At 58.2% G+C, this 65,233-nt stretch overlaps 10 protein-coding genes across 13 annotated transcripts in view; 3 read left to right on the plus strand and 7 right to left on the minus strand.

Annotated features, from left to right (window-relative positions):
- Positions 1–1,545: 1,545 nt before the first annotated feature.
- On the minus strand, positions 1,546–28,864 carry NPLOC4 (NPL4 homolog, ubiquitin recognition factor). The gene is made up of 17 exons (XM_042865163.1): positions 28,765–28,864; positions 27,827–27,907; positions 25,864–25,976; positions 24,632–24,811; positions 22,372–22,420; positions 21,467–21,561; positions 20,332–20,455; positions 19,561–19,740; positions 18,311–18,397; positions 16,593–16,664; positions 15,779–15,905; positions 13,660–13,820; positions 6,982–7,053; positions 5,268–5,363; positions 4,248–4,364; positions 3,209–3,311; positions 1,546–2,950 (listed from the first exon to the last, which is right to left on the minus strand). The coding sequence occupies exons 1-17, from the start codon at positions 28,777–28,779 to the stop codon at positions 2,793–2,795; spliced, it is 1,830 nt and encodes a 609-aa protein (XP_042721097.1). The 5' UTR covers positions 28,780–28,864; the 3' UTR covers positions 1,546–2,792.
- A 366-nt stretch (positions 28,865–29,230) lies between these two features.
- On the plus strand, positions 29,231–31,418 carry TSPAN10 (tetraspanin 10). The gene is made up of 3 exons (XM_042865225.1): positions 29,231–29,452; positions 29,916–30,508; positions 30,592–31,418. Exons 1-3 carry the CDS (start codon positions 29,231–29,233, stop codon positions 30,896–30,898), a joined length of 1,122 nt encoding a protein of 373 aa, XP_042721159.1. The 3' UTR covers positions 30,899–31,418.
- PDE6G (phosphodiesterase 6G) lies at positions 31,107–34,835 on the minus strand. Of its 3 annotated transcripts, XM_042865166.1 has the most exons (5): positions 34,779–34,805; positions 32,486–32,651; positions 31,530–31,756; positions 31,380–31,420; positions 31,107–31,292 (listed from the first exon to the last, which is right to left on the minus strand). In XM_042865166.1, the coding sequence occupies exons 3-5, from the start codon at positions 31,673–31,675 to the stop codon at positions 31,216–31,218; spliced, it is 264 nt and encodes an 87-aa protein (XP_042721100.1). In that variant the 5' UTR covers positions 31,676–31,756; positions 32,486–32,651; positions 34,779–34,805; the 3' UTR covers positions 31,107–31,215. The 3 variants fall into 3 exon arrangements, with proteins under 3 accessions (XP_042721100.1, XP_042721101.1, XP_042721098.1); XM_042865167.1 differs by lacking the exons at positions 32,486–32,651; positions 34,779–34,805 and having other exon boundaries at positions 31,530–32,452; XM_042865164.1 differs by lacking the exons at positions 31,107–31,292; positions 31,380–31,420; positions 31,530–31,756; positions 32,486–32,651 and adding an exon at positions 33,163–34,344 and having other exon boundaries at positions 34,779–34,835.
- Positions 34,836–35,049: 214 nt separating this feature from the next.
- CCDC137 (coiled-coil domain containing 137) lies at positions 35,050–36,768 on the plus strand. The gene is given in 6 exon segments (XM_042865230.1): positions 35,050–35,207; positions 35,320–35,450; positions 35,527–35,731; positions 35,959–36,041; positions 36,128–36,213; positions 36,215–36,768. Coding segments are annotated over 6 exon segments (933 nt in total). The 3' UTR covers positions 36,485–36,768.
- Positions 36,769–38,323: 1,555 nt separating this feature from the next.
- Positions 38,324–42,148, minus strand: GPRC5C (G protein-coupled receptor class C group 5 member C). 2 transcript variants are annotated; one of them, XM_042865182.1, is made up of 5 exons: positions 42,121–42,148; positions 40,029–41,080; positions 39,477–39,571; positions 39,136–39,270; positions 38,324–38,951 (listed from the first exon to the last, which is right to left on the minus strand). In XM_042865182.1, the coding sequence occupies exons 2-5, from the start codon at positions 41,038–41,040 to the stop codon at positions 38,919–38,921; spliced, it is 1,275 nt and encodes a 424-aa protein (XP_042721116.1). In that variant the 5' UTR covers positions 41,041–41,080; positions 42,121–42,148; the 3' UTR covers positions 38,324–38,918. The 2 variants fall into 2 exon arrangements, with proteins under 2 accessions (XP_042721116.1, XP_042721115.1); XM_042865181.1 differs by lacking the exon at positions 42,121–42,148 and having other exon boundaries at positions 40,029–41,734.
- A 2,754-nt stretch (positions 42,149–44,902) lies between these two features.
- On the minus strand, positions 44,903–46,492 carry GPR142 (G protein-coupled receptor 142). Its single transcript, XM_042865229.1, has 2 exons — positions 46,375–46,492; positions 44,903–46,027 (listed from the first exon to the last, which is right to left on the minus strand). The coding sequence occupies exons 1-2, from the start codon at positions 46,490–46,492 to the stop codon at positions 44,946–44,948; spliced, it is 1,200 nt and encodes a 399-aa protein (XP_042721163.1). The 3' UTR covers positions 44,903–44,945.
- Positions 46,493–49,843: 3,351 nt separating this feature from the next.
- BTBD17 (BTB domain containing 17) lies at positions 49,844–52,974 on the plus strand. The gene is given in 5 exon segments (XM_042865228.1): positions 49,844–49,906; positions 49,908–49,964; positions 49,966–50,284; positions 51,251–51,527; positions 51,894–52,974. Coding segments are annotated over 5 exon segments (1,797 nt in total).
- A 641-nt stretch (positions 52,975–53,615) lies between these two features.
- On the minus strand, positions 53,616–57,774 carry KIF19 (kinesin family member 19). The gene is made up of 14 exons (XM_042864999.1): positions 57,613–57,774; positions 56,707–56,817; positions 56,507–56,594; positions 56,287–56,423; positions 55,994–56,119; positions 55,751–55,921; positions 55,527–55,673; positions 55,337–55,459; positions 55,010–55,145; positions 54,809–54,944; positions 54,567–54,738; positions 54,124–54,366; positions 53,790–53,867; positions 53,616–53,717 (listed from the first exon to the last, which is right to left on the minus strand). The coding sequence occupies exons 1-14, from the start codon at positions 57,772–57,774 to the stop codon at positions 53,616–53,618; spliced, it is 1,932 nt and encodes a 643-aa protein (XP_042720933.1).
- A 1,006-nt stretch (positions 57,775–58,780) lies between these two features.
- Positions 58,781–64,509, minus strand: DNAI2 (dynein axonemal intermediate chain 2). Its single transcript, XM_042865223.1, has 13 exons — positions 64,327–64,509; positions 64,075–64,236; positions 63,776–63,897; positions 63,048–63,190; positions 62,386–62,499; positions 61,129–61,268; positions 60,837–60,959; positions 60,273–60,496; positions 60,047–60,182; positions 59,584–59,730; positions 59,238–59,465; positions 59,041–59,136; positions 58,781–58,892 (listed from the first exon to the last, which is right to left on the minus strand). The coding sequence occupies exons 1-13, from the start codon at positions 64,507–64,509 to the stop codon at positions 58,884–58,886; spliced, it is 1,827 nt and encodes a 608-aa protein (XP_042721157.1). The 3' UTR covers positions 58,781–58,883.
- A 608-nt stretch (positions 64,510–65,117) lies between these two features.
- Positions 65,118–65,233, minus strand: part of TTYH2 (tweety family member 2) — a 6,882-nt gene continuing 6,766 nt past the window's right edge. Inside the window, exon 14 of the mRNA XM_042865158.1 lies at positions 65,118–65,233. This exon is cut by the window's right edge and continues 1,188 nt beyond it. The gene's annotated coding sequence lies outside the window, so the exon portion shown is untranslated.

Consider the following 65,233-nt stretch of genomic DNA (forward strand, 5'->3'; position numbering starts at 1 on the left):
CCCAGCCCCAAATCTTCCTCCCAACGGGAACCCCGATCCCCACCCTACAACCCTCCCCAACCCCACACCCCCTAACCCCTCCCCCACCCTCCACCCCCCGCTGCGTCCCGGAGGGGCTGCGGGTACCGGGCCGGGGGGCGCGGGCGGCTCCGCTTTACGGCTGCGCGGCGGCCGCCGCAATGGGGCGGAGATTTTGCGACAGCGGCCGTAAAGCGCCGATGGGCGGACTCCCCATTGCGGGGTGGGGAGGTGGTTCTGGTCCCACCCTCCCGATGTCCGGGCTGGGGGTCAGGGATCAGGCGGCAGCGCTGTGGGTGTGAGGCTTTATTAGCGATGCGGTGGGGCTCAGGGTGAGCTGTGGTGCTACTTCAGGGCTGGTTGGGGCAATCCCCGGCGGCGCGGGCCTGGCCCGGGGGCAGTGCGGGACCCGGGAACGGTGCGGGGCCCGGGGCTGCGGCTCAGTTGATCCACGAACGCTTCCACCTCAACGAAGCGCCCCGAGAGCCGCCCCAGCTGCTCCTTGAGGGCGCTGAAGTCCTCGTACAGTTCATCCAGCGCCCCCGACAGGGCGCGGATCCTGTGCCGGGAGCGGAATGAGGGCTCCGGCTGCCCCAGGAGCCACCCGCAGCCCCCCGGCCCCGCTCCCGCCCGCCGCTCACCGGCCGTAGTCGGGCAGCACAGTGTGGTGGTGGAACAGCAGGAGGTTCCGCAGCTGCGAGGTGATGGCGAACCTCCAGTTGTCCAAGACGAGCGTCAGGTTGGCGCAGCCCCGCGTCGCCCGCCCGGCTGTGGGGATGGGATGGATGGGATGGGGCAGGACAGCCCCCAACCCGGCTGCAGGCTGTGCGCCCGTTGCGGTGGCCGTGCCCTGGAGGGTCCCCAACGTTACCGTCCGCTCGCTCGTCCCACGCCGTCGGCTGGCGCTTCAGCTTGGCCGCACCGCCCAGAGCCGCGAGGAGCAGGAGGGGGAGAAGCCGCGCCATGGCTGGAGGTGGTGCGGTGAGACGGAGCCCGGCTCTCGGGGAGCAGCTCCGCGGTGACCTCAGCCCCGCACCAGGCCGTCGCTACCGGGCGCCGGCCCAGATGGAGCCGGGCCCCGCATCTCCCTCCGGGCCTTTAAGCGGAGCAGAGCTCCCGGCCCCGCCGCCGGGACGCATCGCCAACAGCGCCGCAAAGGGAACCCGGGGCGGGGGGAAGCGCCCGGCCCCGTGGCCGCCGGCTGGCGCGACCCCGATTGCAGGCCCGGCACGCGTGACCCGTTCCTGCCTCTTACCTGTGCTGGGAGCCGCCTGCAGACGAGGCAGCTGCTCGCCGGGCTCGGATCCGCCGGCTCTGGCTCCGTGCAGCTGCCGCTGTCCCTTTTTAACAAGCGGGCCTGGCGCGAGGCCCGGCCGCACGCGGCTGTGCTGCTGATTGCAAACAGACCGGCAGGGCTGCAGGCAGGGCACGGGGCGCCGAGGACAGCGTCCGTCCGTCTGTCCGCCCGACCCTGCCAGAAGGACGGCCGCGGTCCGGGAACGGAGCGCAGGAAGGCGCGGTGCTGCCTCTTGTTTCAGGTGCTTTTATTCAACGTTACTCGCAGACCCTGCGACCGGGTCGTTCAGTCCAGGCACCGCAAACCGCTGCAACCCCAAACACCAACAAACCGAGGGGAAAAGCAAACCGCAGCCACAGCCCGAGCGCCCCGCGGCAGGGGCGGCACCGGCAGCCGCTCCTCAGCACGAGACGAAGCCCACGGGCAGCAGCGAGGGTCTCCGCGCCCGTCCCGGGGCCCGTGCCAGGACGGGGCCTCACGCCTCCCTCCTGCAAAGCGGCACGAAACGGTGCTAAAACCGGAGCCCCGGGAATTGAACCGAAACCCGAATCACCAGGGGCGGGGCAGCCCCGAGACAGGGTCACAGGGCACTGCCTGCCCCTTTCCAGCCCCACAGCAGCCCCTAGCCAGGCTCTAAAGCAGGGAGAGAGCAGCAAGAGTGTTGCCCGGCCCCACCTCCAGCATGGTGCCCAGGGGGGACGCGCACAGAAATTACTGGGTACTGGAGAAGAGGCCTGACTTACGTGACCCCCCAGCACGTTCCCCACTATCTGAGCGGACAGCAAAGCCTTTGGGGAAGGAACAGCCCTCCTGCAGCCCCCAGGAACGACCCAGGCTGCCGTAGCATCCCTGCAGCCAGAGAGAATGAGGCTGTGGGTGCAGCGCCAAGCCGTGAGCTGGCACGTGCCCACCCCTCATCCATTGCCAGGGATCCTATCCTGCTCCGGGAGCACTGCCAGCACACATAGTCTGGCCCGGCAGAGCTGCTGCCTGATCCAACGCTGCTAACAGTCATCTGCTCACCCCGCATGGGCTGTTTAGCACGAAAGCTGTGGGTACGGCCAGGCCAGGGCTGCCTGGAAAGCCAAGGCTGGTGGCAGTCAGCCACAAAGGCAGGAAAAGGGGAGCGGGGAGCAAAGCTGGGGGCAGGGAGACGCCACTGCCTCCCCGCCTCCTCTGCAGGGTAGGGGATGCTGCGGGCAGGGGAGAGGGAAGGGGGGGATAGGCTGCAGCCGGCCCCACGCAGAGCCGCCCTGAGCCCTGCTAGGCAAAGGCCCATCCAGAGACTGAGGTGAAGCGAGAGGCCGGCATCAGGCCAAGCCCAGGGCGCCCACCTCACGATGTGACAGCAGGGCTGCCCCTGGAAGGAGAAGAGGGGCAACCGAGGAGAGCTGGAGCGGGAAGGGGAGGGGTCAAGCACCACTCCTGCTGCTCAAGGGTTTGCTCTGTATTGGAGTCGGCCGCCGCACTGCTGTGGCTAGGTCCGGGGCAGGCTGCACATCTCGCAGTGGTCCGTGCCTGGCTGGTTCATGAAGGTGCAGTGCTGGCAGGCCCACATGGCTGCCGACACGGCGTGTGTTGAACCGCCCACAGCACCATATTCATGCAGTCCTGGCAGCTGGACACCAACTGTGCCTGCGAGAGAAAGAGCAGGGTCAGAGCAGGGAGAAGTGCTGGGAAAGGACAGGAACCCTGCCTACATCCTGTCCCGGCAGGCAGGAGCCTCCCTGCCCACGAGCTGCCTTCACCCCCAGCACCAGGCGCTGCTCCCAGGCACGCACAGATCTCAGCACTCACACTGAGCACCGATGACCCTGTGCTGTGCCCTCACCAGCCAGCCCAGCCCACGGCCTGAAAGACAAAGGACCGTGTCCCAGGGACCCCATTTCTTACTGCAGAGCTGCTCGATGGTGGCCCACTGCTCTGACTTCTTCCAGGTCTGTGCAAGCTCCTCGTTTTTGGTCCTCACAGCTTCCAGCAACAAGCTGATGCTGTCCTGAAAGCCAAAAGAGGGATATCAGTGCTGGATACTCCTCTTGCAAACAGCCTGCAGCTATGACCCAGGGCCTTCCAGCCCTCCACTGGTCACACTGAGGCAGAGCTGCAAGTCTGACTTCTCTCCGCTTTCTAAAGAGCCTTTGGGGTTGCACAAGTGATGCTGGGGAGTAAGACTGAACTTATCCCTTCTGCTCCCCCCAGCGTTCACATGCACTCTAAAACCCAAAGGCTTCAACTCCCTTTGCTCAGAGGCTGCAGCTGGAAGCTGTGCTGCCCTGTGCTGTGCACACTGAGCTCGATTCCAAGCAGGGCACAAATGTTCCCAGTGCAGCTGTCTCCAGAAGCACTGTGCCCAACCCCCAGCCGTGTGCAGCCCCAGCCTGATCTCCAGCTGCCCAGGGTCAGCCCAGCCACCCTGCACATGCACCCTCTTGCAAACACATGGCTCGTTCTGCTGGCATGCTGCTTGAAACAGGAAGGTCCGAGGGTCCAGATGTGAACTGGGGGCCTGGGCAACCACCAGTACCGTGCCAAGAGAGGCAGAGATGCATGAGCAGGAAGCTGCTGGCCTCACAGAGATCTGGGGGCTCTGATCTTGTTGTCGTTACAGGATATTTTTGATTCTGAGATATTTTTTATAGACGTTTCCAGCTCTCTGAGCCACGGCCAAGTCGGCTCCATCCCGGCTGCGACCATCCTAACAGCCCTCACCCCTCACTGCTCTGAGCAGTGCTCTGGGAGCTCTCGGCCCAGCCGGAGGCTTCAGTTTCACTTTTAAGCCCTCTGCTGAAAGGTCAGTCTGGAAGAACAGGCGTCGGGCCAGCTGCATGTCCCCAGAAGGCATGGGACGTGCCTGGAGCTGTGCCGGTGTCCCCCATGCAGCAAGAGGGCCTCAGTGACACCGACATGTGGCCGTCTGCTGTCGCTTACGTACCCGCAGAGGCATGACCTCATTCGTGACCAGGAAGAGGAGCAGATGGAAATCGGAAACGATGTCTAAGAAAACAGAGGAAGTATTTTGGGACAGGTAGGTGGCCAAGCTGTGGAAGTCCTGCAAGACAGGAAAGTAAGAAAAAGAAGTCATTTTCCCTCCACGTGGTAACTCTGATTTCCTATTCAGATCCACTAACAGACCTGGTAACGCTCTTGTCCTCTTTTGTGCAACATGCAGACCATCCTGAGATCAGACCATCTGAAATCAGCCTGGCTGTGCTGCAGCTAACAGCTTCCAGAGAAAAAGGGGTCCACGTTACCCCTCCTCTCCCAGTAGCACATCCAGAGCTGATCCCAAACCCAAAGTACTGAGCAGAGGCAGTGAGCTAAAGGCAAAGCCTGGTCCCTGAGGAAGAGGCAGGTGAGGCAGCCCCTCCATCCCCCGCCTTTCTTCCCTGCTCTCAGTGTGCAGGAGCCCTTCATTCGTGACTGCTTTTGGAGGAAGCTCCTTTAGCACGGCCTCCTAGCAGAAACTAGCTGCTTGCTTGAAAGCAACTCAAGTCTTCCATGTGCTGGCCAAGTCCTGTGCGTGCCTCAGACTGTGCAGCAGCTGCCTCTGCTCAACACTATGAGCCCCATCCAGCAAAAGGTCTCTGTGTTTTAAGTATCAGCCCAGGAAGAGAAGATAGTGCTGTTGGAGCTGGAGCAACAGACCCTCGTCCTACTGCTGTCACAGTGTCTGGGGCCAGAGCTCAGCTGGGTTGCTGTAGTCCCCACCTGTGCAGGGTTGTATCTGGAGCCCACAGCCCTGGCAGAGCACGAGCTGGCCCAGAGCTCAGCCCTGAGCAGGGGGAGCACACCCAGCCCCCACCTGCATGCAGGCAGTTTGGCAATGCTGGACTGCACCACGGAAGGGTGATGGAAGGGCACAACTGCAGCTGTCCTTTAGCAGACACCAGAAAGTATAAGGGAGACAGATGACATCTCTGTATGAAATAAAGCTTTGCCATCGATCGCTTACCTGAGTTTCTCCCAGCACATCATGGTTCTCGATGGGAAATGGATTTTGAGAAATAGAAAAAGTGTAGACTGGATCCTTGGGGAAAGTTGTAGTAATCTGAAAATCCAAGAGAGGACGATCAGAGCATTAGCAGCAGGAGAGGTAAAAGGGCTACAGGAAGAAAGGCTTCTGAGCACCGAGAGCAGCCATGGCTGCATATTAGAGCTCAGCCAGGAAGGCAATTACAGCATGGATCTTCTGATGGCTTTTAACATTTAAAGCAATGTTGCAATCAGTGAATCCCCCAGCTTCCGGCCATCACTTTTAATGAAGCTGAGGGAAATGCTCTGAGCTCAGACATTACAATAGCACAGCAGTTCTCCCTGCAGCCCTGCCCTGCTTGGGGTGTCACCTGGGGGTGTCCTTAGCACTATAGGGGACAACAGAGCTCCTACACCAGGACTGTTCCACTGGTTCTTGGATAATGCCAAGCAAGCATCTCTTCATGTTCTTTAAGTCTCCGCACTCAGAGGGGCACTAACCCTGCCTCCTGTGCCAAACAGACAGGTGGGAAGGAAGAACACAACACTGCTCCCACCTTACCTGAGAGGCTCCTGGGTTCAGAGGCCAGCAGTCGACAATTAAACCAGTTCTTGCTCTGAGGGCTTTAAAGCTGTGGTGTCAGTTACTCTGCCCTGACAGGGAGGCTCTTTGTAAGCAGACATGCAGAAATACCTGCCAGTTCAGTATGAACTCGAATCATGAAAAAACGAGGCAAAACAAGATGCTTCAGAAATGCAGCTTTCCAGACTGCTCCTAAATGCACGTTCTGTCAATCTGTTTTCATCTTAATTACACCCCAGGTAGTCTGGAAACAGATGCCTTCACTACGTGAGCAATAAATATGTCCCAGCGCTGTTGACGGGCACAGGGTGTCCGAGGGCCCTGCACAACGGCCCCTTGTTCTGAGCCATGCTGATAAGGGGCACATGGGCACCAGGCGTTGGCAGGCAGGGAAAGAGGAAGGGGAAAGCTCCTGGCTGCCAGCTTCCCTGTGCTGCGGGACAGCACCGATGCCAAGGGCAGCTGGAGCAGAGCAGTGGCTCCGGGTGGATTTAATCCTCATTGGCACCGACTCCGACTCAGCAATATCATCTGCCATCTGAATTATGCTGCTTTCTTCTCTTCCACACCGTAACAGTTCCCTCTCGAGCCAAAGGGCAGCGCCGTGCCCCAGTGCCTGGCAGGGCTTGCTCATGGGCAGGCCGTGGCTCTGCTCCAGCCAAGCTCTGTGCTGTTACCTCCTCCTGCCCTCCCCCAGGAAAAGGCATTTTTGGAGCACCAACCTGCTCTGCTGAGTCACCACAAAGAGCCTGATTCTTAATTGCTGCTAAGGGAGACGCAAGCGGAGCTTTCTAATGAGCTCCCCGCGAGGTGGTGCCCAGCACACACATGTGGGGCTGGCTGCTTCTGCCACCTCCCAGCAGCGATAAGGCAGCAGGCAGGGCCTTCCCAGAAAGCAAGGGTGTTCCCTGGCACCACTGCAGGCTGCGCCCAGAGAGCACTGCACCGCTCAGAGCACGCTGCCTCCTGCACCTCTGTGCTACAAGTGCCGGGCTGTAATGGGGAAAGGGGAGAGAGAATCAGCCTACAGATCAGCTCCAGTGTGAAATTTAGAGGCAGGTTAGGAACTCTGACCACCTCCTGCTGCCAGCAAAGTGCAGTGAATACTTACGTCTATGATTAGGTACTCGACAGGGAGAGGACGAGCCAGCTGTGTGATCTCATTGCCAAACTTGTCTATGTCCTGAAAGACAAGAGTGTGATTAGTGCAGAAATGGCAAGAAGCCTCAGGGAGGCATCCCTACATAGATCCACGCTGCAGCTCCGGGATCCTCTGTGTTGGTAGCTGGTCTGGGGCACAGAGGAGGACACAGAGCTCTGCAGCTCTGTAACTCTGATGCTCACATGAAGCATCTTGTCACAAACATTTGCCACCAGAGAGATGGCAAACATTATCTGGGGAGTGCAAATGCCACTTCTGAAGCAGCACTGTCTTAAAAGGAGAGATACGTCTGCTTTCTCAGCCAAGGCAAACCTGACTTGCCGCAAAACTTGCCACGAGTCTCTAATCTGAGCTTGATTCTGCTTGGGAGCTGAAAGTCCAGGCACTTTCTCACACGCAGACCCAAAGGGCCAGCACATCACAGCGCATAAACTTGTTTGGCTTTGCCAGGTGAATTGAACATAAAGTTTAATTATGGAGAAAAATGGCCAGCATACGTTCATTAATCATAAAATGACAATTAGACCTGATTTATGTCAAACACGCTGAGTTCAAACGCAGCTTCAGAAATAAATTCATAAGAAGTGACACTTTTCATTAAAGATTCTGTAAGAGGGGGTTGTATTTTCTACCTAAATCATCACTTAACATGTTATAAATCATTCACGGAGCCGCGTAGAAATTATACACCCATGATTTCCAATCAGAGACCTTACATAAAAGTTTACATTGATGTGCACGGTCCCAGCGGCCGCGGGCAGAGCGGGGCTGAGCCGGCAGGACGAGCTGCCTGGGGCTGCCATCCTCCCACCAGCCGCACTCTCCTGTTGGGGAGCACAGCTCCCTGCTATCAGCACCGCTCACTCACGCTGGATGCGTGCAGCAGAGGCACGCAGCCGCTCACAGGACGCTGCTCCAGCAGGCTGTGGCATGTTGAGTGCCTGAGGCCGCAGCCCCTGCCACCAGCCCCCTCCCCACCTCCACCCCCAGCAGCGCCCCGTCCCCAGGAACGCTTTTCTTTGTCCAAATCCACCTTCCTGTCTTTGAAGCTCCTTTTAAAAGCAACCCCGATAAGGATCTTTTCTCCTTGAACATGACGGCTCCTTGGCCCTGTGGTTATTTCAGCAACAAGCTGGTGGCTGGTGGCCTCAGATCTCCACGGCTCTGACAGCGGCAGCAGGAGACGTGGAGCCTTTTCAGAGAGATCACAGGGCCTGAAAGCCAACCTGCTTCTAGATGGCAGCGATAGCGCCGGAGCCACAAATCACATCCAACCCAACTGCAACCAGCATCCCAAACACAGTCCTGCCCCTGCAAGAAAGAACCTGCAACAACTCACACATAATTAGCCCATCTGGAATTCATTTTCAAATCTAATTAAGTTCTAATATGCAGAAACATTTTTCCAGCACCTGTTCGCTTTAATCTCCGCCTCTGGGGATTTCCATGTTAAATGCCTCCTTTTTAATGTCACGCTGCTGAGGCCTTCAAGATGCACGACATGGTTACAGCCGAGCTGGAACCTCGCTCCCCCTGAGTCAGGGGATGTGCCCAGACCCTGCTGCTCCCCAAATGAAGCCCCCCAATCCAGCCAGCACTTCTCTCCGGCCCCCATACACCGTTTTATCAGGCAATTAAGTTTTAAAGGCCTTAACAAATGTCAAGCTGGGAGAACTGCTGAGAGACAGACGTCTCCATCCCGCACTTGGCAGTGGCTCTGCACGCGGGCACCACTTCTGCACCTCACAGCCCCAGACCTCAACGCCTCCGCACTGTGCTCAGCAGCCACAAGTGGGGCAGGAAGGGGTTAACAAAGCAAAACTCTTTGGCACCTGGACAAAAATCCAGCAGGGAGGCCTGGAGGATCAGGACAATGAATCATCCTGAAGACAGGAGCAAAGTGAGATTGCACTGCGATTGGAGGCTTTAAAACACTGTTTTGAGGCAGAAGCTGCAAACCCACAAGGTCAAACAGGGCAAAGGATGGGTGCACGATGGCTGTGCTGCCAAGCAGGCCGGGACGCACAGCACGGCTCTGCACACCGTGAGCTGCAGGAAGCGGTCCTGGGTGGCTTCAGGGTTTCCTACGCAGAGGTGATGAGCAGCCAGGAGGGAGGCTTGGCTCTGTAGTGGCTGCTCCAGGGCTGCCAACATCCTGTGCCATGTCTTCCCCACTCTGCTAAAGGCCCCGTGGAGCTGAGCAACTCTGGGTTTGGGGGACAGCGAAACCCAGCGTTGCTTTTCCTTCCTCCAGGAGCCTTCCTGAGCAGTCCTGCACCCCCACACAGAGCAGCCAACACACCGAAACAAAGTGACCTTTCTACAAGTAAGCAGCAGGTCAGTGAGAGTTGAAACACTTCTCAGGAGACTCCTGGTGAGCTAACTGAGCATCCTCCTCCCCACAGCAGCTGGGACATTTAAGGCTAAGAAGGCTTTTGCAGTCCAGGACAAAGCTTTGGGAGGAAGCCAGGGGAAGTCCTGTGCTGTCAGAGAGATCCCTACACAGCCTGGCTACTGCCTCCTCCCTGGCAAGAGGATTTCAAAGCGCATGGCCAGAAGCAATACGTGCCACACTGGGGACAGCCTGAGAGCAGCTGCAGGTCTGCAACCCGATCAGCTCCAACAACAACAAAGCACCCGGCTGCTGGTCCCTGCCTGGGCCAGATGGGAGCAGGGCTGGCAGAGAGAAGCCAAGGCCCAGGCACCACAACAACTGCTGTAAATGCAAGAGGCGCTTGCTGGACACTCTGGGGCAAAGGGCTCTTTCACAACACTGCTGCCATTGTGAAGGGTTTTCATCACACACCATCCTGAAGAACCTTCGGGCAGCATTAAGGCAGCTGTAAAAGGCAACTCTTCACAAGGATGGCAACTTGTTTGCACTAAAGTAATACCTGCCATAAGAGTCAAAGCCAGTCCCCAAATCCAGTTCTTCAAACGTGTCAAAGAGGCTGCAACACACAGCAATCCTGTAAAACACAGCAACCCTTCCCCCACTAAGTGACAGCCACGAGGCTAACAAAGAGCAGAACAACACCTGTGGGATGCAGGGGCTGTGGGGAGCAGTGGGGCACTGCTGCTGCGCCTGGATGGAGCTGGGAGCACACAGCAGCACAGCACCAGGCACAGGCAGCCTGCTGGGAGGGCTCAGACCCAAAAGCACTGAGCACAACAAGCAACGCCACCTCTGGGCAGCTGGCTCGAAGTTACACTCTTACTGAAATGAAAACCAATCTGGATGTTTTCTAGAACCAGATAGACGAGGCAGGGGACTGCTTGAGGGCAGAAGGAATGGAAAATGCCCATGTGTCACATGCAGGTGAAGAGCAAGGCGCAGTGGCCGTTGCGACATCATTTTGCTCGCGAGCGCACTGGTTACCCCAGTTTGTGTGTCTGTGTCTTGACAACAGAGGCTCCATCCTGGATTTCCTTGCACTGCACTTGCCAAGAAGCATGTGCTGGTTGTGCAACGTTCAAATTGGCAGCAGCACGGCCCTGTGATGCTTCACAGACAACCTGGGAGGCGAAGGGGATGTGCTCTTCCCTCTGGCTGATCTCACCTGGAGACGCCTCTCGGCGCAGAGCAACTCACACCCACACCCCCAAAGCCCTGGACTTCCACACGAGAGCAGAACTCGGCCTTTGTCAGCCAGGAAAGCAATGGCCCTGTGCAGAAAGCCTACCCTGCCAATTCCACGGGGGTGGTTCCCCTGAGCAGGAAGGCTAGCGGCCAACACAAAGAGAATGGTAAAGACATACAGAAATCACAAGGCTGGAGCTCAGGAAAAACACCTCGCCCCAGCAGGACAAGGCTGCTGCCATCAGGTTTCCAACTTCCATGGAGGAAGAGCCCGCCTGTGCCAACACAGCACCAAGGTGAGTCCATTCAGCTGCTTCTGCTCTGCAAACACAACACAGAGCAGAACGCACACAGACAGCTTGCTGACAGAGGACAGATGCTGTTCTCTCTTCAGTCACCTCGCTGTGCACGCACTGCAGTCCCTGACAGCCTCCTGCCTGAGCCCCTCGTGCAGCATCACCCACCCCACACACCGCCCAGCAGTCACTGCTGAAGTGAAGCACTGCTGTGAGCACAGGCACAGGGCATCCCTGAACAACGTGACCCAAGCACTGCTGCTATCTTGCACTTCCATACACATCTCTTCCTCTTTGCAACAGCTGAAGGTGAATCTTCTGCATCGCCCTGCTGCAGGCAGGTACAGGAGGAGTTCAACAGATATTTTTTTCCTTGTATGTGGATGCAAAGTTCTATAAATACACTCATTCTAAACCGATGCTGACCTTCTGGTTCGCATCCAATTATAATAAATTTGTGTTAGCTCCTTTCATCCTAAAGGGCTTTTCAAATGAACACTGAGTTTATTACAGAGGAACATGTATATGAATTTTTCTCTCTACCTGCGATAGCTTCTCAGTTTGAGACAAAACGCAGCAACTACTCCAAAGGGCAAGGCTCTGCCTAAAGCCAGAGGTGGGGAGGCAGCACAGAGGGAACCCACATCAAGCACTGCTCAGCTCCTGTGGTTTTGACAGAGGAAGGGGCAGCAGGGCACTGCAGAGCCAGACGTTCTCTGCTGTGTGGCCAAACACTGCACTGCTGCTCCTCAAAAGCGCATTTAGCCAATGCTTTGACACCATTGTTGTCACCAACCCAGTAACTATGAGGTAGTGTCTCTGACCTCAAGCCTTACACATTTAATGAGACCCCAAAGGTTTTCAAAGCCAGGAGTGACTAAGCCTTCCATTGATTTAAGAACATTCCAAAAAAGAAGAAGAAAAAAAATAACCTAAGAGATCCTGCAGCCAAACACGTTTAAGTCTAAAGGACAATTACACCCGCCAGAGCAGTCCTCAGGCCTTCCTTGAGCACATCATGAAAAAGGCAATTACGGATAGAAGTTATAAAACATATGAAATAAGCTGCAGCCCGTCCCAGTGAATCAGTTGCTCATGGAAATTTCCACACGAGGCCGGGGCCGTCAGCGAGCGCTCCGTTCATCTCCCTGCTTCAGAGGAGGGATGGGAGCGAAGACCTGAGGGGAACACCCACGGCTTCCTGCTGCTCCGAGCACCCAGGGTGGCCCACATGTGGGATGCAGACCTGCAGCCTCCTGCAAGGCTGCACCCCGCGTGGCACGGCGCTCTGTGCAGCACCGCAGCGCGCCAGAGATGATGTCAGCTCCTCACCCAAGGCCAGCCGTTGCACAACTGAGCTGCGCTGTATCGAAAGGGACCTGGCTTATCAGCTCCTCGTGGCGAGCTGTCTGCACGCTAAGGAGAAAGGCACGGATTTCTATCTGGCTTTCTGAGCACAGATTCCTTTCCAAGGCTGAATTTAGCCCAAAGGTGTTCCTCATTTTCAGGTGGAGCCAAAGCAGGGCAGCGCTGAGGGGTGGAGCCTCATGGGCTAATTTGGCCCAGCTTGCATTTCCTGATCTGAGCCCTGGGCAATACGGGAGCATCCTGACGAGCTGTGCTTCTGCTGGGGCTGTACAATGTGCTCATTTCCGCCGGCCCAAATGATGGCAGCTCTGCAAAGCCCGACTTCCTCCATGGACAGCTTTAATACAGATGGCAGGAGCGCTGCAGGCTGAGTGGGCTCTGAGCATCAGACAGACAAGGAGGAGATAACTAACTGGGGTGATGGATGGCTAATTAGCTAGCATGCCATGCCATTAATTAATTCCCCTGCCCTTGTTCATGGGGCACCAGCATGCACAAGTTTGAGACGCAGTGCTGTTAGCGTCTGCAGGGATCCTGTCCCCAAGTTTCTAACTCAACCCTGCACACACAGGAGGTCTGAGGAGCTCCAGAAACGACTGCCAAGTGAATAATGACAGCCCATTCATCATGGAAACTGTACTGGGAACTGCAGCAGGCCAGATGCCAGCAATGCTCTTGCATGGCACTTCAGATGGAAGCACTCTGGATCCACACATCTCCCACTGCTCCTCAGGACAGCTTTTGGAGTTTACTGTCTGACCGGAGCACAGGATCAGAGCACAGGCAGGACACTCAGTGCTAGAGAGGAAGGCCAGGGATGCACTCCTGTGCCACCACTGGTCTGAAAGCCTTCGCACCTTCCTTTTGTTGCAGAGAAGCACGCAAAGAGCTGCCTCTCCTCCTGCTGCATGAATTACACTCTTTTGTTGCATTTCTTACCCAGCTGGTGTCTGTCAGTGTGTCATACGTGAGCAAATCCCCGCACTGCACAAGGAACCCACTGCTTTGACAGCACTATTTGTGCTAGCTCACATCGCACAACGGTGAAGTGGAGGAAGCTGAAGTCAGACAGGGAGTAAAATCAACAGAGAACGTGGCAGATTCAGCCAACAAACACAAGAGGAGGTGAATTCACAGTGCTTGCTGTGAGCTTTCAGTGGATCACTTCGTTTAGAAGCCGGATAGCCAATGGCTACTGCTGCGCTGGAAATCATAACAGCTCTTTTACGAGGGGGAAATGGAGCTTATGCAATTACTTTGCAGACATGTGGTGAATGGTTACTACCGAAAATAGTTCAGACCTCAAAGACATCCCTTCCTGAGCCGGCCGTGCTGATTTCCAGACGTGCAGCAGAGCCGTTTCTGCAGCCGCCCCGCGCTCACCTTGTAGAACACGTCGGGCACATACTGCTCACTGCTGGACTCCTTGGCGTAGCCCAGCTCCGGTGCGTCGCGGCAGGGCAGCAGGCACTCGTCGCGCACCAGCGCCATGCACTGGTTGGAGACCTGGTACCCCTCAAAGTGCACCTGGTTGTCGGGACCACCTGGAAGACGAGAGCCCAGATCAGAATGACACAGCAGAGCCATTTGAAGGCGGGCCGTCCCGCGGTTCTGTGATGTGTGTGCGATTTGCTGCGTGCGACTCAGAGAGGCACGGCTCAGGAGCCATGTACAACAGGACTGCTCTTCTAGAAGAAAGCACTGGGGCTGCTGCACGGGAAGCATTTCTGGGCAAGAATCCTCCTCCAAGCTCTATGCTTACTAAGTAACGTGTGCTTCTTCAGCACCATTCTCACACTTGGCCTAATGGGACAGAGTGACGTAGAGAGAACTTTGCCAGGAGCTTAAGTGAGGCTTAGCTGTCCTTTTGGACAAAGTCGCAGCTCACAGCCTGCAGGTACTCACTCTTATGCACACATGGCTCCTGCAAGCCTGCTTTACCTCCAGTCCATCACGGCCTGCAAATTCAGGGCTTGCCACCAGGTAATGTCAGGCATAAGAAGAAAAAGTTGTTTTCTCAGCCTATTGCGGATGGCTTGGAGGAAATCTGACATGGAAAGCAGAAATTAAGACCCTGGCTCACCAATGCATCACATGTTTGGTGCTTTAATTTGGATAATGTAAGCAACATCAGGTCATATGTCATTAGAGCACAACTGGAAAGAGAAAATACAGGCAGATGGTAGGAAAGCATTACTATTTCCAAACCTAGGAATTCAGGAGGGGAGAAGAATTAACCCACATAGAGGACTTAAAGGCAAAGTTGATGCAAACTATGCAATTGTACTTACAGTGCACAAAAGGAAGGAATTGGGTATTTAAATAGAAACCTGATGGGCTGATAGAACAGAAGAGAATGAAATTATCTGGAAAGAAAAGAGGAAATATTCCTTTTCTTTCCTTTGATCTCTAACCTGAATCACTCGCTGCTCCAGAACAAACACTCCTAGAAATTAAACTTAGACCAAGACATGAGGAAGGCCTGAACAAAGCCAGCCATCATTTGCTCAAGAAAACACTTTGTTCCAAAAAAGAAAAAATAAATACAATAAGAGTGAGATACACGTTTATCTTTAATGGAAGATTGATGTGTTCAGCAGCCTGGAATGCAGGGCAGCTGTCTGATTGCACGGGTCTGTTAGCTGCGAGAGCATTCTCACTAAAAGAGGCTCCAAAAACACTTAAACTGAGCTCAGAAGAGGCAGTATAATCTCACACTTTGACTTTTCATATTGGATGATGTTTGGAAGTCATGGCTTTTTTTTTTCACTGCGCTAAACAGACCCAGAACCCAGCGCATCTGCTCCAGGGAAACGTTAAATGAATACATGTGTGTCATCCCACAAAGAAGAGCAGGCTGAACCTCGAATGCTACAACTCTCCCAGCACATGCCAGCATTGCCCCACAGCCCAGTGCCTTTGGGGACTTGCTGTGAAAGTGGCTAAAATCAGAGGTGACAAAGCAAAGCGTGGTGGAGGCTTCTGTTTTACTGGGGCAAACAAAAAACATTTGCACGCACAGAAGAGCGGGGAATCCTACATCAGGGCTTCCCTGTCAGCAGCACAAGGGAGATAAAGATCCCTCCTTTATGCTCAATCACCTAGAATAACTTTCAGGATCTGGATTGCTGTGGTTCTGCACCGTCGCTTTCAGGCAACAGGACTTGCAGATTAAATGTTTGAAACACGAAAAAGCAATTGACAGATATTCCCTTAGCTGCAGGCAAAAAATGCTTTCTGAATCAGAGAGGTGGGTGCTCCAGGTATGAGCTTCAACTGAGATTCCTGCAGGGGACAGGGTAAATAGTTGAAGAGAAGATAACACAAAGAAAGAACAAGAATGTATTTTACTTGATGGAACAAGGCAAAGCCCTTGTTAAATAGGACAGATGGGGACCAAGACATCTGAATTCCTCTGGCAGAGCTGCATATTCTTCTTCTATTAAGCAAAGATAATTTGTGTGTAATAAGAGAGCCGGGGCAAGCTGAGGCCCGTTTGTACCTGTAGCCACAACTGTGACAAACTTGGATCCGAAATGACCATCTGGAGAAAGGCGACAGATGTTGGGGTGCTGGTTCTGAAAGTTCCCAGCTGTGATGCACTCTTCTGCACTAAGATAATACGTGTCCTGAGGGGAGAGCAGAGCCGTCAATAGAAAGGCCAACACGATGCAGCCTAGACCTACTGCCCTGGTCTGTGGCCAAGGAAAACTGCCAACACCCCAGGAAAACAAGCTTTCGTAGAAGCTGTAGAGACTGAGAGAAGAATGTGACTTATCAACTCTCCAGTCACAAGCCTGATTTCTGCCAGAACAACCATCCCACTTTCGGTTCCACCCACCTTTCCAGGCTCATTGTATCATGGCATTTCATTTTCTTAAGGGATATCCCTGACTTTAGAATTGCAGGTAACTGAGAAGGTCAGAGTTTGAGGACTCCAGCCACATGCCTCACAAAGCCCTGCCCACATCCTCTGACTCAATCACTTTTGCTTGCTGAACTTGCACGGCACAAAAACTCTCTCTCCACTCAATTTTTCTTCAAACACGAGCGTAATTTTCTTAAAGCAGAACAGGTGAAGGACTGCAGGCTGCTCTGCCTTGTATCCAAACAGCTCCAACCCCTCCAACAGTGCTCTCTGAGCTCAAGCTCCTTTTTCTTCAGCAGCTGAAACCCACACATCACAAGAATTTCAGCCTCAGTGCCACCCCCAGCCCTGTGCTGCCCTCCCTCCCTGTCTGGCAGAGCCAGCAGCCAGGTGATGACACAAGCCCTCGGTACCAGTGGTGGTGATGAGTGACACTCTCGAGCCTCACCTTGTTCCTGCTGTACCGAACTGTCCCTTTCCGTGTGTCTTCAGAGACCAGATCAGTAAATATCCAGCCAACCTATAAAGCAGCGTTATGGAGAAAATGGCTTTAAGAGGGGAAAAAAAAAGAAAGAAGAAAAAAAAAAAAAGGAAACCCAAAGCCACAGAAGAGAGCTTCTACATTTTCTCCTAGCAGGACAAGATGTTCTTGGCTCCTGGCGCAGCCTTGCTGCATGCTGCCTAAGGAAATGGCTCTCCCAGCTGTGCTGGGCTCATTTGAATACGATTTCCAGGAGCAGCGTGCCAGCTGGCCAGCCGGGGGCACCTGCAGCTTTATGTTTCACTATGGAATATTTTTTCATGGAAAGATCTGGAGGCTGCAAGAGGCTTCTCAGCCGCTACCTCCTCCCACCCACAGCAAAAAGCATTTCCTATTGAGCGTTCAGAGCGAAGCGGCATCACAAGTGCCAGCAGATGACAAAGCAGCTCACATGATCTCATTTTGAAGCCTGCAGTCCCCAGCTCAGATAAAGCTTGTATGCTCCCACTGGAGTGTGACTCATTCCAAATCAGCCCGCTCCGTTCCAAAAAACACATTCCTGCTTTTTGCATTGTTTGCACATCTGAGTGGAGATGTGTACACACACACCGCTGCATGAACCCTTCTCCACGTGTGCTACAAACAGCTCCGAGCAGCCCCTCGTGACCCACTCCCAAAGCATTAACCCTTCAGGGGAAGGGTCACTGCTGCACATTCCCAGCAGAGCCCAGAAAGACAAAAACCTGCACCGAGCAGCAAGCTGTGTGTTAAATCACATGGATCACAAGTACCTGGTGCGGGGAGCAAAGTTAAAACATGGAAATAAACAACACGTACAGAAGCTTTGGTTCAGACACTGGAAAACGCTAAAGATCTTATCTTCAGAGAACAAAAGACCTCGCCACAGATGTTTGTAGTCTGCTGCTCTGAGCCTTTCCTGATTTGCATGTTCTTTAGCAAGTCAATTCTTGTTTGTGTACGTCTCATTCCTAGCATTCACATGATACCAAATGATTTCCCAAAACAGAAAAATCCATTGGTACAGGTTTGAGAGATGTCAGCAAGCCAGCAGATCCCAGTGCCCGTTTGTCCTGACTGGATTACTGGCAGGCCACGGGCACAAGGGGAACAGAGGACTGAGGCTCAGCTGCTGGGGGACCTGAACCTCCAGCCAACATCCAGATTAGCTCACCACAGCCTGTGTGAGCAGCACTGAGAGGCAGGAGCTGCTGATGAGAATAAAAATCCAGCAGGAGCCTCCGCTCCTGGAAGCGGAACGCAGATTCTGCCAGAAGGAAGAATAAACTCAGAAGGCAACTCCAGCTACATCTGTGCCAAATTAGCACTTGCAGGGGAGATGCTACCAGGAATGGCTCCTGTCAGAGGAGAAATAAAGGGAAAATCGTTTTTTTTTTCCTTCTTTGCTACTCCCTTTGATGTCATTCATGACAGAGGATTGCTGACTGCAGCTGAACAGCCCTGCTGCACGCTCGTCCTCACAAAAACATTCCTGGTTGCTTGTTTGTTGTTTTTTAAATAATTAGAAGGGTAAGAGCTACCAACACTTAAGCGAGATTTCAAATGAACCCAAATGGTCTTCAGTAGCCTCACAGAACTGAAGAGAACTGCTGGCGACTTTCTTTATTGCCATGCAAAAGATGCATGATATCCAGCATCATCCTAACCTTTCTCAGTCCGAGCTTGGCAGCAATCTCATCCACAACTTCTGCTTTTGGATCTTCCAGGATCTCCAGGCTGTTCTGTGTACCGATCTGCACAAAGAAAATCTTGCTAGTAAAACAGCACAGGAAAAACCACAGCACACGTAACCATCACCACGAGCAAGGCAGAGGATGGAAGAGCAGTTCTGCATTTTCTCTTCAGCATCAGCTCTGACTGCTCTCACTCCAGGGGCCTCCTTTACTCACAGCCTCATCCTGCAGGAGCTCTCCAGTCAGGTCTGCAAACCACACAGGGGTTTATGAATGAAAACTCTTGCTCAGCGCTTACAAGCAGGCTATCGCTGCTTCGGAGAGCTTTGAGAAAGGAGAGGTTATATAATTTTCCAAAGCTCTGTTCAACCTGCCAGTCCTGCCCTTCTGTCTCATTTGTTGGAGTCTCTGAGCAGCGCAGAGGCAGAAGTTCAGGGAATGCAGGGGCCACCACCCAGGCCTGGAAAACACAACTCCATCTGGGTGCGTTTCAGAGGCGAGCTTTCTCATGTGGGGAGATGCTCTGCCAAGAAGCACAGCAGAGACTGCTGGCCAACAAAGTGAAAGCTTCCTTGCTTTTGCCATGCACAAGTAAAACATGTGAGCTTCCAAAGCGAGATTGAAACAGAGGGCATGGCTGTGCTGATATCCGAAACGAACAGAAGAGCTTACAAAGGGCTCTATCTGCAGCTCTGTAACTCGGAGCTCAGCTCTTGGGCTGGCTGAGGCCGGACTCCAGGACCTGCTGGGGCTGTGGAAGCACTCGGTGGTGCCGTGCACCATCTAGTGGTGCCTCACGCTCCCACTCTGACGCACCACTGTTTCCCATCAAAGCAGCAGATGCGATTTCTGCCTAATTGAGCTGCTTTAAGTTTTCCTGGAGAGCTGGTAAGAAATTAAATCGAAGGCAAACATTTTTCTTTAAGTTAGTATAGAATTTGTTTTCAACTGTTCTGTACCATAACCTTGGAAATGGTAATTAGAGAACAGAGGAATGTAAAAGAATAAAAAACTAACCTGGGTTTTAAAATTCTTTCAGTGGCAATTACCAGTGACAACATTAGCAACCAGAGGGCCACAAGAAGTCATTCTCAGGGGACTCTTTTCCTAATAGAGTCGCACTAGGAAGCCCTGCACAAGATTAGCCAAACACAGGAGTGTTTCTTTGTTCCCCAGTTATCTTGATGAGCCAACAGTGAGGCCTGGTGCCCAGCCCACGTTACCTGTGGGGGTTCATAGATGGCAGCCACCTCCGCCCTGATCCCCAGAGGGATGTCCTTGTGCTCCGTGTAGCGGCCGTACAGGTAGCCAAGGTGCTGGTTTCCTGTCTTCCGCCAGAAGTCGAGGAAGCGATCTGCAATGGTGTGGTTCTCAAACATGATGTTGTCAACATGCCTGTATTTCTGTTTGACAAAGTTCAAGCGTCAGGCCATCCTCCGCTGGCTCCAGGTCCTTTGCCTATTGCCAACACCTTCCCCAGCTTCCCCTTACGATGAACCACGGCACCGCAGGAACAGGGAACGCTGCCTCCCTCCCCTCTGCTTCAGCTTTCGCCACCACTCCTTGGCCCAGCAAGCAGAACTCACCATGGGCTGGGCTGTGGGGAAGTGCTGAGCATCCCCAGAGTCCCCTTAGTGTGGCTTCTTTACTAGGGCCCTTATCCCATGAGCTTTTGCAACGAGAAGAGACAGTGCAATTTAAGAGGAATCAACGAGCAACAGTGGGAGGGCTTTTAGATCCCATGGAAGAATAAAGGAGATTCACTGCTAGTGGTGCCAGCTCAGATGTCTCATATTAAGACAAAACTGCTGAACCAGATACATTCTGGAGTCCTTCCTGCAAGGACTGAAGACCTTAACAGCCGTTTCCTCAACAACTGCCAATACACAAAGGCACCCTGCTCCAAGCTGGCTGTTCTTGAAGTCATCTCTCCGAAAATAAAAATCAACTCTCTTTGGCTTGAAGCTCAAGGGCCCCTGTAAGCACTGGCTCACCTGTCTGTTGAGAGTGATGGCACTTGGCTGACACTTTGTGCAAATGCCTTCTGGCCAAGGAGGGTGCCCTTCACAGCCTGACTTGATCTTGCAGCTGATGTTTTCCAGGGCAACAAATTTCCCCCTGCAAGAAGGAAAAGAGAAGGCTGCTGTTAACATCGTAAATGCTTCTGGGTCTCAAAAAAGCAAGTGGCCAGAAACAACACTGAGGAAGCAGGGAGCAGATGTGATGTCACCAATGTTTTACATCTTCAGAGGACCTGCAAGTGCCACACAAACTCTGTGGAGTTTGTCCACCCCAGCCTTTAATCAGGTACTCGAGCGAGAGCACAGAGAAAACTCATGGGATACAGCTTAAATAATTCATGCAGCACATAGGAAGTAATAGATTATACTGTGGAGGCAAATCAGAGTTCCTTTCATGTGCACAAAGCTTCCTGCAAGGGGAAGTTCCCTTCAAATCAAAGTATTACAGTCTTGAGCTACATCTCACAAAGACGTTAAAAAACTCCCAACTGCATTTAGGAATAGCAGGGAGGAGGTCACACCTCTGCATAACTTATTTAAAGGAGCTGAGCTCTCAGTTCAGTCCTTCCTTGTCCTGTCACCACAGCATCCTCAGCCCCACCATAAAGCAGGGGTGCCTCCTTCTGCCATTAATGTGTGACAATCAGTGGCACAAAAAGAAACCTTGAGAGCATGTGGCAGTGGGACAGCACAGAATCAGGCGCTGAGAAATGCTAGGCCCCTCTGTTGCTCTATTCACATAGGAAGATCAGAAAACAGTTGGTAAATAAAAGCCCTCAGATCCACCACAGGCTCAGTGCCTCTCCACAAAGCTGAGACCCAGGCTTGGAACTTGGTGTAAGCAGGGAACCTCCTTCCATCCATCTGGCCTTCTCCCCCCATCAGCAGTGCTCCTGAAAGCAATTAGTTTGCCACACACACAAATAATTAAAGAACTCCATAACCAAAAGCTTTTTCTTTACTTTTAAACACGTTTTCTCCTCGGCTTGAGAACCAAAAGCTGCATCCAACATCACTGCAGTGAGAGCTGTGCAAATGTGCTTTTGTTGGTTTTTTTTTAAGATAAAAAAGTACAGCTAGATTCCCTCAAACATGGAGATTTTCTTACTTGTCTGCCCCTCCGGTCAGCTTCCTGATGTAGGCATGGAACGACATATGCTTCACAGGAGGTTCCAGATGGTTTAAATAATCCTCATCAAAAGGCTGCCAAAAACATCACACAAAGAAAAGCCAGGTCAGACACCTGCCTGATGGTGCACTGATCACTGAACAAATGGATGTTTTAGATTCAACCCCACTGTCTCTCAATGTGGAAACAATCAGGAAAATTTAGGCTCCTTTTCAAGACAGCTACTACTGTGACAGAAACAGTGGGACCTTACAACAGTGAGTTTTATTAACACCTCCTACTTTTCATAACAGATTGGCTCCACAAATCAGAGCGAGCCTCAAAGGCAAAATGCTTTTTTCTTTCAGTGTGTAACAACAAACAAAAAGCCCAGCTGCTCAAACAAGGCCAAGGAGCTTCTGAAGCACGTGGCAGGGATGTGAGGAGCAGCCACTGTGGCTCGCACAGACTTCTCACAGATCACTGCTGCACGCCCTGCATTACACAGCTTAGCACGTTTGTAGGTGTTACTAAAGCTGCCTTCAGCCTGAATTGGTTGTTAAACTGGCAAGTGCTGTGATGCATGAAGAAAGGGGGGTGAAACAAGAAGACCCAGGCAACAGTGGAGAGGGAGGAAAATTAGAGCTCTCAAAGCACCTTCTGTTGAAACCATTTCTGCAGAAAAACAGAAGAAATCCAGGATCACGAAGGCCCAGAGCTTTAAGTAGCCTGGGCACAAGCTGGCACCTCTGAAAGTGCATGGCAGGATTCTGAGTCAGAGCTGCCATCTGTATGTGGGCAATGCTAGGAGGAGAAGCATTCCTACTGGGAGAAACTGAATCCAAGAGCTGCAGGTGACCTGCCTTCCATGGGGACTTGCTGTAAGACCTTCCTGGGGCTCTTACCTCTAATGGTACACAATGCACACATTTACCCAGGGGGCCGTGGCGACACCTATGCAAAGAGAAACAGAATTAGCACAGGTCTCATTCAGTAACAGAGAAGTTAGTCCAGAGTGACTGTTACAGCTTAACAGTTTTAGTGTAGAAGACCTGGACAATCATCTCACCCTGAGCAACTCTGCACTTATTATGGCATATGACAGACAGCAGTAGTGTGAGTCTAAATGTGAGAGCCTCGGGTCAAGATCAAACTCTTCTCATGTCTGTGTCACTGGCAAGCAATTCTGCTCTGGACAGCCACGTGAACCAACGTCAGATTGCAGCTTCTCAAGTTTTACAACTCCACCTGGAGGCTGTATTTCAAGTCAAAGGATTTCAAATGTACGTCACAGGGCTGGCCTGCGTGGTTTTAACAGAAAGACAACCAAAACATTCACCCTTTATCAGTCACTAGAGGATGGTCTGGAACAAGCAGGGAAGCATGTGTTTATCAGGCTGATAAGGACCTGTTGGGTGAAGTTACAAAGCAGAGGGGAAAACATCTCCTTCTGAGAAGAAAACACAAAAGAATCCCCTGCACCTCTGCCCCAGCATTACCAACAGGGCAGTGCTGGCTTTGCAAAGAGATCCTCTAGAGAGCAGCGTGGATGTTGGCCCTTCTGAAACCGAAATGGATGGGATCCAGTTGCAGCAGTGCTTTTAACAAGTATTGTGGCAGATAATGTACATAAAGGACCACTAAAGGCTGCTAATGCACTCAGCCAAACGCCAGCATTCCCTCACGTTTAGATTGATATGCACTCACAAACACAGGAACAAGCCCAGACACACACATTTTATCATAAATATCCGCCGCTGTGCTCTGGCTCCCTGCTAAGAACAACACCTTCATTTATTCTTTTGAAAAACGTGGTCAAGTTAAAGACAATGTTTTTGCCACGGAGTGGTGAGTTTTGCCTTTACTGTTTCAATAATGTGACACTGGCCTCGTTTATCATCAGCCTGAATAGGTTAGATGGGATTTTCTACCTTAAGGCTTCACCTCTCCACACTTCCTCGCTGCTGCAGCACTGAAGACAAACCGTATGGAAGGCAATACAGAGGGGAAGGGTGAGCTATTCTGCCTTAGAAAGAATTCCTGGTTGCCTTTCACATTTTCACTCGAGTCCTTTCAGAAGCTACTTTGTGCAGGGGCCAAGCCCCAAACCAACCACCATGCAGGAGCCAACTGGAACACCGTAACAACGAGTCACAAAGAACAACCATCCAGACAGAGGACATTTCAGCAGCATCAGTGGAGATTTATGGTGGTATTAAGTCACCATTGTATTATTACCCTTACAAAAAACATTACGAGCTGCTTTGTTTATCTGAGCCTCTTGCAGCTCAGAGTTTTGGCAAAGTTAAACCTTGCTGCATTCCTGTTAGCAAAATGGACTCAACGGTTTCACACGAAGGTTAAGAAAGGCATGTGATGGAAAGGAAGCCAAAAACCAAGCAAAGGCAGAGACCCAAGCCCAAATTCCACATCCCTGCCATCAGACGTGGCTTCCACTCGTTCCCTCCATTTTATTTTTCCTTTATAAGGAGTGGTGGGATCTGAAGACACAGGAGGGCTTCTGCCTGGGACATCCCTGGCCACACATACCTCAGCTCTGCAACCACAGACATGTGCAGCTGCGTCAGCTGCCCCTGCAGGACAGCAGGAAAGGCGAGGGTTCTAGAGAGCCCAGAGGAGCTGTCTGCATTTTACCAAACACACCAAACCCCAACGCTGTGCTTTCCACTGCTGCTGACTGAGCCACACCGAGGCTGAAAGCATTTCCCTGTTCACGCCTCTCACACGAGATGCAGACCTGGCTCTGCACACCTGTCAGCTTGGGACCCAGATAACAGGGAGCTGCATGCTGACACCACATGGAACAGAAGCTGCTGTTTTCAGAGCACAAAATATATGATTGCTAGTCTCCTAACAGGGGCCACCTCGATTGAAACAATAGATGCTCTGAATGAGTCCTTCCTGGCTAAGCCCCTGGAATTTTGGTATCTGCTTCCTTCCTCTGCTCACCAGAGCCTTACTTTAACCTGGCAGGACAATGGCAAGGGCTGTTTTCCCTTGTGAATATTTCAAAGGCAGCGAGGATAAAGCAGTGGCTCAGACGGCAGTTCCCATAGCACACTTCCTGGCTCTTGTTTTCAGGCAAGATGTGACAGTCTGCTGAGGCACAGATGCACTGACAGCACGCAGCCCGTCGGTACTCACAGCTGCTGGTCTCGATTTCGGTAAATCTTCCCATCCTGTTTGATCAGATACTGGTCGATGTCATCTTCCACCACCTGGGGTGCCCCCACCGGCCGCAAGCTCTGGGAGACAGAGGTGTCCATGGTCTCTGAGGACGAGCCTGCTGCGCTCGAGGGGTACAGAAACAGCATATCGCCGTGCCTGAGGGGGTGAAAAACACACAGGCATCAGCACAGCACCAGCTCTGCTTCCAGATACAGCGGGGAGGCAGCGCAGGTGATAAGCCATGCTGCACTCAGACAGCTGGAAAGGCTCAGACTGCACCCCTTCCACCAGCGACTGAACGACACCAGACCCTCACCAAACCACTCCCAGCAACTGGCTGCTTTGTGCTGCAGAGCGCAGGAAATGCCTGTGCCAGATCTGCTGCTCGTTACAAACCACATCAGTGTCCACGCTCCTCCAGCGCCTACTTCTAGGTAGCAAACTTCCTGGATCACAGAGGAGCGTGTGATTTATCACAGGCTACAGGCACACTAACACGGCTCTACTAAGAGCATTAGCTACCTCCTTCTCTTGCATCTCCTTATCAGGAGACAAGATCAAGGGAGAAAGAAGAGAAAGCAGGAAGAGGCAGCAGCTCCACCAGAGAAAGGGATTTACGTGGCTCCTGTGCACACCGAGTCACAGCCTTCCCAAGGCAACTCCCAGTGCTGATACAATCAAGCAACAAGCTGCACACAGCAGCAGCAGCTCTTGTATTTTAAGTCAGTGTAACGTTATCCTGGAATGTTAACAGAATGAAGGCATTCCAACCAAACACAAAGTGAAACAAGCATTTGGTATTTCTGATCTCCCCAGGCACCTGGCTTCTGTGCAGGGGATTATCAGAGCCTGGCATTAAAACAGGGGGGAAAAAAGCAAAAGTACAGTTTGAGTGCAAGCAGGGATGAGGGAGCAAACACGAGGCCTGTCGCTGACCCACACAAGCAAACTGCAATGCAAAAAGAAACCAAAGCAGCAGCTGCCACAGCCCAACACCTCATTGTTTTGGCCACCACCATTTCTGCATGTCAGTCAAGATTGTCTCTCCAAGCAGCTGGCGAGTGACAGCTGGAAGCTGGAGACTGCTGTGCTGTGATGGTGGCTGCTGCTGCTCAGCTCAGAGGGGAGAGTTCAGATGAGCTTAGAGAAAAGGCACCCTGTTGTACAAAGCTCCCCCTCTGCCCACGGTGCTCTCTGTCAGGACTCACTTGATCTTCAGTAAGTTGAGGGATTTGTTTTGTGATGCTGTGATCTCTCCTGTCCTGTTTCTATTGGTGTAGACAGAAAACCCATTATTCCTGAAACCAAATTCTTTTGCAACCTGAAAGAGAAAGGATGACAAAGTTTAAGATACCTCATGCCCCAGGTCAGATGCTGAAAGCTGCTCAGAGCAAGCGCTAAGTCCAGGGAACTTCTATTGCAAAAGCTTAGCTGAATTCATCCTCATTTCTGAAGAGCACAGGATAACTGAGAGAAACAGAAGCACTGAGTAACAAGCAATTTAGTGAAAAAGCAACTTAAGCAGGACGTGCCTCACTCGTGTAACACAAACAGTATAACATCTCCACCCAGGCAGGCACTGTAATGACTACAAGGGGAGAAACGATCCTCTCCAGCCCTGCAGCACACACCAACCACGTCGTTCTCATCTTGCTATCAGCAGAGTGAGTTCCTTGGTCCAGATCTTTGTCTCTGTGGCTTTTCTGCCCTCAGTTCATGCCTACCTGTTATTACATACATTTCAGAGAAGCTCTTCCTGCTGTCCTCCTGCCTGTTTCTCTCCCCCTCCCCCCAGTTGCCTACTTTCTCCTGACAGAAGTTACCCTCACATAAACCATTGCTCAGTCTCAGCCGCCAGGAAGGCTTTTTTCCACCTCATCCTGTCAGCAGCACAGCTGAAGCTGCCTTCCTCTTCATCAAATATCATTTACAGCCTCTTCAACTTTCAAATTCTGCTACGTTAAAACTTAACCAGTTTAGAAATGGAGTTGAAAGTTTCTCTAGATGACAAGCTTCTTCCTAAATCCTCAAGTTAAACGCCAACCTCTCAGCTTGGGTAAAGCTCAGAGACACCAACTGCACACAGTACAACTCTACCAAACCACCCCGTGCTAGGAAAGAAACTCAAGCACCTCCTTCACTCAGCTCTGCAGGAGGACACAGTTCTCCCCAGATCAACAGGCAACTGTAGTGAGGGCCAATGCTTTTGTTCCGATGTTAGCTGCTGGCAAGCACAATTGTTCTGCACTCTCTTTGGTAATACAAACCTTGAAACTGAGCAGCTTGCTTTGCACAGGTTCCAGGAGCTCTGAAAGCAATGCTTTTTCTGTGGGTGAGACCCTTCAGAGGCTGCAGTGGGTATCTCTGACCCAGCCCTGAAACCCATCCAGATTCTGGCTCGGTCAGGAGGGGATTGCTGTCGTGGTCTGGGCCCAAGCTTCAAACAAAGCATGGACTCACAAACAGCTGAACGTTTCAGCCTGCTCCCCTTCTCCCTTGCAGGGAGAAAGGAAATCCAGCTGACCAAAAGAATAGCCCTTTAAGGAACACAAAGCACTTCTCTTGTGAAGAAAAGAAATCCTAATCCAGGAGGTAAGGAAATGGAGAACTGCTCCCTCTTAAACAGCAAACACCAAGCAGCTGCACCAGACCAAAGAACAAACTGCAGTCAGCTCCACATCTGAGAGCTCCAAAACTCAGTGTGTTCCTCGAACCCCAGGGTGGAAATCTTTCCCATGAGACCCCCAGAGACTCTCACATTGCTTTATGATCTTGCCTCAATCATTTGCTTGCTCTCTCCATAACTACAAAGGAAGACCAGTGGCATGCAAAACTCATCCAAACGACATTCAAATCACAGATCCTGCAGCTGAATTTTAACTGGATCACGTTTGAAGAGGCCAATCTGCCAAACAGCTGGAGTGCCTGTATCGTCAGCCTTTGCTTCCACAGCTGGCATTTCCCTGGGAACACACTAAACACACAACCTCTCCCAAGAAAGCTCCCATCCCAAACAATTCCAATTGAAAAGCTGAATAAGTTCTCCTCTCTAAATAGATTCTTTATCCCTTTGGAACTGATCCCCACAGCATGTTTTCCCAGTTAGGTTAAGCAACGCCACCCATTACAGAACAGCACAGCCAGCCCTGCAAGGGAGGAGAGCTGGAGTACCTTCTTGAGGAACGTGGCCACCGTCTCTCTCTTGGTGGCTGTGATGCGTTTCACCCCTTCTGGCGACTGCACACGGATTATCTGGGGGAGAAGAGGACAGACGGCCTGAGTTACGTGGGGAGCACGGAGCCATCCTGCACACTGGAGCTCTGCACACGCAACACGTCCCCCCCAGTCTCTGCTTTTAATGCAAGAGTGCAGACACACACGGGAGCGATTTGGGGGCACGTGAGCAACATTTGCTGGATGAATTGCCCCCGTGTTGGAGACCCTGCAAAAAGCTGGCGTGGAAAAAAACAAAAACGCTGACGCTGCTTTTTTGTCCCAGCTCTGACCTCACACGTGGAATTCAGCTTCCAGAACGGGGCTGAATCAGAGCTTCTGTGGGAGAGCCTGCACACAAACACGGCTCTAAACAGCACTAATGGGCACCTGCACAGCGCTGGGACCCGCATCCCTTCTCCGAGGGACCGAGAGTCCCAGCGGTGAAACACCGCCAGTTCTGCTGCAGCCTTTAGTCGGGAGAAGAAGAAAACCAGCAGCGAAACGAGAGCTCGGGAAGGAGCAAATATGCACTGGGTGCCCCCGCCTTCCTGAGGACCGGGCAAACGAGCAGCGACGTGCAGAGAAGAGCCACAGAGCCACGACGGGACGCTGACAGGAGGAAAAGGCAGACCGGGGCGACACGGGAAGCTGCCAGCATCCCCGGCGGGTCGCCTTTACCCTCCACACGCCACGCACAGGGGCAGGAAGCGGAACGGAGCACCGCACGGCGCTTTGGACGCCCGCCCTCCGTTCCTGTCCCTGCGGGCGGCCCGGCCCGGGCCCCGCGTTACCCCGACCGACGCAGCCCCACTGCGGCCTACCCCGCCCCACAAGAATCTGCTGCCTCATCGCCCCTCCCCCGCCCCACACCGCCTCCTCCGGGCCGCACTCACGATCGTCTCCGCCATTGCGCTGCTCGCACGGCCCCCTCGCAGCTACGCCTCGAGGCCTTCGCTCCCCTCGGCTCCCTCCGGCCCGGCGCCGCCCCACGGGGCCCGGCCCGCCGCTGCCCGAGCCTCCGCCGCCGCCGCCGCCTCCCGGATCCCGCAGCCCGGCGTTCCGCCGCCAGAGGGTTCCTACGCTGGGCGGGGCGGTACGTCGCTCCCCGGTCCCCCATAGCGCCTCGGTGCCACACACATAACCGCCCCCCCGGAGCGGCGCGCCCCTGTCTTTTCGTTCCGCCGACGCGCATCGCCCCCTTGGTGCGGGGTCTCTCGGTGTCTCTGTATCCCCACCGAGGGGCTGTGGGGGTCGGGGCGGATCCCTCTGAGAAGGCTCCGGCCCTGAATGCATTCTCCCCAGTGCTGCTCTGAGACCACAGATACTTCACCCCCCCAGACCCTCATTTCCTGCCTGTTTATGGTGCCAGCCATAAACTACAGGAGGGGACCCAAGTGGGCCCAGCTGTGGGGCCGGCAGTCGCAGCCCTATTTAAGCCCCGGCCGCAGCCTCTCACATGATGGGAGTGTGACTGCAGCAGCCCTGAGAAGCAGCATGATGCTGGGCAGGGAGAAGCTGTTCCAATTCTTCAGGCCCTATGGGGAGGTAGGAAGCGGGGAGAGCAGCCGGCTGCTACCCCAGGTAACGCATAAGGACCCTGTGCTGTGAGGTGGGACCTAACCCTGCTGTGGAGGGGACTGTGGGGTGACCCCATGTCATGGCCCTGAGGGGGATCCCCATAGGGATCCTGGTTAAGGACATGGCCCTTGGGAAAGCATGTCCCTCAACTCACAGACCCCCAAGGAGGAAAGGAGATGACCCCACACTCCATCCTTGGGGGTCCCTATAGGGATAAATGGGGGTTCCTATTAGGGGCAGGTGTTCCAGAGGAGCTCACCACTGTGGTCTTCCATCTTCATGGACCCCACGAATGCCCCATGCCCGGTTGTTTCCCTGTGCCACAGTGGGATGTGTGGTGGCTGTAGGAGCCTACAGCCCCCTTAGGTAGGGTACATGGGGGGTATGAGGGCTGGGTACCACTGTGGAAGTGTCCTGGGGGTCTGTGAGCCCTGCAGCTGCCAAGTGGTTCTTCTGCCCCATGCAGACGTCCCGGCTGGTGGAACTGCCCCAGTTCTCTGATGACGATGATGACATCTTGCTGCTGGGGGATGCAGATGATCCTGTGGCCAAACACGACCCAGAGGAGTGGTGCCCCACCCTCTGCAAGCCAAGTGCCTTCAGCCACTGTGTGCGGCACTTAGCCTTCCTCTGGAACCTCCTCTTCCTCCTGCTGGGCCTGCTGACCCTGGCCATAGGGATCTGGGGGCTGCTGGCCAAGGGCTGGCTGCAGGGTGAGCGCTTGGCCCCACTGGGCTCTGACCCCATGCTGCTCTTCGTGCTGGCGGGGCTGGGGGCCAGCACCGTGTCCCTGGCTGGTTGCCTGGGTGCCCTCCGCTCCAGCGCCTGCCTGCTGCGCTTCTTCGTGGGGGCCGTGTTGGCCTTTGTGGGGCTGGAGGCACTGGGAGGACTGCTGCTGCTGGTGGCACGGCAGCGGCTGCGGGACGCGCTGCAGGATGCCCTGCTGCTCTGCCTGCTGCGCTACCAGGAGGAGCCCGACCTGCGCTTCCTGGTGGACGAGGTGCAGCGCAGCCTGCGGTGCTGCGGGCTCAGCTCCTACCGTGACTGGGAGAGCAACCCGTGAGTGAAGCCGGGGGCAGGTGGGGGGCATGGATAGAGCTAGCAAGAAAGCAGCAGGCAGCCAGCACTTCTGTGTCCTGCAGGTATTTCAACTGCAGTGCACCCGGTGTGCAGGCGTGCAGCGTCCCGGCCTCTTGCTGCCTGGATCCACGGCAGAACGGCTCCATCACTAACGACCAATGTGCCTTTGGGGTGCTGCACCTGGGGGACATGGCAGCTGCTGGCGTGGTGCACCTGGGGGGCTGTGTGGTTCAGCTGGGTGCCTGGCTGCGTGCGCAGGCTGGAGGCATTGCCACCGGTGCGGCTGTGCTGGTGCTGCTGGAGGCCACCGGGCTGCTCCTGGCACTGAAAGTGCTGGCAGACATTGCACCTGGTGGGGCACGGGGCTGAGGGTGTGCTGTGGGGCTGGAGAGGATGCTGAGCTCCCTGCACTCTCCTTCCTGTCCTCCTTTGTTGTACCTGTGCATCCCATAATAAATCTGAACCCTGCCTGGGTCTGGTCTATCTCCTCTCCATCCTATCCTCTCCTGTGTGGTCACACACCCTCACAGCACACGTAGAGGCTTTCTGGCCCAGATCATCACACCAAACTCCTGTGTTTATTTCAGGTTTTAATGAGTATTTCTCCAAGCTATGCCCCGCTATGTGGATGGGGCAGTTTCTAAAAAAGCACTGCTATAGGACAGGTGGTGGTGGCCATAGCCAGCCTAGATGATGCCATACTGAGCCAGCTCGTGCAGCTCCAGGTGGCTGAAGGCTTCCCAAGGGCAAATCACGGTGATATCTGTGGGGAGCAGAAGATGCATCAGCACAAGTCCCAGCCCTGCTGCAAGCTCTGCAGCTGCAGCAGAAAGCAATGGGGACCACATACCTGTTCCTAGCCCCTCCATGCCTGGGATGTCATCGCCAAACCTGCAAAGAAACCAGGTGTCTGTCCTCACTATGCATCAGCCCTGAGCAGCATCACCTGGGTGCCTTCAGGCGTGTCCCACACTGGGCCCCGGTGCTCAGCCCTACTCACCCCTGCACCCCTTTTTTGGGTGGCTTGCTCTTGAATTGCCGTGTCTGCCTCTGCTTGAACTTAGGTGGTCCTTTTCGGGGGGTGGCAGGTCCGCCAGTCACCCGGGTGGCTGACTTGACTTCTGGTTTGTGGGGCTCCAAGCTCATGGCTGTAGCAGGGCCAGCAGCCTGCCCTGTGTCACAACTGTCCCTGTGGCTGTGGCGCTGACACGGGATGGCTCCTCACACCTGGCACAGGGAGGACATGGGGCACTGGGGTGAACCTTGGCGTAGCTGCAGCCATCGCAGTGCAGAGATGTGCTGTGCCATGCCATCCGGGTGCCCTTGTTCCCACCCTGCCACGAGCCCTGCAGAGCTGATCCGCTTTCTGGGCTGCTCTGGGGGTGGGCACTTTCCCTCCTCTCCCTGGAATTAGGCCAGCTCAGACCCCGCTAATCTCCTTACCCCAAAGACAGCAAAGGGCACCCAGGGGGGCAAACTGAGCCCCTGCACTCCTTGGGGCAATGCCTGCAGCCCTTTCCCCCCACTGCAGGTAGATGTGCACCACAGGGTGCCCCCACCACGATACATAACTGCGGAGATGGGCATCACAGCTGCCACTGTGAGTTGAGGGCAGTGCAGCTGTGTGCCAGGAGTGAGCTGTAAGCTGCTCACAGGGCTGGCTTGCAGCTGGATGATGCTCAGGTGTGGCTCACAGGGCTCTGAGAGCTGTGGTCTGGAGGGGCTGCAGCTGATCCTGAAATCCCAGGGCAGCACATGGCTCCATCCTGCAACCTGCCAAGCACTGGGGCTTTGTAGCACAGGCAGCTCTCACTGCCAGCTTGGCAGCACTCGGCATGGAGCCTCATCTGCAAGTGCAGGAGGTGAGCGTGGCTCCAGCTGGGCAATGCCATGCACTGCAGCCCCAGTGCCTACAGGTCTGAGTGCTGTCTCACACATAGCAAAGCCATCACTTACCGTCCCCAAGGCCAGTGCTGCTCCAAACGACTCCCTGCAACCTGCTCCACACGTCCTCCAAGTGCTCTGGGTGGCGGCTGGGGGCTGGCAGATTTATCCTCTTCGGGGATAATAGGATTAAGTCCCTTCTTCTCAAATGGGTAATCTAGTGTCCTTCCCCAAGTGCCTGTGAGGAGGAGGGTGGGAGTATGTGCGTGCATGGGGAGGGGGTGTCAGGATTAACGCCACGGGGATGGGCTGTGTGTTGGCACTGCTGCCTCACCGCACAGAGCATGGTCTTGGAGCAGGGAACAGCTGCAGAGCACCCACGGGGATGTCCTGCATCACCCCTGGAAGGGACACCCCTATGCCTCGAGCCACTGCACCATGGGGACAGGGATGGGACCATAGGCAGCAGAGCGCTCAGGGCAGCGCTTCATGATGGTGCTGGCACCAAGCACAGCATGCCCACACCATCCCTGACACCATTCCAATTGGGATCACAAAACACGAAGGTCGCCAGCTCATCTCACGTGTCACTGAGGACACCTGAGCACAGACAATCTGAGGGCACTGCAGGCTCTGCTTCACCAGCCCGAAATGAGGTGAAAGCGTCCCACTGCCCACTCTGCCCTGCTGCATGGGAGTATCACTCCAAAGCCTCCTGTAATCCCAGCACTAAAGCAATTACAAAAAGGTATAATCTCAGCACACTTTAATTGAACTTCAGCCCCTTTCACTAATGGCAATCAGTTAGGTTTCAGCAAATAGGATTACATGGATCCAGAGGTGTTTCATATGAAGCTGGCAGAACCGGCCTCTTTTACAGCAAGGGCCAGCGTCCTGTTGTTAATTAATGCTCCTAGACCGAGCTTCATTAGCATCTCAGGAGCCACTCTTGGTGGTGTTCGGTGCACTGGCTGGATGGGGTGATGTTCTGCATGTCATCAGGCCGAGGCTGTGCTCAGCTGGGCAGGATTTGGTGAGGTGATGCCTCAAGGTGAAGTTTAAGGAGCTTCAAGGCAGAGATGAATGAGGAAGAAGCAGCACTGTGAGGAGCTGCCCTTGATGGGACGTTGCAGGGCCCACGTGCTCCAGCTGCACCCAGCAAATCCTACAGCACTGGGAAAGGGCTGGAAACCCCTACAGACAGCGGTTACAGAGAAGCCCCTAAGAGGCTTAGTGTAGCGTGGGGAGGACAGTGTGACACCACAGCCCATTTCCGTCACCAGGCTGCTGTTATGCTGCAAGGACAAGGCAGGAGCAGTGGGAAGGACCCTGCCATAAGCAGGGATTTTCAGATAGAAGCACAGAGTGCTGACACCACCCCTGCATCATCAATGCTGGGGCTACACGTGGGGTGCACGTGCTTGATGAATCCCTCCAGCCTGATGCAAACAAACACTGTAACTTATTCCCCACCTCACAAACCAACATCCAAAAGCCCACAGGTACGCCGTGTCCCAATCCTTTGTCCCGGGGAGACTCCTGGAGCTCAGCAGGAAGTTCCTCACCAGTTTTTGAGCTGCTGACAGGGCTCAGTCCGTCCCCATGCGCAGCCTGATCTCCAGCTTCAGGACTGCTTTGATGCTCTCATCCTGCACATGCTGCTCCACGGCCGCCAGCGCCCGCTCCCCACCATCCCCATAGTGCTGCAGCAGCTGCTCCACGTACTCGATCCAGACGCAGTTGTGGCAGCCGCTCATGCAGCAGTTGGTGGGCGGTGGGAGCTCAGGGGGCTGTGGATAGGGGGTCTCAGCCCCCCGCATGGTTTCCCCCTCACCCTGGGGGGTTCCAGTCTGGCAGTTGCTTCTCGGGGTGTCTGAACGCTTCCTATAGCTGCAGAAGGTGCTGGGGTGGGGGGCTCTGCACTGCTGTTCCTGCAAGGGATGGCTCTACGGTGGTGCTGTGTGGGGGGGCTGCCCCCAGCACTCTGCCTTGAGTGATATCCCCCCCACAGCACCCTGGGGCTCTGCTACACCTTCGCACAGAGTCCTGTTCCCCCCCCGACCAGCCCCATATAGCACTGGGCCCCTGGTGCAGCCCTCCGACCCGCCATTAGAGCCCTCAGAACTCGACTGCAGCCCCCAAACCCCTCGGTGCAGCCCCCAGACCCCCATTACAGCCCCCAGAACCTTCAGAGCAGTTCCTACAGCCCCTAGAACCCCAGCGCAGCCTCCCAAACCGTCATTCCGGCCCCCCAAATTCCCCATTGCGGCCACTCCCCCAGCCCCCCCCCCCCCCCACCCCCGACTCCCCTCGGGTCCCCCCAGGCCCCTCCTCCGGGCTGCAGCCCCGCCCCATCCCCGCTCACCTCCCATCCCCTCCCCGCCAGGCCCCGCGCCGCCCGCGCCGCCCGCAGTAACATCCTGCCGCCGCGCTCCGGCAACGGCCCGCCCTCCTTCCCGTTCCGAGCGACGGCTCTCTCATCCAATGGTAGCCCAGCTTCTGGGCAAGGTTAGCCAATGAGAGCGCGGCAGAGGAGCACAGCCAATCGGAAGAGGGAGGCGGGGTGGAGGCGTCGGAGGGCAACCGGAAGCAGAGGCAGTAGAGGGAGTGGAGACCGCGTGGGGAGCGGAGGGGTGATGGGGCTGGGGAGAAAGAAGGGACAGGGAGCGGGACGCGGAAAGGGGCTGGGATCAGAACCGGGAAAAAGAAAAGGACAAGGACTGAGAGCGGGACATGGAAAGGAACAGGGACCGGCCCCGGGAAGGGGCCCGGCCGCCGCTACGCCACGCGGCAGGTCAGTGCCCGGTGCGGTGGGGCTCGGGCAGGTTCCGGGGGCCGGCTGGGTCCCGCTGAACCGGGCTCCCCGATGCCCCGTCACAGCCCATACCGTTCCCGTTATCCCCCAGGAAGGAGAAGGCGTTGGTCAACCTGAAGCCCAAGCACCCCGACGAGCAGGAAATCCCTTTCCGCCTGCGGGAGCTCATGCAGAGCCGTGAGGCCATAAAGCACCCCAAGGCCCGGGCAAGGCGGGCAGCAGGTGGGGGCCTGCATCCTCTAACATGTCCCCATCCCAGACTGTCCCTGCCTGTAATCTTGCTGTCTGTTTCTCCTAGAGAAGCCACAGCGTCCTCAGGGGACCGAGGCACAGGAGGACATCCCTGTGCCTAGGTTCCGTCGGCGCAGAGGGGAGTCGGAGCGCTCCTACGTGTGCCGCATGGAGCGGGAGGTGCAGCATGTGCTGGTCCTCAGCAAGAACCAGGTGCAACGGGAGCCTGAGAAGGAGGCAGCAGCGCCGCAGAAGTCTCAGAGAAAGAAAGAGTGAGAGCAAAACCAGCACGGCTGCTGAGGCAGGGCTGGGGCAGCCAGGGCCGTGCTCTGATTCTGAGACCCAGCTCTACAGGGCTGGATCTGAGCCCAGCCCTTGGAGCAACTGTACACTCCTGGTGCTAGGCCAGGCAGGGGAAAACAGTAGAGCTTGACTTTCGAGGGGATTCCATGGGGTGGAAGCTCTCTTCCTCCCTGTGGGTTGTAAGATAGCTCTTCAGGTTTCAGAACAAAAAGCTGGACAAACTGCGGAAAAAGAAGGAGGAGAAGAAAGAGGCTTTGCTGGAGAAGAGCCTGTTCCAAGGTGGGAATGGTGCAGGGAGGCTGACTGCAGTAACCCATGTGCAGAGGTGGGAGCAGCGTCCTCCCTGACACCAGGTTCTCTCCCAGACCCAGTGGCATTCGGTGAAGTTGTGACAGAGCCACCCACCATCACCTCACGGCCCCGCAGTGGGGGTCCCACCGAGAAGGTGAGGTTTTGGGGGCACGGGGCTCTGTGCCTGTCTCTGCATCCCTGACCCATCCCATCTCTGCCTACAGGCCGGTCGGAAGCGGCTCCTGCTGACACCTCACCTGGGCCAGAGCCAGGCAGCCCCCACTGTGCCAGTATCACTGGCTCGCCAGCGCATCGTGCAGGAGGAGCGAGTGCGTGTCATCCAGGCCTACCGGGACATCCAGAGGCGCAAGCAGCAGCAGCGGGATGCAGCACGGGGAGGCACCCAGCCTAGCAGTAGGGTACCAGGCTGAGCCCCCCTGTCCCAGTGAGGGGACGCAACCCCTGGACCCCCGTGTGGAGCAGTGTTAGGATTGCACCGCCCTTGTGACGGTCAGCTGGGCGCGCAGGCAGCACTGGGGATGTGGAGCCCTTGGGCTCAGTGGGGACTGTCATCCTGTTCCCACTTTGCTGCCAGTACAGAGACCTGCGCCCTTCCCAGCACCTCGGAGTGGGCACCCTACAGAAGGCAGGGGCCTGCCTATGAGGTTGTGGGGCCACGGACCTGTTTGTAGTAAAAGTGCTGATAAATGCTGAAGATGTGCGCTTGTTTGTGCCTCCTGCACCATCCCAGCTTTGCTGGCAGTGTGCAGTGGCTGGGAAGGGACAGGGCTGTGTTGTGTGCCAGCAGATGGCAGTCCCAGCCTACAGCATGCATGGCATTGCTGTCACCACAGGCTGGCCTGGCAGTGCTGGCACTGCACGTCCTCTGGTAGAGGCAGGACCCTCCGCTGAACACTGCATGACCTTTTCCTGCCCTGGCTGTAGTGAGGAGGGGAGCAAGCCGAGCTCAGGAACACAGAGCCTTTCTTATGCTGAGTCCACGCTCACCTGCACAGTGTCACTTTCCTCCATCGTTGCTCTCACCCCTTGGAGTCGTTGCGTGAGCCCGCAGTCCTCAGCCACGCTCCCCGTGCTTTCAGTATCCCCAGTCCACATTCCTGCCAGGCACCAGCATCGCTGCTGGGACCCCATCCGTGCCCCATGCAGGAGATGACAGCCCCGCCAGCTGCCCCCCGCTCTCAGCCTCAGGGCTGCAGATCGCTCCCGGCACAGCGCAGCCCACGTGCGGCCGTTTCACCTGCACAGGACAAAGGCAGCGCTGTTCCTCAGCCCCGTGCCGCACAAAGCGCTGCCTGTTGGAGCTGAGCCGCCCTGCGGCCAGCACTGGCAAAGACCGGGGGCTCCGGAGGGGCTGAGGCCGCCTGCAGCACCGGAATGGCACAGCCCAACCCAGCCCTGAGTCCTTGCACAAGGCTGAATGGGAACAGTGTCTGTGCACCTTGTTTATAGGGAGACTGCTGTCCCTGGGGCTGTGTCACCCCAGGATGGCCGTGCTGTGCTGCTGACTGGGGACCACAGTGTGCGTTGCACAGGTCAGGGCAGCTGTGGTGCACCCAGCTTGGCAGAGGGAACACACAGCACGTGCTGTGCAGTGCCAGGAGGAGGGCAGGCTGCGGAGCCCCAGGGACCTGGAGCTCTTGGTGCTGCCTGGAGACGTCCCCACAGCCAGCTGGCACCAGGTAAACACCAGTGATGCAGCACAAACCCCACAAGCAGTGCCTGATGGGAGCCCGCTCCTACCGCACACCATCATCTGCCCTGGCACCTGCTGTGTCACATCCCCAGTGCTGGGAGCATCCTGGGGAGCAGGGGGATGTGCCTGCAGGGCTGGGACACGGTGTGTGCTTAATACTTGCACATGGTGCCTTCAAGGAGACCGAGTCACCCACCTCCCCCAGCCAACCACTATGGAGCCATCTCAGCCCTGAATAATTCATGATGCTCCTGTTGGCTCAGCCACAGGCTTCCTGCCCGCAGCAGAAATCGCTGCAGAAGGGAAAGGCAATCTGAGCAGAAGCCGCCCCTGACCTTGGCATGTCCTCTACACCATGCTACCTTCTGTAGGGTAGCCATTTACCCACCCTGGCCCCCAGTGCAGGAGCATGTGGCCACCTGGGGCCATGCTGGGGATCCACAGTGTCACCAAGTAAGGGAGGAGGGGCTGAACACGATGGAACAGAGGTGGAAGCCCTTGGCTAATGGATGCAATGCAGCTGGGCACCCCATCCCCATCATACTACAGGACCACATAAGAAAACTCACCTTTATTGGGTCTGACCTGAAAAAGGGGAGAAGAACAGAGGAAGGAGGGGGCCCAGCTCCATCCCAGTGCCCTGAATGTGATCCTCAAGCCCTGGCACGGAGACTGGGACAAGGCACAGATCAGGTGGTCGGAGCTGCGGGGAGAGACCACCGGGAGCTGAAACCCAGAGCATCCCCATGTCCCCCAGTGACAGGGGGAGCGAGGCACAGCAGGAGGGTTGGGAGAACTGGGGATGGCTTGGGGTGCAGTGCCCTGGCCTGGGCTCAGCACTTGGTGAGGTTCACGAGGTGCAGCCCTGGGCAGGCACCCCCTGCTGCTGGCTGTCCAGCAGCAAAACATCCCCAGCCTGGAGCAGACAGGGTGTCCTTGCATGGCGAAGGCAGTGTTGGGACAGCATGGGGTGGCAGTGGGGAGCTGCACAGAGCAGGCAGCCTGCGGTGCCACAGCCAGGCAGCATGGTGCAGGCTGCGGGGCTGCATCCAGATGTTCCCAGCTCAGGAACTGGTTCCAACAGGGTCAGATGCACCAGGCAGGGAGGCATGGTAGGGTCACAGCTGCGCCAGTGCTGTAGGAGCTGGGCTTCACCACCGGTTCCTGCTGTATGGGGACAGCACCTGCAGGCACAGCAGGATGGCACTGGGCAGTACGCTGAGCAGCTCAAAGCCATCCCCACCCGGCGCCATCCCCACCCCTGCCTGCATGCGAAACTCTGCAGCGTAGGCAGACTTTGCACCCTGAGTCTGGCCAGCAGCCCAGCATCACTGCCCCCTCCCCGCTGCTCGTTGCTCATTAACCCACCTGGCTGCCCCGAGCATCTCGCTGTGCTGCAGCGTGCCGGGCCTGCACGGCAAAGGCATCCTCGGCTCGCAGTGTGGAGCTGGCACTGCTGGCGGTGGTGGCACGGGGCAGGATCACATCATAAGGACCTTCACTCTGTGGGGAACAGCAGAATGCAGAGGGCTGGGAATGCTCCTGGGGAGCTCGGCAAGGAGGGGACCCACCCCAGCACTGAGCATCCCAAGCTGACGTGAGGATCAGGTGCACCCTATATACCTTTATCTGGCCCCATCCCAGCCACCTGTTATTGATCTGCTCGGTAAAAGCTCATCTCATGTGGAAGGCACCGGTGCTGCCCTTACCGTCCCCTTGTGCATCAGAGCCATCTCTGTGGGCTGGTAGACGCTGGTCAGCAGCTGCCCATTGTAGCCGCTGTACGGGGACACCGGCCTCTTGGCTGCAAAGAGACAGGGATGGTGAAAAGGCTGAAAACAGGGGCCTCACTCAGCCACCTTACCCAAAAGCTGAGCCTCGTTAGCAGCTTAATGAGCTGGCGGCAGCCAGCTGCCCTATGCCCTTCCCTGGGGACGTCCCTGGGGTTTGCATCACTGCAGGGTGGGAGGGGCACCCCCAATGTTACTGCAAATTCTCTCGAGTGCTGTCACCTCGCTGACGCTGCTTCCACTAACGAGCAAAGAGCCAACCCAGGGCGGAGGGCCGGGAGCCGTGGGCACCCCACGCCAGGGAGGGGAGCGCGCCCGGAGCGGCTTGAGCTCAGCCCCAACTGGTACACCCAGCCCGGCGTGTTTTCGGGAGCCACAACAATGCGGGCACGGCTCCCGGCCGCTGGGTGGGTCGTGGCAGCAGACGTCTCGCTGTGCCGTGCTGTGCCGACCCCGCAGCCCGGTGCCTACCGAAGGAAGGCTCATCCATGGAGAAGGCTTTGTTTTCTACAAACATGCTCTGCGACTTCTGCTCCTTCAGGATGGTCTCGTAGCCCACCCCACGCGTGGGGTACACGTCGTCCTCGTAGCCTTGCTCAGAACTGCGCCGCGTCACGTGCGTCACCTCGGGGATGACGTAGAGGAGGATGAAGGCGTAGGCGTTGGACACCAAAGCGATGGCCAACGTGGGGTCATCCCAACCGGGCTTCTTGCCCACGTGCTGGTTCCCGTAGAGGTACATGGCCGTCCATGCCACCCAAATGGCCATGGAGAGCCCGGAGGTGGCCAAGATGAAGGCGCCATGCTTCCTCCAGCGCGTGTAGCGGCCGCAGAGGGCCGGCCAGGCAGTGCCAAAGGCAGCCACCAGCAGCACCATGACATAGATGAGCGCCATGACGAAATCAGCATCCGCCAGCCCGCAGGGGTCCGTGGGTCCGCCCTCCTGCCGGGCCACCGTGATGATGAGCCACTCGGCGTTGATGATGACCTCCACCAGCGCCAGGAGCAGAGCCACCGCCAGCGTCACCCAGCCTCGCGGGCCACGGTTCCTCCGCGCCAAAAAGTTGAGGGCCACGGCGTGTGCCAGCAGGCAGGAGAAGCAGAGTGCGAAGAGGACACCGAAGAGAAAGCGGCGAGAGGTGCAGGTGGAGAAATCTGGCCCCACGATGAAGTCAAACGTCAGGCAGAAGAGCCCGAAGGTGCCCAGCAAGAAGAAGGCCTGCGTGGCCACCAGGCTCTTCTTCTGGGAGTCCTCCACAAAGGGCAGGCTGGCCACCAGCACGATGGTGAGCACGAAGCTGGTCACGGCACCCAGGCTGGCCGCGGCCTCCAGCACGATGCCCCATGCTGCTGACAGGTCACAGAGGTTGTAATAGAGCGAGGAGAGGTCCTGACTGCATCCTGATGGAGGGGTGCTCTGGGCACGGCCCACAGGCAGCAGAGCCAGCAGGATGCAGGCAGCTGCTGGCACTGCAGCACCCATCCTGCACGGCAGGTGGGTGCCAAGCGGGGATCCACGAACCCTGTGGGGAAGAGAAGCGTTACAGAGCCGGGAGCAGGAGCTGGTGCTGCCTGTGCTGTCTGCAGGTGCGGGAGCATCTCTGTGGCAAGTGAGCAGCTCCTGGTGAACCCACCCCACCACAGCCCAAAGCGGCTCCAGATTAGAGCAGGCAGACATGCATCTCCTGTCACCTCCTTGCCTGGATGCAGTACTGTGCCTGTGGGCCTCCTGGAGGAATCAAGCACGGGTCTGGGCTGGGAAGCAGAGCTAACACTTGGAGATGCTTGGGGCTGCATGCTAGCACAGCTCTGCACGCCAGCTCGTTCCCCTTTTTGCTTCTCCTGGCCCACTTCCCTCCTGTGGCTCCGGGCACTGACCCACCATGGGTCTCGTGTCTGACCGTGCACACCAGCGCTCCTGGTCACAGGCAGCCGCAGCCTGGCATGGCACAGCGTGGCACGACATGGCACAGTGTGGCACGGCATGGCACAGCACGGCGTTGCCCTGTGGGTACGGGTCTGTTCCCACTCCCAGCCCCAGGGAGCGCAGAGTGCCGGTAGCAGGGAATGAGGAAGGAGGGGGGCGAGCTGCAGCCCCTGCACTCCCCTCTGGGAGGAAACCGGGCAAGAAAACAGCAACAAGGTCACTCCGGGGCTGAAACAGGGGGGTGTTCCAGCCCCTAACTCACTGCCTCCGCTGCCAAAACCCCCGCCCTAGGGGACCCGAAGGCCGCCAACCCACTGCCCTCCCGGGGCCCCGCAAACAGCGGTGTCCAGGCTCCGCGGAGCCCCCCCGGGCCGGGACCTCCCGTCCGCGGTGAGGACACCGGGGGACTCATTCCCTGTCGCCCCCGGCTCGCGGCGGATAGGGACACCAAGGGACGGGATTCCGCCATCCCTCCCAGCGGCACCGACGGGTTCCCCCACACCCCCGGCTCGGGCTGGTCCCCGGAGCACTCCCGACTTTCCGTCCAGGAGAGCCCGTGGGGCGCACGGCTCTCCACCGTTCCCGGTGTCCTTCTCCTTCTTGTTCCCGGTCCCGGTGTCCTCCAGCCCGGCTCACCGGCTCCAGCGCCCCGTGTCCCGTCGCTCCGCCGTGCCGTGCCGTGCCGTGCCGTGCCGTGCCGTGCCGTGCCGTGCCGGCGAGCCCCGAGCCCACGGCACCGCGCGCGCCTGCCCGGCCCCTCCCCGAGGTGCGGCCGCTGCCCGGGGAGCGCGCCCGGTGCCGGCCGGGACCTGCCCCACCGCACCGAACACCCGCAGCACGGGAGCGGGGGAGCAGGTGGAGAGGAATGGGGACCGTCTCCCAAAACGGAAGGACCGAGCGCCGGGTGGAAGCGAGCACGGAGCGAATTCGAGCACCGGTGTAATGAGTTGGTGGGGTCTCAGCACAGTCGGGTGCCGGGGACGCAGCATGCCGTGCCGAAGCAGCATCACACCGATCTGTAACCGCAGCCGAGCAGCCCCGGGCGGGGGCCCGAGGGGCCTCCCGGAGGAATGTCAGCTGACGGCTGAGCCCTTGGCACCGCTTTTGGGTGAGCCTTTCCTGCGGGGGCTCGGGGCTCGGTGGTCCCAGCAGCGAGGCTGCACCCGTGTCTCGGCCATGGCACCCACAGCCACCCCATCCTTGGGGCTCAGGAATGGGGAAGAGCCCCTTGAGGCTCAGGGCACCCATTGCTCTGCCAGTCCCGGAGGAGGTTTCCAGGCGGGCCCTGCTATTTTGGGAGGGTGAAGCAAGACGGTAAAGGATGCAGCCGAAAGTTCACCGTGCCGCCGGCGGGTCCTCCCCCAGCCCGGGATGGTATGAAAACAACCCGAGGAGCTGGAGCCGGTGACACCACTGCACGGGGAGCAGCAGCACCCACAGCCACCGTCTGCCTGCCTCCGCCTGGCTCCCAGCGCCGCACTGGGGCAGGATCGTCCCTCCCCGCTGGGAACACACACGTGTGTGCATTCACACAAGCACTGAGCAGCGCTGAGCGCCCTGCAGAGGGGCTCCGCTGCCTCCCCGCCTCCTGCCATGACCCCGCGTGCCTCAGTTTCCCCAGGAAGTCGAGTTCTGCCTAGGAGCGAGGCCCCGCTTCCCCACCGCCTCCGCTGCCCCAGCGCCGGGCTGCACAGAGGCCGAGCTGCACGCGGCTTCCTGCAGTGCTTCCTTCCGCTGCACAGAGCAGCCCCGGCCCCGCAGCCCCCCGTCCCCACCGGCTCCCATCCCACGGTGGCTGCTCCGTGGAGCCCACACGCTCCCACACCGGCTGGTCCAACCCACGCTGCGCACCCCTGCTGTTTCTCAGGAGGTGTTTTTGTAGCTCCTACAAAACCCACAGCAACACCCCTCTGTGGGGTAAGCCGGGTGCGATACAGCTGTAAGGCTGGGGCGTTCGGTGCCTGGCACGGTGTGAGCGAGGGCAGAGCCCAGCCCTGGTGCCCTGCTGTGCTGGGGGCTGAGCCCTCCAAGGCAGCACTGCCGGATGTCTCCCAGCCCCACAGCGCTCGGCACAGCCAGGAATCAGAGCCAGGCTTCTGAGCAGGACAGGAGCGGGCCCGTTCCGAAAACATGGGCACGCCGGGCGCATTTTTTCCAGGCTTACCTCTCTGCAGAGCCGCAGGGCCGAGCTGACGGCAGCACGGCGGCCGAGCCCCAGCTCACCTTGGCGAAGGTGAGGGCCGTACCTGGGGGCCGAGGGGGGGCCACGTGCTCACCCTGCCCGCCACCTCTGTTTACGCTGGGGCTGGAGAGCTGTTTTCCATCTGAGCTGGTTCTGTCCAGAAAGGAGCCCCTCTCTGCAGGCGGACGCGGTTTGCACGTTTCCACCTCCCTCTCCAAGTAAATAAGCGCCGGGCGAGGGGGGGCTGGCGGCAGCCCTGGCCTCCGCACGGCGCTTGGGTTCAGTGCTGCCCTTCCCAGCCAGGCCCTTGTGCCCCCCACAGCCCCACAGTGCGGCCCCTGGCCGGGTTATGGGGTGGGAAATCCTGCAGGAGGGTGTGGGGCGGCAGGAGGTGCTCACCGCCGGGTTAATGTCTAATCCGGCCCCAGTCCTTCTCTCCTGAAATGCCAGAATTAATGGAGCGAGCACCTCCTGGCTACCACCCACCCCAGCGAGGCTGGGGCTGAACCCTGTTGGTGAGAGCAGGGCAGTGGGGGCCGGACTCCCCCGGTGTAATGCAGGGGTCAGCATTGTGCCCAAGGCTGCAGAGTGTGAGGAACATTGCTCTGGATGTGTGCCTGTACCCGTGTGGGTCAGCCCCACATCATGAGGTCATCCTGGGCTCATCTTCTGTGCAGTGGGGGCAAAGGTAGGTGGGCATCCTCCTGTGCCCCATGCCACCCCAGTGCTGGGCTCAGCCTGGTGGGCGCAGAGCACTGGGTTGCTCTCTGTGCCCTGCTTGGGGCAGCCCAAATATTCCAGGGCCAGCTGAGCCCCCAGCACTGGGGCAGCTCCATGGGTGCTGGTTTATGAGGAATTACGGTGGAAAGGCCGCTCTGTTTGGGGGGGGATTATAGTAAGGACCTTATGCGAGAATTAGGATGGAAAGTGGGGCAGGCAGGGCTGTTGCTCCGGACCCGGCTGCTCCCACGGGTCATAGGGTGCCAGCTCCCTGCTGCTGCCTGTGCCAGCTCTGCTGGGCGTCCTGTCCCTGCCCTCTGGTGGCAGCTGGGGACAGGCAGGCTGGCACGGCCCCGGCTGCTCAGCACTGCAGCAGTGTGGTGGTGTAAGTGAGAGCGTGGCTCTGAGCTGTGTGCGTGCCGCGCAGTGGGGACACGGGGAGCCGGGTCACACAGAACTGCAGCACCCCGAGGGCACCAGGCTGAGCAGAGGGACTCAGACGGAGCCACGCAGCATTACAGACCAAACATTGGAGTTTATGCAGGAGAGTTCAACCCCATCACATTGCCTCTTCCCCGGGGCTGCAGAGCTCAACTGGGCCCAGCCCTGGGCGCAGGTTTGCTGCGTTGTTGGAGCTGGAGAGCAGCTGTGAGCTCCCACCACCTCCAGCACTGCAGCTCTGTGGGTGTGGGCACAGCGGGGCAGCATCCCTGAGGTGTCGTCCCACTGGGTGCTGGGTGAGCACCGAGACCCCCGGCTGGTGGCAGCACCCTGCTGAGCACACCGTGCCCAGCAGCTGCAGTGGGCTCGGGGCTGGGGGCACAAAGCGGGCGCCGCTGTGGCGGGGGCCATGCCACGTGTGGCCACAGAGCACCTCGCTCACGGCGCGGCGGAACGTCTCGCTGACAAAGCAGTAGAGGAAGAAGTTGAGGGTGGTGTTGAGCATGGCCACCATGTTGGCGATGTCCAGGGCCAGGTGCACGCGCCAGTCCTGCTTGACCGAGGCCACGTAGAGGTGGCACATCATGACAGCGGTGCGGGGAGCCCAGAGCACGATGAAGACAGTGGTGATGGCCAGGAGGAGGGCTGTGGTTTTGCCCCGGTGCAGCCGGCGTCTCCCGGAGCGTCCGCGCTGCTTCAGTTTGTGGATGATGACGGAGTTGGTGGCCAGGAAGATGCTGCAGGGCAGGAAGTAGATGGTGACGCAGTGCACCCATTTGAGCACCCTGTCCAGTGCGGTGGGTGGGTCGGCGTCACGCCAGGCGTCCAGCCACCAGTAGAAGGGGATGCCAGTGGCCAGAGCCACGGCAAAGACAGCGGCGATGATCCTTCGGGTGCGGCGGGGGTAGGAGACGGCGCGGTACCGCAGCGGGTGGCACAGGGCCACGTAGCGATCCACGGTGAGCAGGACGGTGACCCAGATGGAGGCGTGGTTGGCTGTGAACTCCAAAACGTTGACAATGTGGATGAAGGCGCGAGGCACCGCCCGTGCCAGGATGGCCGTCTGCAGAATGAAGCCCACGAAGATGATGAAGACTTGGGTGAGGATGTCGGACGTGGTGAGGGCCAGCAGGTACCAGTATGATGACTTCTTGGTCCTCGTGGCCAGGCGGGACAGGGCCACGGCTGTCAGGACGTTCACTGGAAGGAGGGGAGCGGTGCCAGATGGGCACTCAGACCCCGGGCTCACAGCCCCCCGGTGCCACGCTCAGCTCCACAGCGCCTGGTGGGGTGCAAGGGGGGCTGGGGAACTATAAATATCGTGGTGCCATGGGGATTTGCAGAGCTGATTAATCCCCTCCGTGTGTCAGCCCCAGCAATGGAAGTACCGTCTGTCCCCACTGCCGTGGCACCCACCAATGGGGCTGGGGTTACACTGAGGTAAGTGGCACTGCGGGGAGCATAGAGACCCCATACCCCAAAACCTGTGGGGTCAGGCGGGAGCTGCAGCTCTGCCCCTTTAACCCTGGCAGCCCCCAGCACCTCACCTGGCAGCCCCAGGCCCAGCAGGACGCTGTAGTACACAACAGGGAAGATGCCAACCATGCAGGGCGACCGCTCCGGCTCCGGCCATGTCACCGCCGTGCTGTTGGGCACCGGGACCATCGCCCTCCACCACGCGTCGGCTGCGGGGGAACACAGGGAGACTCAGGGAGGTGAGGGCACCGCCGGCGGGGGCATGGCATGGGGACACCGGGGTGGCTCAGCTCGCCCCATGCCTGATGGCGCGTTTTAGAGCTGTAGGACACGGCGCTCTCGGGGGACATCAGCGTGGTTCTGCTGCCGGATGTGATCGTTGTTTATCTCCCCTGGCCCCGTTTTATCGACTCGAAGAAAGCTGGCTTAAAACAAGATGTCCTTGGGCGGCTGCCGCGGGGCTGCGGGGCCGGGAGATGGCGGTGCCAGGGGTGACCCCGCAAAGCCCCGTGCGGGATGCGGCCCCGCGCCCGACCCCATTCACAAACCCCCGCCCCGCGCCCCGCGCTCCTATTGGCCCGAGGGCGCGAGGCTGCGGCCAATCAGAGAGACCTCCTCCGAGAGCGGGGGAACGCCACACCCGAGCGCTGCGTTGTGATTGGTTAGAATGGTCCCAAATTAGCATTTCCCGCGGGAAGCTGGGTCCTAGTGCCCGGGAGGCGGCGGGGGTCGGGGGGCGGCATGGAGCCTTGAGGTCCTGAGACCGGGAGGGCCGTGTCCCAGCCCGACCCCTCATGCTGGCCCCATTCCGTCCCTCCGTGGCCTCTATACCGCCCTGGCTCAGCTCAGCCCCCGCTGCTCAGCTCCCTGTACGTTCTCCTCTGCCCCCCCGCCCACTGAGGGGGTCCAGGCCCTCAGTGCCCCCCAGCTGCCGAGCTCGGCCAAACCCCGACGGCTTCGGGACCAACGGAGCATCGCGACTCCCGCGCCAAGCTCCGCCCGGGCTCCCGCTCAGCGCCTGCCCACAGCCCCCCGCAATGCCTGGGGTTGGACCGGGAGGGGGCAATAGGGGGGTCCCCATGCTTCCCTCCCTGAGAGCCTTGGGGGCTTGGCCTTGGCCCCTTTTTCCAGCAACGACCCGAGCAGACCCCCAACCCCCGGGGCTGTGTGGGAGAGGAGAGTGATGCTAATTAACTGAAAATTAGATCCGGCTAATCAGCGAGCCCAGTCTCTTTGTGCCCCCCGGGAAACGGGCATCGATCGGCTACGGCAGGATCGTATTAACCCTTCCCTAGCCCTGAGCCCTTCACTCTGCAGAAAGGCGCTGTGCCTGCTGGCAGGGGTCCTGTCCGGGTCCTTCGCTCCCCTCCTCTACCCGAGGTCCCACTCCTGTGCCCGGTGGGTTCTCACCTTGGTGACTTTCGTGCCACCCTCTTGGCGTGCGGTGCCACCTTCAGTGCGTGTCTGTTCCCGCTGGTGGCCGCAGCATGGCACAGCCCCTGGGGTGCGTGGAGACGCGGGGCGGAGGGAGAGCGGCGTGGGCAGAGCCGCGGGATGGAATGGCCCCGAGCTTCGCTGCTGCCCCCGAGCCGCGGATGGGGGCCCCTGGGGAGGCTGAGCTTCGGGGATAGAGCTCATTCCCACCCATGACAGGGACGGTGCTCTGGGTGCAGCACTGCTCCCGTGTCACCGCGCAGGTGCACAGCATTTTGCTCACCTGGAGGCTCAGGGGAACACAGGGACTGACACTTTGCTGCCCCTCCTGCAGCACAGGCTCCTTCCTTGCCTCCAGGACAGATGGACACAACCTCACTCCTGAGCCAGGTCTGGGTTTATCTGAGTGTGTATGTGCGTGTGTGTGCATTCACACGTGTGTGTCTGTGCCCATGTGTGTACTACTCCAGTCCCCTCGTGTGGAGGCCATGCTGCAGGGAAAGTCTGCTTGTGCCTCGGTTTCCCCAGCAGCACAGGGATGTAGGAGCTGCCAGTGGGGACACTGATGTCCCCTGCTTGCAGGAGCTGCCTGGCACAGGTCTGCAGTTCACGGAGCCAGTGCAGCAGCTTCTCCATCCCATGACGTTTAGGGGCTGAACACAACACTGCCAGCACTGTCCCCATGGTCCCCACATCCCTCAACCTTGCAGCCTGTGTTGCCCTGCCCTGTGTCCAACTGAAGGGTGACAGCTCCTGGCCGGGCACAGTGGGGGACCCTGCAGGACGGAGCCATGCTGGCACAGTGCCGTCAGGCACACGCTCCAGGCAAGCTGTTGTTTTGCAGGCGGGTGGTTAAATGAGGCAGCAGCAGATGTGGTGAGCCATTAACAGGCTGTGCCGCTGCGGGGCCCCTTGGCCCACCTGGCCCTCGCTCCCCGTTGCAGCAGGAAAGTGCACCCACACTGTTTGCTCTGTTTGTGCTGTGCCTTGAGTCACCTGCCTTGCCGGGCTGCAGAGCTGCTGGTTGGGCACATCCGAGGGGCCAGGTGCTCTGTACCCCTGTCCCCTTCTGTCCCTGCTGCCCCCACGAGGGGCTGGGGGGGCTGGGAGAGCAGCATGCAGCTGACGGGCAGCTCATCTTCCATCCCACCTCAGTGGAGCAGAGCCAGATGGGCGGCCTACCCTTGAGCTGCAGCCACATCTGTCCACACTCAACATCTGGAGACCCCATTTAATCCCACGCTCCTCCTTCACCCCCCTGCACCAGGCTGTGCTCGAGGATCGAGCTCCTTATCCCCCATCCCCATCCTCCTCCAGACACTCTGGATTTGGCCCCTGTCCTCAAGTGCCCTCCCCGGCATGACAACACCCCCGGCTGTGGTGGCACCGTGCCGGGGCCGGGCGCTCTGACGCAAAAGGGGCAGATGGGCTGAGCACCCCCTGCTTGGCTACAGCCTCCCTACCCTGCGGAGAGTCCCGGCCAACGCCGCAGCCATCCTGCCCTGCTGCACGCACTCCTGGCCTTTGTGCCCATGCACTCCTTGTGCTCACAGCATCCTTCTTGCACTGAGCTGCCGGGTGCCGCGCTGCCAGCAGCGGAGCGGGGAGCGAGCGTGAAATGCTCGGCAGCCTCGTTGAGTTTGCGCTTCACTTAGCAGCTTAACACCAAAGCTGCAATAACGCCGACGCCAGCACTAATCCCATCAGCTCAGACAGCTACTCGATAACAGGGAACTGGCTAATATTCCCCTGTGTGGCTCCAGCCCGAGCCACTGCCACACGCTGAAGGTCACAGCATCGTTCGGTGGTGTCTCCTGGAGGGGTGACCCAGGTGCCTCGCAGACGGACTGAAATCCCATTCCTATCTCATTCTATCCTCACCATCCCACCCCCACCCCCATGCCCATCTTCATCTCATTTCTGGTGCCCCGTGCCATTGCAAAGCCCTGCACGAGCCGTCGGGGTGGGCGAGGGGCCAAAGAGGGCAGGCACCGGGCACTCGTGCAGCGCACGCAGTGTCTTGGCTGCAAAGGCTGGGAAAAGGGCAGGCAGTTCCTGCCGGCAGCCCGATGCCATGGTGATGGGAGGGCGAGGGCTGCCGCCTCCATGAATACCCATGAGCTGGGGGAGCCGGGAGGCTGCACGCACTGTGCCTTGAATGCAAAAGCCCCAGTGCGTCCCCGCAGCACAAAGAGCTGTGGCTGCGCACGGGACCGGCGCCGTCCGACGGCGGTGAGCGGCAATGATCCCACATTATGCTCGAGGCTCGCTGGAGCACGACGCCCTGGGATGTGGGGCTGGGGGCCGGGGTGGGATGGATCGGGGCTGGAAGCCGTTCCCTTGGTAACGGCGGGTCCCAGTTTCCACCAATCGATGTGGCGGTGCAGGCTGGGGGGGCTCGTGGCCTACATAAGCGCCCGTCGGGCACCGCGCGCCCCGGCAGATGCGAAACGATGGCGAGGCTGACGGGCACCCGGCCCCTAGCTGCCCGCCGCTGGGGCTGCGCTGCCACCGCTTTCCTCCTCCTCCTCCTCACTGTGCAGGCTGGTAAGGGCAGCGGTGGTGGGGGGAGGCATGGAGGGGTCCCTGGGTCCTCCAACTCTTTGTGCCGTGGCGGTGATTTAGGGCTGAGTGTGGCTCTCCGGCAGACCTTGTGCTGTGGGGGGGGGTTGGATGTGGCTCCTGGGTGTGCTGTGCCCCTCGGGGAGGTCCGGCTGCCCAGCGCAGGGCTCGGCACTGTGGGCACTGTGGGAGACAAGGGACCTGATTGCCTCCTGATCCCTGCTCAGCTGGGCTTAAGGCGGCACTGGGATGGGTAATCTGTGGGATTGCCAGCCGGCCAGAAGCAGATTGGAGAGATGGAGCCAAATTCATCAAGATGAGCTGGGGAGGAAGCGGGAGGTGTGCCAAGCATGTGGGAGGGCGAGGAGCAGGAGGAAGGCTCCCTGTACCCACAGGAACAGAGCTCCTTGCAACACTCTCCCTGTGCATGGGAGGTGTGGATTCATGGCATAAGGAGGAGGCAGGGATCACGCTGGGAGCAGGCACAGTATGCTGCCATCCTAGCAGCACCCACTACTGCAGTGGGGCCACTGGTACCTCAGCCTGCAGGGAGTCCCAAAACCTACCATGTCAGCCCACTTGGGAGAGCTGGGGTCTGGGGCAAGTTCTCAGGGCATGCTCTGCCCACATGGGGACGGGAGAAGGCTGGCAGCCCGGGCTGTGTGCCAGCATGCCAGGCACAGGGCCATTTCCCAGCACGTCCCAGCTTGGTACATGGTGGTCTCAGTCCTGCTGCAGAAAGGCAACTTGTTGGCTCCCAAAGAGACAGCTGTCCCTGTGTCCCCTTGTCCTCCCACATACCCTTGGCAGCAACCAACCCTTTGGCACTGTGGGGAGCAAAGGGAGGATGCACACAAAGCAAAGCTTCCCCAGCACCCTGTTAGCCACAAATCCTGCCCTCTTGTGCCTGGTGCTGGGGCACAGCAGTGGGACAGTAACAACTCCCCACAGCTCAGAAAGCTGACCTTGGCGGCGATGCCACTGCAGCCACCATCAACCACTCACTGACGCTGCTGCAGAGGCTGCAGGAGCTGCTGCAGAACGGCAACGGCAGCGACTCGGTGCTGCGGGTGCGCACGGCCGCCTCTGATGAGGCCAAGGTCTTCCACACCCACCAGCTGCTGCTCAGCCTCCAGAGCGAGGTCTTCGAGGGGCTCCTGCGCAATCAGAGTGTTGTCACCCTGCATGAGCCGCCTGAAACTGCCGCGCTCTTTGAGAAGTTCATCAGGTGTGTGGGGAGCCCAAGGGATGGGGATGCCCATGGGAGGGGTGCTGTCAAGGAGCGAGGTGTTCCATGGGGACAGTGGGAACTCCAGGGGAAAGGGATGCCCAGAGGGATGCTCCCTTCAGTTCCACAAGGACCCAGTGGGAAGGGGGCAGCAGGAGGGATGGAGCCAACCGGGTAGGGTGTCCCCTCATGGACCCTGCAGGATGGGGATGCTGGGAGGGCTGAAGCCAAGGAAGGTTGTCCTCTCAGGGGCCCTATGGGATGGGAAGGATGCAGCCAAGGGAGGAGGATGCGCTCTCAGGGACACAAGTGGGTTGGGAATAGAGACAGAGAACAGCAGTGTCACCACCCCATGCTCCACTCCAGGTACCTGTACTGTGGAGGGGTTTCTCTCCTACTGCACCAAGCCATCCCCCTCCACCAGCTGGCCAGCAAGTACCGGGTGTGGGGGCTGCAGCGTGGCGTGGCCGACTACATGAGGAGCCACCTGGCCAGCGAGTCGAGCCAGGGCCACGTGGTGGGCTGGTACCACTATGCTGCACGCATCGGGGACACGGCGCTGCAGGAGAGCTGCCTGCAGTTCCTGGCCTGGAACCTGTCGTCTGTGCTCGGCAGCGCCGAGTGGGCTTCGGTCAGCGTGGAGCTGCTGCTGCTGCTGCTGGAGCGCTCCGACCTGGTGCTGCACAGCGAGCTGGAGCTCTACACCGCTGTGGAGGCCTGGCTGGCCCGGCAGCAGCCCGAGGACGCTGTGGCTGAGCGGGTGCTGCGTGCCATCCGTTACCCCATGATCGCGCCCAGCCAGCTGTTCCGGCTGCAGACGCAGTCGGCGGTGCTGGTGCGGCACTACAGCGCGGTGCAGGACCTGCTCTTCCAGGCCTTCCAGTTCCACGCCGCATCCCCTCTGCACTTTGCCAAGTACTTTGACGTCAACTGCAGCATGTTTCTGCCCCGCAACTACCTCGCACCCAGCTGGGGCTCCCAGTGGGTCATCAACAACCCGGCACGGGATGACCGCAGCACCAGCTTCCAGACCCAGCTTGGGCCCAGCAGCCACGACTCCGGCAAGCGGGTGACCTGGAACGTGCTCTTCTCTCCACGCTGGCTGCCCGTCAGCCTGCGCCCCGTCTACTCGGACTCGGTGTCCAGCGCCATCCAACCGGTGCGCATCGAGGACGGCCGCCCGCGACTCGTTGTCACCCCGGCCACCAGCAGCCCCGACTTCGCTGGTGTCAGCTTCCAGAAGACGGTGCTGGTGGGTGTGCGGCAGCAGGGCCGCATCTTTGTCAAGCATGCCTACAGCTTCCACCAGAGCTCGGATGAGACGGCTGACTTCCTCGCCCATGCCGACCTGCAGAAGCGCACCTCTGAGTACCTCATCGACAACGCCCTGCACCTGCACATCATCATCAAGCCTGTCTACCACTCCCTCATCAAGGTGAAGAAGTAGTGGGGCTGTGGGCATAGGGCTCTGCCTCTTTGTCCCCTCTCTGTAGGTAGATGGGGGCTCCTCTGCTGCCTGCCTCTTCCTGCTGTCCCCCCTGCCATCCCTGGGTGCCTGCAGGGAGCACAGCGAATGTGCAACCGTGTGGCGTGGGGACGCGGGGACGGCCCCTGCAGTGCCACCTCTGCACTGACATGGCTGCAGCTTGGGGTGTGTTGGGATGGGGGTCCAGCTGCCTCCCCCAGCAGAGGACACTTGTGGAGCACAGCGCCTTGTTCCTGCCTGGGTTTCCTTCACCTCCTTCCTAATAAAAGCAGAAAATGAGTGTGGGGAGCGCGGGGCATCTTTGAGTATCCCCTGTGCCTTGGGATGGATGGGCACAGGGATGCATCAGCTGTCACACCACTCCCAGTCTTCATGTGCCTCCTTTTAATGCTCCAAAAGGATAAACCTCAGCTCCTGTGCCGCTCTGCTGAGCCACAGAGGTGCTGAGCAGCAGCACAGTCACTGCCCAGCACAGCTGCATGTGTCCCACAGGGAGGTTTGGTCAACCGGCCCCAGCAGGGCTGGCACTGTGGGCTACGTGAGGCGCTGAGCTGGGCAGGATGGGTGCTCAGCCCACTGCTTGGCACGGGGATGGCTGTGCTTCAGCAGGGAGCTCGGCTCAGCACTGGGGGTTCCATCAGTCCTTGCTGGAGGTCCTTGGGCCGATCGCCACGACGCAGCTGAGCAGTGGGTGCTGGCCCTGCCTGCAGCGGGGGAGATGGACAGCAACGTGTCTCCTGGTGCGCTCATCAGGGTGCGGTGCTGCTGCCACCTACCCTGTGGTTGGCGACCTCGAAGGGCAGCAGCTGCTTCTTTCTCCTTTTGGCATCCAGCGGCTCTTCCCTCTCCTCCAGCTTTTTGCACGCTCACAGTCAGGCGCGTGGGGAGGGGTCGGGCTGCACGGCCCCCAGGAGGGTGGCTGTTCCCTCCAGGCTGTCCCTGCTGGCAACATGCCTCAGTTTGGGGGCAGGTGGCACGCAGGACTGACACAGCTTGGCCGTGCCCACGGTGATTTTGGCGCTGCTCAATGTCTCCTCCACGGCGAGGCGGCTCCGTCACCGCAGCACAGCCACTCGCCTGAGCCTGGTCCTGTGGGTGTGCTGTGCTCACCTCTGCGGCGCGGGGAGCCCGGTGCTGGTTGAAGGGTTGCACAGCAGTGGCTGGGAAGTGCCTGAAGCCACCCTGGAGCAGGGAGTGGGAGCGCAGCTCTGCGTTGTGCAGCTGCAGCTGGTGCAGGCGGCACAGCAGGGCCAGCAGCTCCTGCTGCTGCACAGAGCTGCTCCTGCGCTGCACAGCCTCCTCCAGCCGCCGGGTGTGCTGCTGGCTCTGCTGGAAGCGCCGCTCCAGCTCTGCCTGTGGGCACATCCCGGCGTCATCCCCCTTCCCAGGGGTCAGCATCCCTGCTAGAGGGCCACCAACCTGCCTGGCCCTTTGCCCTCTGCATGCACCCCAGTGCTCTGGGGTGAGTGGTGCTGCTAGGCAGGGACTCCTCAAGCTCAGCTCCCTGCAGATGTGGGGTTGAGCTGTGGATGCTGCATGTGGGGCTCCCGTACCTTCTGCTCCTGGAGTCTGCCCTGCTTCTCCACCAGTGCCATGAAGCTCTCCCGTGCTGCGATCACGCTGGCTGGTTCTGGCACATCCGTGTCCGTGTTCCTCCTGCTCTCACTGGGCCCTCCTGGCTTCCCTTGCCCCTCCTTGCCCCAGCGCCATGCTCTCCTCTTCCAGCTGGAGGAGGCATTTTGGGATCTCAGTGACACAGCCTAGCTCACTGGGGACCCCACCTGCACCCACATACCGAGTGAGTATGCGGAGGTGCCGGGCAGCTGCCAGCCGGGTGTGCAGTGCTGTGCCCTCCAGCTGAACCAGGTGCTGGCACAGGGCCGCCTGCTCATGGCAGGCATTGAGCAGCTTGTCCTGCAGCTGGACCTGGGCTGGGAATATGGGTGTCAGCACCAAGCCCTGCAGCTCTGAGGCAGCACAGTGGGGTCAGGCATACCCTCGGTGCAGTGGATGGCACGGTGCTTACCTGGCCCTGGTGCGGTGTACAGCTGGTGCTTGAGGTGCTGGATGTCCCCACGCAGGTTGGCCACAATTCTGCCATGGGGTGAGCTGCTGAGCAGGTTGTGCTTCACCTGAAATGGGCACAGTGTGAGCATCTCACTGCTGCAGCACAGCACATCCCCAGCCCTGGTCCCTGAGCACTGTATGGCTGTGCAGCAGGGACCGGCTCTTATGCCCTCCCTGCTGGGGACCAGAGCTGCACAAGGAGGGGACAGGAGGGTGCTGGCAGGAGGCGGGATGCTGTCCACCCTCCCGGTCCCACCGTGGGGCGGATGCTTTTGGCGCGCTGGGCATAGGTGAGCGTGCTGCGGGACTCCTCAAAGGCAGTGCTGGCAGGGCTGATGTGGGCGATCATCACCGTGTGGCTGTTACCCCCAAGCGAGTCCTGGGCAGCAAAGCACACAGCTGAGTGGGGCGGGGGGAGCAGCCCGTGCCCCCCGACACCATCGCACCTTCAGCAGTCGGGTCAGCTTGCTGTCACGGTAGTTGACGTGCGCGCTGCCCGCCGGCTTGCTCAGCGCCTTGATGCAGTTGCCCAGAGCCAGCAGTGATCTGTTGATGTGCGCTCCCTCCTTCATCCTCTGCCCACGGTTCCGTGTCTGGGCAGTAAAGTGAAGGCAAAAAATGTGGTAGCAATAAAAAGGGGCCAGGGGTTTCCCAGGGGTGCATGCCGTACCCAAGCCGCCCGCTCGGAGCCTGCCAGGTCGATCAGTTGGAGCCGCCCGCAGCGCAGTCCCCGTCCCCGCACGGTGACCTGCAGCACGGCGTGGGAGCGTGACGACGTGTGGTTGGCAGCTGTGGGCTCTTGTGTCCGCTGCTGATTCCCCCTCAGCAGCAGCCGTAGGACCTGGAGAGGACAGGCTGTGCTGGGTAAGGGGCTCTCCGCTCCCCGCTGCCCCACAGACATCCCCTGTCCCACCTCCTCGGTGCTGCTGGCTGACAGCTCGGTGATGCCGACCACTCGGACGGTGCCATGGGAATCCTCCCGCAGCTGCAGGGAGTGTGGTGAGGGGCTCAGCAGGTCCCGAATCACCTCATTGTAGATCTGGGGGGAGATCTCCATTGTAGATCAAAGGGGGGAGCTGGGAACATCCCACGTGGCATGGGCACCCATAGGGGACACGGCCCTGCAGCACAGCGACACCCCGGCTGTGTGCCACTCGCTGCTCCCTGCCTGCCCTGGAGATGGAACATGCCAGCTTTCCCATGCACCTCTAGGTAGGACATGGAGACCTCATGCTCTGCATCACTGCTGCACTCCTTGATGGCATGGAAGAGGTCACCCAGGGCGCGGGCACAGATGCCAGGCTCGCTGTTGGTGCCGAGCATGGTGTAGGTCTTCCCGCAGCCTAGGGGAGAGGGGATGGCTCATCTGGGGCTGGGACTCTCTCTGCAGCCCCTGCCATATTGGGCCCGTCCCTGAGCCCCTCACCGGTGGGGCCATAGGCAAAGATGGTGGCATTGCAGCCGGAGATGACGCTCGCAATGAGGCCTCTGGTGGTGGCACGGTACACGGTCTCCTGTGAGGGGGTGAATGTCCCAGGGCACATCCCAGTGCCTCCATGCCAGTTGGCTGTCCCACACCATGCTCCTACCCCAAGTCCCCACACCCTGCCCATCCCATGGACCCACCTGGGTGGATGTGGAGTCAAAAGCTGCGTCAAAGACATAGGATTTCTCCCGGGAGCGGCTGGCATGCAGGACGTTATCAGAGTTCTGCATGGGGTCTCGCAGCACCACAACCTGTTGGCGGACACAAATGGGGCTGCCTAGGGCACCTGTCACCCCCATGCTCCTGGGGTCACCTCCAGCTTCCCTTTTGCCAGTGTTCCCTCCAGGCCAGGGCCCTTTATGTTCCTGTATCGTCCCATTGTCCCCCGGCAGCAGCTGGGGCTCAAAGCTGCTTTGTGTACAGTGCCAAGGGGACCTGCCCAGCCGGCTTCTCCACTGCCTGCTGGCACAAAAGCACCAATATGAGTACAGCCCAGCAAGGTGCCCGCAGCTGCACACCTCCAGCTGGTTTGCAATGCAGTCACACTCTAGGGATGCTGTTTGTAACCCTGCACCAACTCCAGACCCCTGCTTGTGGGTGATGCTAGGACAGAGGGGGCCCAGTGCCGACCCCATTGCAACTGCCAGCATCCCTGGTGTCTCTCAGTGCAATGCAGATTTCAACCTTTGTGGCAAAGCCAGTCTCATGGCTGCCCAACTCTCCCTCCTCACACAGCCTCCAGGCCTCCCCTGTAACCTGAGTTGGGGATGGAGAGAGGGGTCCTACAGCCCTGCAGGAAGGGCTTCTCCTGACCCAGTAAATCCTTGCTGGACTCCCATCCTGCTGCTTTGTTATTGTAGGATCTCTGCAGGGAATGTAAGGCTGCAGGTGCACCCCATCCTGTTTAGTGCACACATCACACGTGTGTGCATCGCATGCAGCACCAGGTGCACCCAGGCACGTCCAAAATACACCGAGGATCCCACCTTGTCCAGTGTACCTGATCCCTCTGTCCCCTGCCTTGGATCCCCATCCCACAGCTGTACCTGCTCATCCAGGCGGTGGGCAATGGGCCTGGCACCCCTCTGCAGTTCAGCCACACTCATGGGTCGGATGCGAAGAGCCACCTGCAAGACACGGCCAGTGAGTGTGGAGCAGAGAGGACAAGGATGAAGGGACAGCAGAACGGGGACCTGCACGCCGGCCATCGCTGGATGCAGTCTGGCACTGGGCTGGCACAGCCGGCAGCCGATGCAGCCCCCGGGACCCCCCCCATGCTGCAATTAGAAGCTCATTTTCCTGGGAAGAAAGCGAACACTGCTGGGATTGGCTTAAAGGGGCAGCTGGGCAGTGAGCCCTCCTGCTGGCACCGGCCCCTTGCTGCCTTGGGGACAGGTGGCACGGGGGGGAGCACAGAGCTGTGTCCTGCTCAGGCTCCTGGAAACGCTGTCACACTATTGATGTAATTAGTGCTGGCACTTAATGAGGTGCTTGGCCAAAGGCTGGCGCTGGGCTTCCTGTGTGCTTTGGGGTAGGAGCTGCACCTGATGGCTGCACCTGAGCTTGGCTTGCACTGACTGGGTGATGCCTCGCTGCATCCTCCCATTCATAGTCAGCAAACTGCCACTGGTTTTCAAGGGCTCTGCTGACCCCAAAGCTGGCTGTGCTGGATCAGCAGCAGCGTTCTGCTTGAGGGCAACAAACCTTGTGCCCCCACCCCATGGCAGCAGGCATCCTGGATAGCAGGTGACACTCACTGGCTTTATAGTGGGGCTGGGAAGGGGTCCTGCTTCCAGGCTCACCCCCAGCCCCACTGCACAGATGCTGTCCCCCCCCCCCCAGCAGCCCCATCCCCCTGTCACCAGCTGTGCTGCAGGGTGAACACAACAGGCAGCTCATTAATAATTGAGCGGTGGATAAGCCGGCAGTTGGGCTGCACTGTGATAACAGCAGGGCTGTGTTTACCCAGAGCTGATAACCCCGGCCCTGGCTCCACAGGCAAGGGTGGGGGGAAGTAATGGGCTGGGCGAGGGGGGCTTTGCCCACACCAGGATCCCAAGGTGGACCATAGGGCACCAGCTGCTGTTGCACCATGGTTGGTGGTTGGCTTTGCACCGTGGCCTGGTCCCAGGAGGGAGATGGAAGGGAGAAAGGACGTGACCTTCCCACTCTCTGCTCAACCCCGCTGTGACAAAACAGGAAGCGTGGTGTGGGAAGCTCCTGTTTATTCACACTACAGAAAAATCAGGAGGGCAAAGGGCCAGGGAGCATCTGTGAATGGCTTCACAGATTCTGTGCGATCTACTGATCCCGTCTGCTACGGTTCCTGTGGAGAGAGCAGACACAGCGTCTGGGGCTGCCCCACGGAGGCAGAGACCCCAGGAACCCAGGCAGGGGGCTCATCCCTGCACCAACCCCCGAGCAGCCACCCCAGCAGGGAGGGGGAGAGCAACACGAGGATGGTTCGAGTTGACCTTGGCAGCGTCCTTTTCCTCGTCCTCTTCCTCGTACTTGGGCAGCTCGCCTTCCTCCCCCTGAGCCGCCACCTCCTCCTCTGTGTGTTCTTTAACCTGAAAGGCAGAGGTTGATCAGTGTCCCCTGCAGAACTCCACTGATCCCCACCACACTGCCATGCAGGGCTGGGGATGCTCACAGCTGCTGGTCCCAGTACCTTGCTGCTGCCTGGCTGCTGGGCCTCCGCCCGCGCCCTCCTCTGCAGCTCTGCTTCAATGACCTCGAAGAATTCCTTCTGGGCACGGTCGAGTGCGTCTTGGGGACTCTCCTCCAGCATCTCCTCTGCCTCCAAGCCCTGACCCTCCGACCTGGCGCGTTCCTTCAGCCTCATCTCCCGGTGCCGGGCTTCCAAAATCTTCTCCCTCTTGGTCTCCCGCTCGAACATCTAGGGCAGAGAGGGGCTGAGGGGAGCAAAGGACCCCATGGAGACATCTACATGCTGGCTGCACTAAGGGCTTTGCTTGCACAGGCATCCGGCTGCTCGCCACCTGGAGCACACATACCGCATTGGCCAGGTTCTTCTCGTTCCTCTGCAGGGTGCAGAGCCCAGAGGAGATTTCCAGCAGGGTGATGGTGCCCAGCTTTGAGCCGCAGCCCAGAATGCAGCCGTTGTCCTGCAAGCGCAGGCTGGAGAGGGGCTCATCGCAGATCTGGGGAGGGAGGATGGATAGATGTCAGTGTTTAGCCCTTATCTGGTGCCTCTAGGGAAGCCAGGCAGGATGAGCTGGCAGAGAGAAACCCATATGTGTGCCAGCAATGGGAGCCTATGTGCGAATCTGGGGACTTGAAGGCTGCTGCTTGACAGAGCAGATCCAGAGCTCTGTACAGAGAGACCCGTGAGCTCCTCCATCCCCTGACCCCATCCCCAGGTGCTCCTCACTCTGTGCCTTGGGGCTGGTGTTACTGCTGACCAGGGCAGCCCCCATTTCCCCCAGAGCGAGAGAACAGGAGCAGTGGTGAGCTGACCTTCAGGCTGAGGGATGGGTTGTTCTGTTTGAAGAGGAAGTCCCAGATGTCCAGTGTCCCATCCATTTTGGTCGTGAAGAAGACAGACGGCCTCACGGTGCTCCAGCAGCCATCCGTCAGGTAGGAGAGGTGGTACCTGCCCACAGACCCCACGCTCGCTGCCAGTTACTCTGCCACAGAGCAGGAGGGTTTTTTGCAGGGCCAACCTACGCACGCTGACACCTACCTGGTCCACATAATTGATGATTCCTTTGTCTCCTCCGACCAGATCCGAGCAGTCCAGTCACCAACCGTCAGGAAGATTTTGGGGAAGAAAGGGTTCCTGGCCAGCGCGTAGACAGGCCCATGGTGGCCGCTGTAGGTGCTGGCAATTTTCTCGGGGGGCGTCTTGGCTTTGCGGTTGCAGGCGATGACGATGCCCTGCTCTGTGCCCACCATGAACTTGGTAGGCTGAGGGTGGGAGCAGGAGAGCAGCTGTCAGCAGGATGGGACCTCGTGGTGTGGGGGACGGCTGCTCAGTGAAGGGCTGTGCAGTGTGACGAGGGGAGCCGGCTGCAGCCAGCAATGGGCAGAATGGAGCCCTGGGACACACTGTGATCAGGGGGCTTCAGAGGCTGAGCTGCCAGCGTGGCCCCATACTTTAGGAGCACACCAGCTTCTGACAGATAAAGGTGGCTGAGAACATGCTGCAACGCTGTGCTCCAGGCACTGGCACTGCTTGCCCTGCTCAGGTTTGCCCAGCTCACACACCTGCCACGTTTAGGACACCATTTGTGTGCAGGAAGCTCACCATGGTGGGCTCAAATTCCAGCGTGCTGGCACCCAGAGCATTTTCCAGCAGCTCCTTGCGTGTGATGTCCAAGACCAGTGCCTCAGTGGGCTCGGATAGCTTGCGGATGTCCCACCACAGGACCTGCAGGGGAAGGATACTTCAGGGCAGGGGCTGCTCTCAGCCATGAGTGCTGGGAAGCCAAGCAGCCTGGAGCTGGGCAGCTGCCTTGTGCCAAAGCATGCTGGGCTGCCGGTGCCTGCCAGCAGCGACCGTACGAGCACCCAGCCCTTTCCCTGTCCCTGCCATTTACCTGCCCATCAGTGGAGGCTGAGAAGCATTCAGTGCCAGTTTTGGACTGCAGCCAGATCGCACCATACACAGGGTCTCTGTGGCTGGCCTCTACGGTGGACACCTCCACAGGCAGCCCCCCCTTCCTGGTGTCCCAGTAAGCTGTGAAAGAAAAGGAGCTGTCAAGATATTTTCCAGCTGCCTTGCCCAGCTCCTTGAAACCAAGGAAGGGCCCTGAGGCTGGGATCCTGCTACTGTGATCGCACGTGGAGATGCCCATCCTGAAGGGATGAACAATTTGTGCTTTCTGCAAACACGAAGCTAGATGGTGGGAACAGTAAATAGCCCCAGTACTTTCAGCAATCATTTCTGTGGCAGCTGCACTGCAATCCCGAGAGGCAATTCATCCCCCCAGCTCCTTTCCTGCTCTGCAGAAAGGTTGCAGCAGTGGTCTTAACGCCCCCAACAGCAGTTCTTGTGCTCAGTGCCGCTCAAAACCATCCTATCTGACCTGACCCTGGCTGCTCTCTCCTCCCACGTGCCTTAAGGGCAGCGACTAACAAAGGCAGGTCCCAGGGACAGCAGCAGCTATCCATCCCTATCTGCCTCCGACAGGCAGCAGAGGACAGGTCATGGCGCGGGTTGGGCAGCTGGGCCCTGGTGGCACTGAGCCACACTCGCTCCCTCTCGCTTGCTTCTAATCAGGCAATTGGATGTGATGGCGCACGCCCTGCTGGGCCGGTGCCACACGCCTGGGGAGCTGTGCAGGACGTGCTGAAATCCCCCCTCCATCACCTGCGGAGCGTGCAGGAACAGCTCTGTGATGCCTGCCCTGTCAGATCTGATTGCTGCTGCAAATGGCAAGGAAAACATCAAAATGAGAGCAATTAAACCAAAGGGCTTGCGCAGCCAAGTAAATAACAGCCATAAAACGAAGCTAGCAAAGAGGGGCCCTTTACCAGGCATGTGAAACAACAGCACAAAAACAATTCATTGAATTAAGTGATGGCAACTCTTCTGGGCTTTTGCCACATGAAAAGATGTGGCTGAGGGTGAGGCAGGAGTGCAGCACATGTAACTGCTCGGTGCTCTGACCCAGCAGCACCTGCCACGCTCTGGCTGAGCACCCCAAGTGCCTGCGACGTGCTGGGTAACAGGGCAGGTTCTGAGCAGCCCCGAGAGGAGCAGGGTGTGGTAGTGTTGGAACCAAGCTCTTGTTGAATTTAAACAAAGCCAGACCCTCCTTATCGTGGCTTCATGCATAACCCATCTTCCTTACCCATCTGTCCATTGTAGCATCCCCCCACCAGGATGTGAGAGTCTTTGGGGTTGTACTCCAGGCTCACAAGAGGGGATGATGGCTTGAGAACCAGCTCCGGCTTGTTGGGATTTTCTGCCAAGAAGGAATGAGTAAAGAGTGATATGCAAAGGCAGCCCAGAGGCACAGCGCCCTGCTTCCAAAGTAGGCTCTCACACCACGTCACAGGGATGGGAGGTGACCTGCCCTTGGCTGTCAGCCTGGGGACGAACCCATGCTATCCTGACCCGCTTCTTGGTACTTTTCACTCCAAAATGCAGCAGGTTCGAGCCTGACAGAAGAGGGCAGTCCTCAGCCTGGGCTTATGCTGCCTCTTAATCAAGCACAGATGAACCATAGAAACACAAAAACCACATAAGAGACATGTGGCTCAGCTGCCTGTTGTGGTCGCAGGCGCTCTGGCTCATGAACTCATGTAGTGGGATTTGAGCACCTGCTGACCAGCTTTCAGGTCCCATTTCTGCCCTGCTTTGCATTGATCTGTGGGCAAAACAGAAACCCAACCCCTGCTCTCCTCCTCTAGAGCCTTGTGGTGCTTTACTACATCTGTGAGATGCTTTGAACGCACAAAGTGCTTCCGCAGTGGCAACATTACTGACAAGCAAGTTTTCTCATCCCCTTACCGAGATCCCAGATGTATGAGTCAAAGCTCATGTCTTCTGCATTCTGCTGGAACTCCAGGCTGGAATAAGCCACTGCCAGCTTCTTGCATCTGTCAGGGTGCCAGGACAGATGGGAGGCTGTCCTCTTTGTTACGTTTGGATCCCTTTTGATAGCAGGACATCAAAAAAAGATGTTAGTTTGTTAACAGCTTTGTCACACCCTGGGATGACGGTGGGAATCGCAATTAAAACAAGCTGCAGCCCTTGAGCATTGAGTGCAGGAAATGATTCTCCTGGGGGCTGGGTGGGGGAAGAAGAGTTGATGATTTAATAAAGTCTTTCCAGTTATACATCTCTAAGAATCCAATTATGTTACCGGATCTGACTTCCAGAAATGACCTAACAGCCCCTGACATGTGCAAAACTATCTTTGAGGCATTAACAAAAAAAAAAAAAAAAAAAAGGATCCTGCCTAGATCACTGTTAGAAGATGCTCAGAGCTGTGTCTGCCCATGGGCATTGGCACGTATGTTTGAACTGCCTAGGCAGGACAGGGAGGGGAGGAATAGACGGGTTACAGGGCACGGGGCAGCAGGAGGTCTCCCCATCCATGAACTGTTCTAAAGCCATGGCTTCCCCCTTGCTTGCTCTAGTTTTTAGCAGCCTGTCACAGGGCTGCAGAGCAGGATGAGCACTGCAGACAGAGATGGGAACGACTGTGGGTTTTGCGGAGGGGAGGGCGGTTCGACCTGATGACGTTGATGGTTTTGGCGGAAGGAGCCTCGTCTTCCAACTCGTCCGCCTCCTCCTCCCTGAAGTACTCCTTGTAGATGTCGATGGCGTTGTTCTGCTTGACGCAGTGCTCCATCAGCTGCGGGCAGAGCAACATGAGGTCACACTGACAGCCTGGGGCAGCAGGCAGGCGTGGGGACAAGGGACGGGCATGGGGACAAGGGATGGGCATGGGGACAAGGGACGGGTGTGGGGACAAGGGATGGGCATGGGGACAAGGGACGGGTGTGGGGACAAGGGCTGGGCCCGGCCTCACCGCCCCGAGGTGTGCGATGGTGTTGACGTAGTTCTCCTCTTTCTCCACTTTCTTGCGGAAGCGTGAGGTCTGCTCCAGCTCCTGCGGGTTGATGTCCCTGGGCCAGCCGCCCTCCACGTGGTTCACACCGCGGCTCTCCACCTCCACCCGCTCCGTGTTGGCCTGCAGGGAGCGACAGGCCGCAATTAACGAAGTCCGCAGGGCTCACAGCCTGGCCCCGCGCGGCCCTGCGGCCCGGCCCTGCCCGCTCACCTCGTGCTCCGACATCTCGCTGCCATGCTGCACGCAGGCGTCCACCGGGTTCCGCAGCACGAAGCTGTCGGCCAGGCTGGGGTCGGGCTGGATGTCCACGCACACCTTGGCGGGGCAGTCGGAGAAGTTGCAGTGGCGGCCGAACTCGCTGCGCTTCCTGGTGTAGACGTGGACGATCTCCATGGCGGGCCCGGGCCGAGGCCTGGCTCAGCGCGGGCAGACCGGGCCGCGTCCGCCGTTACCCGGCAACGGCGGGCTGCCGTCACGTGATGGCGCCGCCATCTTGGGAAGGGCAAGGCGGGCGTGTCCGCCGCTCGCCGCCATGTTGGGAGGGCAGAACGTGGCTAATTAGGATCAGCTAACGCTGGGATCGGCTTTGTAATTAGGAACAGGCTTGGACTTGCGTGTGTGTGTCCAGCCCCAGCAGCCACAGCCTCGCATCCCCTGCTGGTACCCTGACTGCAGGCCACAGCCAGACCCCATCCCAACACAACCCTCCTGCATGTGGCTGGCAGCCCCTCCTCACACCCATAGCGACTGGGGCTGGGAACCACAGGGCATCCGCGATAGCTGCAGCACCCACAGCGCCCAGTGGAAGAGCAGCAGCATCACCCAGCTCACAACCAGCGTCCCCCAGGTCACTCTCAGGCTCTGCAGAGAGCAGCCCAAGATGTGACAGGACACTCAGACCCCATCAGCAGCCCCACGTTGCCCCTCACAGCACCCCGGACCCCCCCCAGGATGGACAACTCCGTGCCCCCGGGGAGGTTGAGACAGCAGGGAGGAGATGGTTTTTAGTACAATAAATGTTTATTGTCTTTGCCCCGAGGGCACATAGAAACGAGGCAGGACCCCCACTCCTCCCAGTGGGAGTCCCAATGAGGTTAGTCCACATGCGCTGGGGAAC

This window comes from Lagopus leucura, unplaced genomic scaffold (genome assembly GCF_019238085.1).
Source record: "Lagopus leucura isolate 7727_CA_CO unplaced genomic scaffold, USGS_WTPT01 Super-Scaffold_797, whole genome shotgun sequence".
NCBI lineage: Eukaryota > Metazoa > Chordata > Aves > Galliformes > Phasianidae > Lagopus > Lagopus leucura.

Bases quoted from the DNA above. Each gene is read 5' to 3' on its own strand.
- PDE6G (XM_042865164.1), bottom strand. From the start codon at position 34,832: ATGTTACTGCGGGCGGCGCGGGCGGCGCGGGGCCTGGCGGGGAGGGGA. The intron at 34,345-34,778 runs GTGAGCGGGGAT...CATCCCTTGCAG, and splicing joins TGGCGGGGAGGGGATGGGAG to GAACAGCAGTGCAGAGCCCC.
- KIF19 (XM_042864999.1), bottom strand. From the start codon at position 57,774: ATGGCCGGCGTGCAGGTCCCCGTTCTGCTGTCCCTTCATCCTTGTCCT. The intron at 54,739-54,808 runs GTATGTGGGTGC...TGCCTCCTCCAG, and splicing joins CACCTCCGCATACTCACTCG to CTGGAAGAGGAGAGCATGGC. The intron at 53,718-53,789 runs GTAGGTGGCAGC...CCCCCGCTGCAG, and splicing joins TCGAGGTCGCCAACCACAGG to GCAGGGCCAGCACCCACTGC.
- DNAI2 (XM_042865223.1), bottom strand. From the start codon at position 64,509: ATGGAGATCGTCCACGTCTACACCAGGAAGCGCAGCGAGTTCGGCCGC. The intron at 60,497-60,836 runs GTGAGCTTCCTG...TCCCACCCTCAG, and splicing joins TGGAATTTGAGCCCACCATG to CCTACCAAGTTCATGGTGGG. The intron at 60,183-60,272 runs GTAGGTGTCAGC...GTCTGTGGGCAG, and splicing joins TCATCAATTATGTGGACCAG to GTACCACCTCTCCTACCTGA.
- GPRC5C (XM_042865181.1), bottom strand. From the start codon at position 41,235: ATGTCTGCCTGCTCTAATCTGGAGCCGCTTTGGGCTGTGGTGGGGTGG. The intron at 39,572-40,028 runs GTAGGCACCGGG...GTCTCTTTGCAG, and splicing joins CATGGATGAGCCTTCCTTCG to CCAAGAGGCCGGTGTCCCCG. The intron at 38,952-39,135 runs GTGGGTTAATGA...CTGTGCCTGCAG, and splicing joins GAGATGCTCGGGGCAGCCAG to GTGCTGTCCCCATACAGCAG.
- GPR142 (XM_042865229.1), bottom strand. From the start codon at position 46,492: ATGGTCCCGGTGCCCAACAGCACGGCGGTGACATGGCCGGAGCCGGAG. The intron at 46,028-46,374 runs GTGAGGTGCTGG...CCCTCCTTCCAG, and splicing joins GCTGGGCCTGGGGCTGCCAG to TGAACGTCCTGACAGCCGTG.
- NPLOC4 (XM_042865163.1), bottom strand. The intron at 22,421-24,631 runs GTGAGTACCGAC...CTCTTTGCATAG, and splicing joins CGAAATCGAGACCAGCAGCT to GTGTCGCCACGGCCCCCTGG. The intron at 7,054-13,659 runs GTGAGCGCGGGG...CTTGTCTTTCAG, and splicing joins TGCCCGACGTGTTCTACAAG to GACATAGACAAGTTTGGCAA.
- TSPAN10 (XM_042865225.1), top strand. From the start codon at position 29,231: ATGGTGCCAGCCATAAACTACAGGAGGGGACCCAAGTGGGCCCAGCTG. The intron at 29,453-29,915 runs GTAACGCATAAG...TGCCCCATGCAG, and splicing joins GCAGCCGGCTGCTACCCCAG to ACGTCCCGGCTGGTGGAACT. The intron at 30,509-30,591 runs GTGAGTGAAGCC...TGTGTCCTGCAG, and splicing joins CGTGACTGGGAGAGCAACCC to GTATTTCAACTGCAGTGCAC.